Below are 72,089 nucleotides of genomic sequence, written 5' to 3' on the forward strand. Positions count from 1 at the left end.
GGCACTGACCAGCATGCATTGTAGTGGGCACCTCTTGGTGCCCTTGCATACAAATGTAAGTGCACGGAGTGGTATACACTGTACTGAAGGAGGAGGAAGGCATATTGCCCTTGACAATGATACCTGGGTGCGAGAACTTACTTGCTTCAGATGTATTTACCAGTGCAAATGCATGCAGACTTTTCATTTGTAGGGTATGATGCTTCGAGATATCCTCCTGACCATTTAAGGAAGAATAACTGTATAGGTTGAAATAGATAGAAAAAAAGATTACTGCTACTCCTGTCCATTTAAGGAGGTGTGACTGTGTCTGTTAAACTAGAAAGGAAATTAATAGCAAATATATAGTTCATGCACTATTACAGTTAGTAATATCCACTGAGTACGTCACCTCAGCACAGTCTTAAAGCTCAATTACCATTTGAGTTAAAGAAGGGTCATAGGATTCTGTATTTAGGTAGCTAATTAAAGCCATGAAATATCACAAAGCATAATAGAAGTAAATGCTTCTATGGAAGAGGCATTAATATCTTCAGTAGCGATAATTCAAACCCACCGATGTTCAGAGTATCCATTTCAGGCTTTTAGACTCTCATTAGTAAATATTCATCAGAAGAGACCGCAAAAATTGCAGGGACTTGGGGGCAAGACCGGCAAGTCAGCCATGCCAGGCGGGGATGTAAAAAGTGTGACATCCAACGCCATTGGAATGTTGAAAGGAAAACCAAGCTGTTTTAGAATGTATGACATTTGGGACAGCACTGCATCGTTTTAAAGTAAACATAATTGCCTCAGCCTAACATCCAAACGTTATCACTTTTAATATCTCCCTCTGAAGCAAGTAATCAGCCAGGTCAAAATAACGTTTATTAGCAGTGACGAAGGGCTTCGTAATTTTAGTCTCCTTCTGTATTCCTTTCTGAGTATAATCACACTATTTCGATTCACACTCCTGATTTCAGCACTTTAAAAAGGCCTTGAGGGATGTATAAAGCATTCTGACTTGCCAGGGATTAGGTTAGAGCTGAAACAATATTTCAGTTTTTGATGCTAATAAATTAAGCGTCTTTCAGGATTTTGTGCTGCCAGGCTTTGACACCTGTTCTTGCAAGTGATCTAAAAGCAGCGATGCTTCCAAGAAAAATGCCAGCAAGCGTGTTAGAGTGTGACTCATGTGACTGACCAGCTTACTCACACATAGACATATTCTACAGGGGGAGGGAGCTGTAACGTTAAATATATTTCTTCTCAATTTCCTTCTGAGATGCTTTAAATTCCAAGTTGTCGGGTCCTTTCAGGCAAGCAAGTTTACACTTTTCAGCAATACAGAAATATTTTCTTAGCCCAGACCCTGGGTATTAAATATTGGATTCGTTATTGAACTGTGTCCCGCCTCCATACCATGCACTTAACCTTTAGAACTTTCAAATATTTATTTTTATATTATCCAACGACACCAAGCCTGCAAGGCTGGTAGTTGTATTATCCACATCATAAGCATGCGCCCTTCCCCACTCGCCCATATTCCAATTTGAACCCTTGCATGGGTTACAATGCCTAGATATAATGATGAAACACAAGGCCTTCTTCTTGTCCGTGGCGCTAAGGAGGTAGAACTGAGAAGGCTGTTTTTTTGTACTGCACTAATACAAGGTTTCAAAATAAACTAGAAATAGAATAAAATGCAATTATGAGGAGAGGCCACACTACAACTTCTTTGGCCCGTTGGTAGCCTCCGAAAACCTACTTAATTAGCTTAACAAATCCAGATAACTTACATTAAGATGGATCGAATACATAAATTAAGATATATATTTCATTCTGCGTAAAAGGACAGAAAAGCTCCATTACAGATTACAAACTCGGTTGTTTGCAATGTGATTAGGAAATGACAATATTTTAGTCAATTTCAATGGTATTCTGTATTGGGGATTGTGGTGGAGGGCCTGGTACCAAAGGTAGGCCAATCAGAAGAGGCTGCTACAGGGCTAATTGGGTAAATGTAGGAAAGCAGTTCAATAACTTCTTTCCTAAAATAGTTATAATAAATCCAACATTGGCAAGCTGTTGGATTCATTGCAACTATTACTTTGACATTTTGAATTATTAAGTTAGCTTACTCCTGTTCACATATGAGCTTTTTAAAAGTTTAATAAAGCTTTTCCATGTTAGCCTATGGAGCTAATGTACTACAATGGGGAACAGCACAATTAACTTTCTTTCCCTCACCAGGGCATATAAAACATATTTTATAATGTCATTGCTTAACATGACACCCTACTATTGAGGCACCTAGGGCAGACCTTAGGGGTGACATATATGAAAAAAAATTAGTTTAAGACTTTGGAATTACCTTTAATTCCAAAGTCAAGTATGGACATCGTTTTATTTTAAAAGCAGCCTGCAATGCAGGACTCACTTTTACAATGACAGCAGTGAACACTTAAGTGCCTTAAGTCTATTGAGCCTCTAAAACTACATTCCCTACTGTATACTAGGGACTAACAGGTAGATTGTCAGTATGAATTGTAATTACACCTACTTACCATAAACCTTTTAAACAAAGTACTAGTCCTGAGTCTGGTTAGCAGAGTCCAGGGCACAATTAGAGTCAGTAACCACCATTATCAGTCAAAGAATGGGGGTGATCAGGGCAAAAAGGATACCTTTCTCTCACAGCCCCCAGACAAAAGGTGATGGGTAACTAAGCTACACCTTGGTACTCTAAATCAGCGGCAGTGGAAAAACCTGAAAAGTCCATCTGCTTTGGCATGGGCAGTCTCAGGTCTGTCTTCCGCACTAAAGTCCAGCCCCTGTATGGCTATGGACCATCTAAACAGTTTAGGATTCCTCCCCTCACCTGTATGATCCATCTGAGAATGCTGTGGTCCATTTGAGCATCGATGTGAGTAGCAAACAGCTATGGGCTCAGCTTTTTGAGAGACTAGACCACAGCAAAGGATTTCCTCTCAATGGCACTCCATCTTTGTTATGTGGGAAGGAGTTGCCTGCTAATGAAGGCAACAGGTTGTTTTAGGCCCTCTTGATTTACTCGTGCATCCCTTGTTCTGAAGCATCTGTCTGAACCACACATTCCTTTGTGTAGTCAGGGGCCAGTAACACTAGTGCTGTACACTTAGCCTCCTTTAGAGTGCCATAGGCCGAGTTCTGTCAGGGGAGTCACAATAGTCCCATAATTCTGAACAAACCTTTTGTAATAACATAAAATAACATAACATGTTTATTTGTAAAGCTCACGTTCACACGTAAACATCTTGGAGCTGAATAACAGACGTTTATTGTTACCCAACTCAATTGTACTAATTTTATCGACCTCAGATAGATGAAAGGCTGAGTGGACCCTGTGACCATAAGATCAAACACAAGCCCCTGCAGTGGATGCATTAGTCCACTGAGCCACCAGACCCAGCTCAGTGGACCTAGTCAGACCAAGAAAGTCTCCTACCTGTATCTGGGTCGTAGGAGCCTCCCAATCCTGAATGGTCTGAATTTTGGTCTGAAGAGGATGTACATGGTCTCCACCTATAAGGTGGCCAAGTACACCACTGAACTCTGCCCCATCTGGCGTATGCAAGCCTTGAAAACCAGACCTGACTCCTGCAGGGCCTGAAGCACTTCCTCCAGGTGGACCAAGTGTTCTTCCCTATTGGAGCTGAAAACAGATTTATCATCAATATTAGCTGCACTGAACGCTCCCAACCCAGACAGGACTCTGCTCACTAACCTTTGGAAGGTGTTAGAAACATTCTTCAAACTAAAAGGCATTACCTTGAATTGAAAGTGACCCTCAGAAGTTGAGAATGCGGACCTCTGCTTTGTTTCTGGACTTCAGGCAATTGGCCAGTAACCTGAGGTAAAGCGAAATGTGCTCAGGTAGTTTGCAGTCCCCAACCTATCAATGAGCTCATCAGCTCTAGGTATAGGGTGTGCATCAGTCTTACTGACTGCATTCAACCCTCTGTAGTCCCCACAAAACCTTAATTCTTTCTTCTTCCCTTGGGGATTAGGTTTGGGTAGCAGCGACAACGGGCTGGGCTATGGACTGTCAAAGAGCTTAATTACCCCCAATTCCAGCATCTTAGCTACCTCGCTTTGATGTTGGCTCTGACCTTGTGAGACAACCTGTACAACTTATTTTTGACAGGTAGGCTGTCACCAGTGTTTCACAATCAACATTGTAAGGTCAATTGAGTCAATGGGTTCAAACGTGAGAGATGTTAACATCTGCGAAACTAGTAAAAATCTTAGATCTGGGTCTAAAAGATGGTCTAATGTCATTAAAGCCTTTAAACAACCTGCAAACTAATTCCTGATCATTTTCCAGATTGCCACATGCGCCTTAGAGGCTTTTTATGGCCACCAATGGCAATCTGAGAGTTCAGAGTTTAAGACACAATTTGAAACCACCCTGAAGAAAATTTAAAATGTGATTTAAACTTTCCATGCCTGGACACAGTTGTCTGTTGATTCGCCATGTAGAAAAGCTACCCTTATGTTTAATGTATGATTTTAAGGCTGATCCCTTCCCAGAAACGTGTACAGATCGAACAACTCTTTCTAAAAATGCTTTACTGGCTAGTGCTGCACTCTACATCTCCAGGCTAATTCGAGTTTACCCAGACTGTCTACCTAAAGAAGATGGAATATAAGAGGAGACTGGTGGTGAGGAAGGAGCCAATTGGGACTGATTTAATTCATCATCTTATTAGAGAGTACAGAAGGAAGCAAGGCCAGACTGGATCGAATAGATTTGTTTCTGAATACTCTTTTCCTAATCCGATCAAAAATATATGGTAGACAGGGATAGAGAGAAATGCAAATAGCAGACCTTTTGACCAAGGGCTTGAGAATGCATCTAGATTGCGAAGCATACTTTTTTTCAGCCTGGCACAGAACTGCAGGCTTTGTGTGGTCTGATGACCGGCAAACAAGTCTATGACTGTTTGTCCCCACTTGTGACACAGCTGTTGAAATGTGTGAAGTTTGAGACCAAACTCTGTAGAAGATGAAAGCTCCCGATTGAGTCTGTTCACCAACACATTCAAATTTTCCTTTAAAAGCAATGCTAATAAAGAGGAGATGTTGCTCTGAGCTCATTAGAAGATTTGAACAGCTATCACACAAAGAGAAAAAGCTCTTGTTTCCCCCTGCTCATTCAGGTATGCTTTTGTGGTAATATTGTCCGTCCTGACCACAATGACTTTGTTCTGTAAAAGAGGGGAGAAGGCCTTTAGTGTAAGAAATCCTGTTGGAAGAGTGTAGCAATGTTCCCCCAACCACTGTCACTGAATCTGGAAGCCACTGAATCAGGCTCTCCAGCCAGATGAGCTTATATCTTTTGTTATGACTACATGTTGCTTCATTGTTAGTGGAATTCCTTTCAATACATTTGCATTATTCATCCACAATTTCAATTTGTTCTTGATTTTGGTTGACATCATAATAGTGTCTATTAGATCCTGGCATGCTGGAGACCAATGGCGTAAGATATGTCTTGCATCTCACACCAAATATGGGGTAGCGACAAACTGTAATCCTTAAACCGGAACAGGGGTGAAGTAAATGGGGCACAACCCAGTTCTGGACAAAAACCCTCACTCACCCGAGGGTGACATGCTTCATCATTGGGTTTCTCCAACACACCGGGACCGCAAGGCACCCCGTGTGGGCTACAACTTAACCCAAGAGGGAAGGAGCTGGAGTGCAAAGCACTTGTTGGATCTACCAACTCGATTTGGTAAGGAGGGGCAGAGTGCAAAAAAATATAATGAAAAAAGTGTGCATTAAAAACTACCTATTTAGGGGTTCCAACTTTATTCTTCCTTCCTAAATAGTATTGGTTAAAAATACGAGTTATTGTAGGGTTATGGATATATACCCTATCTATGGATCAACATGTTTCTGCCAGTATGACAAAAGTTAGCGGCATTCCTCAGGATCAAATAACAGTCACTCTGCTGTGTCAAATGTGTAAATAAAAATAATGATACTTAGGCCTCTATTTCTTGACTGTCAAGACAATTAAGTTGAACAAGATGATCAGTCAGGGGGCTCTAAGTGCAATATCTCAATATCAACTCAACCTTCTATCGAGTGTCACACCTGGTCGTTGATCTTAGCGCAACGCGGGGTTCCCTGTCCACACCTCGAGAGGTAAGATATGTCTCACCATTTGGTTTAAATAGAACCTTGCCCACAGAACAAAAAATATTGTCTCTGCCATGTCCTTGCACTAGTAACAAAGCTGCTGCTGGTGATTTACTCTGTTCTCTCAAAGTCTAAAGATGTGACTGTACCTTTTCCGCTCTTTTTACCTGAAGCATACCCAAATCTAGATTGGACTTTATCCTTGCTCCAATAAAAATCTGGTCCAGATTTGGCACTAGGTGAGAGTTGCCATGATTTAGAGGAACTTGTACTCCTGTAGCAGCTGAACAGTAAGGAAGGGGATATTATCAGGCAATTGTCAAGGTAAGGAAAGTTCATTATTCACTGACTACATAGAAAGGCCATCTGTTGGCCAGCACTTTCGTAAACACAGGAGGTGATGACTTGAACCTGAAAGGCAGAACTCTGAATTGCTAATGGTTTGACCCCAGTGCAAATCTCAGACACTTCTGATGTTTCCAGTGAATTTGAACATGCAAGTATGCGTCTCGAAGATCTATTATTTAGAGAAAATCCCACTCTGAGACCATGGGAATCATGTTCTACAGTGACAGAAGAGAAAGGGCTTTACCATTAGGTTCACTTCCCTGAGTTTAAGCGCCGACTTGTAGTTCCCAGAGACCTTTCTTACTAAGGAGATTCTGGAGTACGTCTATTTTCCTCTTTCTAGAAGAGGAACTGGTACAATGGCTTTTTTGATAAGTACATTTTGATTTCCTAACCAAAGAGAAATTATTTATATTGGATCCCTAGGAATAGCTGTGAGAATCTATGAGATATCCCCTCCTTAAGCTATTGAGCATCCACTGATCTGAAATTTGTTGTTCCCAAATCTTGCAAAATCTTAATAATCACCCTCATACAGGTTCCTCTATTTGATAGAGAGTGGCCAAGGGTCAAAAGTGTTCTTTGGTTAAACGCCTCATAGAAGATTTTCTTGTCTGTAATCTCTTTTTACACTAATATTATGTCATATTGTAATTCTTGGATCCCCTTCTCGGATAGTCTCTTTTTCTCTATTACGGGGCTTACATGTTCTCAATGCAGATGTTTTGTACCATAGGGTATGTTTTCAATGCTTGTGGGCCTTAGATATTATGGTATCTCGCTTCTCCCCAAACAGCTTTCTACTCTCAAAAGAAATTTTGAGGAAGGAGGACTTCTTGAAAAGTTTGTTTTCTAATTTGTCATTAATAGATTACATCTGGCATTTACAGAAACCCTCCTGAGGCGAAAAGCCGGGAGCCACGATAGCTAAACTTTTAAAATTTGTATTGATAAAACTGTGTTTTTAGACTCACCGATCCCCTGGGCACCCAACGCTGCAGCCACAGACACTCCCGCACAGCCGAATAATCGCTGCCGCGGGTGAGTGTTTGTGTTTCTTGCCGCCATTCCTGGCCCCATCGGACACGCCCACTCGTGCTGGCCACGCCCCCTTCCCAGGCCATTTAAACGCGCGCTGAGTTAGAGCGCTGCATTTACAGAAACCCTCCTGAGGCGAAAAGCCGGGAGCCACGATAGCTAAACTTTTAAAAATTGTATTGATAAAACTGTGTTTTTAGACTCACCGATCCCCTGGGCACCCAACGCTGCAGCCACAGACACTCCCGCACAGCCGAATAATCGATGCCGCGGGTGAGTGTTTGTGTTTCTTGCCGCCATTGCTGGCCCCATCGGACACGTCCACTCGTGCTGGCCACGCCCCCTTCCCAGGCCATTTAAACGCGCGCTGAGTTAGAGCGCTTCATTTACAGAAACCCTCCTGAGGCGAAAAGCCGGGAGCCACGATAGCTAAACTTTTAAAAATTGTATTGATAAAACTGTGTTTTTAGACTCATCGATCCCCTGGGCACCCAACGCTGCAGCCACAGACACTCCCGCACAGCCGAATAATCGCTGCCGCGGGTGAGTGTTTGTGTTTCTTGCCGCCATTCCTGGCCCCATCGGACACGCCCACTCGTGCTGGCCACGCCCCCTTCCTAGGCCATTTAAACGCGTGCTGAGTTAGAGCGCTGCATTTACAGAAACCCTCCTGAGGCGAAAAGCCGGGAGCCACGATAGCTAAACTTTTAAAAATTGTATTGATAAAACTGTGTTTTTAGACTCATCGATCCCCTGGGCACCCAACGCTGCAGCCACAGACACTCCCGCACAGCCGAATAATCGCTGCCACGGGTGAGTGTTTGTGTTTCTTGCCGCCATTCCTGGCCCCATCGGACACGTCCACTCGTGCTGGCCACGCCCCCTTCCAACACCCTCTCCACCTCCATAAAACATGTATACCCACCGGAAGCGCAGCGGACGAGCGCAGCGGGCGCGACGATTGCGCGCCGAAGGCACGCTTAAGGCAAGCTCGTCTGCACTCGTCTGCGCCGAGGCCGGGCCCAGGGCCACCCTCCTGACTCTGCTGCGCCTTGCACCGCTCAAACTCCGACTGTACTTAAATACACTTCCGATCAACTCCGAAATCTTAAGCCTTCGGCAGACCTGTCACATTCTCTACCATATCTGCTACATACTAACCCTATGGCAGGTCCTTATAAATGTCCAACTTGCACTACTCCTACCCTTTCGGCTAACTCCCCCTCCCAGGTCTTAGCAGCACTTATTAATGTACGCTCCGTCCCTAAACACAAAACCGAAATCTCAGAATTCATTGAGTCACATAACCTAGATCTTCTATTCATTACCGAGACTTGGGGTGATGACTCCTCCGGCCCGGATTTTAAAGCAGCTACCCCCCAAAATTACTGCGTATGTAGACTAGACAGAACTAAAAGAAAGGGTGGAGGGATAGTCATCATCTATAAGAACCACCTCAAAGTTAAAATCACTGATCCTAAATACATTGATTGTGAGGCCTTCTCCTTTTCCATCAGCCTCTCTGGCAACCAATCATTTGTAGGCATGTTACTCTACCGCCCGCCTGGGTCCAGATCTAAATTCCTCAACAATCTTAATAACTTAATCGAGGTCACAGTGGGAGCTCCACATTTCACCATACTGGGAGACTTCAATTTCCATCTTGAATCCACTTGTGACCCTGATTCCATGGTGCAAACTAACGATCTATTAGCAGCCGGCTTCCAGCAAATTGTCAATCAGCCTACACATAAAGCTGGACATACCCTAGATGGGTTATTCACCAATAATCCACACATTTTGGTTTCAGAGGTGATCCCTCTTATCTGGACGGATCACTCAGCAGTCTGCTTTTCCATAAAACTTAAATCCCTTCCATCTTCCACCGTATCATCTTCTCATATATCCTCCAGAGACTGGAAAAACATCAATACTTCTCATCTTGCTTCTATGCTGTCCGACAGCATCATCACTACTGAACCGGATCCCTCACTAGCCTCCATTAACTATCTCAACAGCCTAAACATGGCTTGTCACAAACTAGCACCTTTAAAAACCTCCCACCGTAGCAGAAAGCTCCCCTCGGCCCCTTGGTTCACGGAATCCCTACGTCTTCAGAGACAACACTGCAGAAAATTGGAAAGACACTGGCGCGGCTACTACAATCCCACGGATAAAATCCCATACAAAAGTGCCCTCTCCAAATATAATACCTCATTACCTCTGAAAAGACCACTTATTACACCTCCCAAATCAATCAGGCAAAAAATTCTGCAAGAGAACTGTTTCAGGTGGTTACTCAACTTTCTAACCCCCCTGCCCCTCGCCCTGATGTATCACAAGCCCTCTGTAACTCCCTTGCTAATTTCTTTGAAGACAAAGTCACCTCTATTTTTTCAGCCTTCACTCATTCTCCCCCCACTACCACTACTAATCTACCGCCGCCCACTAATGCGTCTATATTCTCGGTCTTCGAAGCAGCCACTGAGGAACAAGTCCGACGCCTAATTTCTGGCACAAAATCAGGATCACCCTTAGATCCTTGTCCTCCTGCCATTCTCAATCTCATCCCAGAAGCTATTTCCCCCGCTTTGACGACCATCTGCAATGCTATGTTTACCACCGGCCTATATCCCTCAGTTTGGAAAGAGGCTATCATTAAGCCACTTCTAAAAAAACCTACTCTTGACCCCCTCCTCCCTGCTAGCTATCGACCCATTGCATGTCTCCCTTTCCCAGCAAAAATATTCAGAAAACTATGAATATACAACTTTCCAAATTCATAGACAAAAACAACCTACTGGATGAAACCCAATTTGGGTTTAGACAGGGTCATGGAACCGGAACCGCTTTAATAAAAGCGGCAGACGAAATAAGGATGACATTGGACAAAGGAGGAGCGGCAGTATTAATACTGCTAGATCTCTCCGCAGCCTTCGACACGGTCGATCACGCCACCCTGATCGACCGTGTCTCAGCAATAGGTATTCAGAACAAGGCCAAAGAACTCCTCGCCTCCTTCTTAGCTGACCGGTCACAGACAGTAAAAATGGGCCATTTCACCTCCCATACCTTCACCCTTCCCTGCGGAGTACCACAGGGCTCCTCGCTAAGTCCGACACTGTTTAACATTTATGTTTCGGACTTAGCGAGGGTGATAAAGTCCTACGGAATCGCCCTCACAACCTACGCCGACGACACACAATTGGTGCTATCTGTACACAACGATGGTGCATCAGTTGCTGTAAACTTTCAAGAAGGAATGCGGGCAATCAGTTCCTGGATGTCATCAAACTGTCTTAAATTAAACTCTGACAAAACAGAGGTGATGACATTCGGGAAACTGGAACCTATTTGGTCCCCTCAATGGTGGCCAGCTGAGATGGGAGCTCCTCCAGAACCTGTCACTAAGGTTCGTAACCTTGGAGTCACGTTTGACAATAAAATGACCTTCCATCATCATGTCAATTCCGTGGTCTCCTCATCCTTTTTCATCCTGAAAAAGATCAAAAAACTTCTGTCCTACCTTCCCACGTCAGCCGGCAAAACCCTAATCAGCACTTTGTTTTTTTCCAAAACAGACTACTGTAACGCCCTTTTTCTGAACACCCAGGAAAAAGTCCTTATCAGGCTACAGCTAGTCCAGAATGCCTCAGCCAGAATCTTACTGGGCATTCCTAAGTTCACATCCATCTCCCCGTATATTCAACAACTGCACTGGCTCCCAGTTAGGAGCCGTACAAAATTTAAGGCATTGTGCATTGCCTATAAAGCCATAACCATAAACAACTTAGGCCCACAGTTTCTTAAAAACGCCCTCTGCCCGCTTGAAAATTCAAGAACGCTTCGCTCTTCCACAGCTCATCTGCTCAAAGTTCCACGAACAAAAAGGGCCAACTGGGGTGACAGATGCTTCGCGATTTCCACAGCCAAACTTTGGAACGCACTACCCCTTTACATCAAAACGGCCCCTACACTCATCAGCTTTAGGAAGAAATTAAAAACCTGTTTTTTCTCACATTAATTTTCTGCCATAGCTATCGTTCTGTATACTGAGCGCCGAGACCCCGCCGGGTAGTTGTGCGCTATAAAAATCGCAAAAAACATAAACATAAACATAAACAGAAATGGAAGCTCCAGAGGAGAAAGTAGTTCTCCTTATGACACCAGTTGCTATAGCCACAAGTATTTTGGCCTGCTACTCCATCTGCATTAGTAGTTTGAAATTAATCAGTTTCCTCCAGAAAATCTTCAGACAGAGTTAAGAAGTGTGTCACCAAATACTAAGACGCATAAGCAGCAAAAGCTGCCACCTTTAAGGCCAAATAGCTTGCAGCCATACAGACGTATGCTGCCTCCTGCTTTTATTTCTATAGTTTTTATTTGTTTTAACTTTACCCAGGTGCTATCTGATTGATTCTAGTGGGGAGGTTGCACTTTAGTTCTGTCTGGTTTTGAAAATGGGAAAGCACGCTTGCATAGCCAAACACCCGCCTCATCCCCAAGTGACCATCCCCTCCCCAATGCCACCAACCTCAATTGATAGGATGCTTCAGAGGGCTATAGGGGTGGTAACTACTGAAATAGAGTTGACTGAGAGGTGTTTGTCACTAACTCCAGACATCTTCTGTCCGGTGACTGAGGCATCCACCTCCCAAGCAGTCACCCCTGTGTCCACAGCCAGGACAAGGGAGCTTACATCCAGGGCAACAGAGCCCTTCCCATCTACATCCCAAGAAGTTCTACCGAAGCAAGTAACTTGCAAAGGTGGAATCGTCACCAGTATTCCAAAGAATGGGAAGCGTAAATTAAGAAATGGGACAGGAGCCAAAAGAAAGAAAAACATTGAGCCAATACCTAGTGTTGACGTGCTAGTTAACACTGAGAGAACAGCAGGACATCTTACCAACCCCTGGACAGATGCTGATTGTCCATCTTGGGTGCGGAACCTGATAGCAGACCTAGAGAGCCAACTGAGAGCCATTGTGAAGGAAGAACTTGCTCATCTACTCAATTACATTGATAAAGGGGATTTAACGGGGCACAATAGGCAAACCAACACTACTGTCAATAATACCCAAGCTCTAGGGAGGGGGAAAGACTGCAGTTCCCAGACAGATAGTGCAGGTCTGACTTCCCCAGGCAAGCACGGTTCCCCAAGGGATGTACTCCCCAATATGCCTCCGGGGTTCCAGTAAGGCAAATGACAATAGCAACCAGGCAGCTAAATCCCTCTTGACCTCTTCAACAAGGTCAGGTATCCAGCAGGCCCAGGTCCCCAGTACTGTCACCGGCCCCAGGAGTTTTAACCATGAGAAAGAGAATAACAACCCAGCATCCCATAAGAGGGGTTTGAATAAAAACAGTCCCACTGGAATAGAGCCATGGGAAACTAGAGAAGGGGTGGATATTAAAGAGGGCACAGCGAGGAGGCATGAAGCAGTGACTCTCCCGACTATAAATCTACCCCCTGCCTCACTTATGTACGTCATCATACTGATAGGTGTACCAGAGATCAACAACAGCCAGAGGGAAACGCAGTTGGACCTCAGTAACAAATGCCTTTTCTGGCTGGCAAGGTACAGGAGGTTCCCTTATAACAGGGCTGGGGAGATCATAATGTTTCGTACAGTTGGCTGGGTGCGTAAGAGGCAAAAAACAACGCAAGGGGACTGTGTAGTTATTGATTTTGGTACTCCCCTGACTGTCCACATCCAACAGGTCAGAATCTCTCCCCCCCAGGAACCATCGACAGGGGTAAGGGCTTACCCGTTGGACTATTTCTACTCCTACTGTCATAGCCAACCTAGGGCCCATAACACCAGTGTCCCAGGTAGCTGGTCATAGGAACACCAAATAGCGGACCCACCCCCTAGACCCTTGCTATTTAACATACCAGTAACAAATAGATTTTGGACCCTAGAAGAGGTGGATTGACATGCGATGACAGATGGCCCAGTCCCTGGATCCAGGCGCCCGGGGTCTGGAAGGGACCTAGGGGAATACAAAAGCGGCCAGCTGAGTCAGATCACATGCTACAGGGTTGGGGTAGATTTACTGGACCTGCAAACTGAAACTCACCGGGGGCTAATGGTGTAATTGAGACATGGGCAGAGAACCCCCTCACCCCCCTACGCCTGGACTTAGGAATTAGGCCTATCGCGGATGAGATTGGACTTTGGCCACTAACTTTCTCACGTAGACTGTGGGTGACTCCGGAACTAGCAGTCTACCAGTCAGAGCTAAAGGAGTTACTGAGTCTCCCAGATTTGGGTAAAATACCATGGCTTCTATATATAAAGGATGCATGCTGTAGTCTGGGTAAACCTAGCTTATGGAGCGACCCTAAGGAAACGTGCCCGGTAATTTTACATCCAGAATTAGCAAGAGCCTACAGGTCGTTCAACCTAGCAGACATCCAGGGGGACTCGGCCCTTGGAAACCTAACAGCTGACTTTCTAATAATTAAAGATGAGTATCTGATTGAGTCTTTCCTGGATGATATCCAACTCACTTTGGCAAGGAAATTATATATGCAGTTCAGAATAGGGACCTTCCTGCTCTGTGCTTTCACCAACAATTGGATAAAAGTAACTCCTCCTGGGTGCCCTGCCTAAAATTGTGTGAATGAGTCAGAGCTTCATGTTCTTTTCTTATGTCCTGTCTCTAAAATAGCCAGGCAGTGCTGGCTCGTCCCATTTTGCAGGAACTTGTGGTTTATGCACTGTGTGGTGGCATGTGAGAGTTTTGAAGTATGATACCTACCCACCCATTGTTTTTGCATATCCCAATCTTAAAACTCAATGTGGCGTAGTCGTAGGGTGAAGGTACTCCTTAGCTGATTCCGAAGGGTCAGGCATGTTCTTTCTTTTGCTCTTCTTAGTCTTAGAAATTGCCTTAGTAACAGTCTGCTCAATCATTGATTGCATTTGGGAAACTGTTAGCACTTCCTCCTCAGGCATTCTACACCTTGTACAATTGCCCAGCAAATCAACTTCAGAAGAGGAAGAGGGAGACCTGATATTCCTCTAATCTCAAGCCTTTTTGCTGTTCTTGCTTGTAGCACAGTAAACTCAAAGTGATTCTAGATATAGAACAGCGCTTGGCTTACATAGAACTGAAAAGCCCCCGAGCAGACCCCTTACTGTAAGAAATTGAGTTACTGGTTAAGGGGAATGAAACTCTACTCAAGCAACAACCACAAGCTTTGTCACAGTGCAGTCACAAGCAAACCTAACATTAATCTGTGTTCAATCCTCTGGTAGCTTGGCACAGAGCAGTCAGGCCTAACCTAGAGGCAGTGTGCAAAGTATTTATGTAGCACTTCAAACAGTAAGAAAGTGAGGACACAACACAAGGAAAATCTCACACCAGATTAGGAAATTAGAGTGAACTTAAATAAATGAAACATCGTAGGATAATATAAAAATAAATATTTGAAAGTTCTAAAGGTTAAGTGCATGATATGGAGGCGGGACACAGTTCAATAACGAGTCGTAACGGATGCGGCCCGCCCATGTGCGGCTAATTCCCCCCCTCTGCGGGAGAATTAATCAGTGGGCGGGTCTGTGACGAGTTCAGCTCGTCATGAGCACAGCTCCACTGTGAGCCATGACGAGCTCAGCTCATCATGAGCACAGCGGTGCCGCGGACCCCCCCCTGCCCGCACCGTGGGGTAATTACCCCAGCAGCCAAGGAGTTAACTTAAGGGTATAACTATTAGTGTTAGAATCCATGTTTTTAGGTTGGGTCAATACGAGACTTCTGTACGAGGCGTTTGTGTGAGCTGTTTCTTTGCAAATCTTGGCTGATGCTGTCTGAAAATGAAGCCTTAACAGATCTCTTTGTTGGTTTTCTGCAAGGTTTACCTAGATCCTTTCTCCCCATAACCCATCTGCCTATAACTCATAAGAGAATTATTTGAGGTGGCAGAGTCACCCACCTTAATGAATATTAACACTAATAAATCAGGGTGAAGCCTAAAAGTCTCTAAACTAACTTAAGCCCAAATCCCTGTCAGCTAAGGGAAAGAGCAGGCAAGCTCACCCTGCCGTCCGCCGCTGGTCCCACCGCAATCCCATCGCCATCCTAATCTGGCGGTGGGTGATGTCTGTGGCTGCGGCGGTGAATCCGCATCCTCCAGGCCGGCGGTGGCTTCCGCCGGCCAGGAGGATGCGGATTCACCGCCATCCTAATCGGCCCCTAAGTTTGGGATTGCTACTGTTTCGTGTTTTGACTTTATTATTGTTTTGGTACAGCATAAATACTTTAAACATTACCCTAAGATGAGCTTGCCTGCTCTTTCCCTTAGCTGACAGGGATTTGGGATTAAGTTAGTTTAGAGACTTTTAGGGTTTACCCTGATTTATAAGTATTAATATTCATTAAGGTGGGTGACTCTGCCACCTCAAATAATTCTCCTATGAGTTATAGGTAGATGGGTGATGGGGAGAAAGGATCTAGGTAAACCTTGCAGAAAGCCAACAAAGAGATCTGTTTTGAAAGATTAATTGCAAATAGACCCTGCAAATAGACATGCAATATCCAGACTTGAAAAAAAAAACATTCTATGATATTGTTTCTATTAAATGGTAAATGCCAATCATCTTGCATCCCTCCATCAATCAGTTTAGAATAAACGGTTTCTCAGTTGTTATTTCATGAAATTGTTCTTCCATGAAATCATAAACAACAGCAAGATATCTTCAATGTAGCAGATACCTCCTCAAACATGGGTAAAGTAGAAGTATGACCATAAAGTTACTATTAGTAATTTACAATCATAATATTAGTTGTAGAAGATGTCACCCCTACAGGTAAGAAGATAAAGACTAGTAGGTCTACTACTAGGTAGAGATCAACTCCTGGAATTGGTAAATGCCATACCTGCAGTTATTTCTGCCTAGATGTACATTTGCAGGATCTCCTTTAGGAATCGCTGGTATATACTGTCAATTCAATTCAATTCTTTGTTTTTATTCGATCTTCCAAAGGCAGATCATAAAATATATGATCTACAATAAAAAACCTTTGATAATTTGCATTTAGTAGAATAAGTGTGCTTAGATCTTAGTTCAAAAGCTCAGGATGAGTATAGCAGCATAATAGATAGATTTAAAGTGATAGATGAATATTCAAATCATGATAAGAAACCAGCAATTTGTGATCTAAATAAATATATATACATTATTGTTAAAACAGCATACTCCTTCTTTGTGCTAAAGAGCTTGTCCGAAAACTAGCAACTGAGTAACATATATCACAATCGTTAAGTTGCTATGAAAAAAGTAGGGCAGCTTTGCACTTAGGAAATATATATCTACATAACAAAGGTAGTAAAAACTTCCTTGTGGACGGCAAATAAAATCGACAGAAAAATACAAAGTATAATAGGGTTTGGCTAGATTGATCATCACATGGACAGGTATCAATGGTTCCTGAGGAATATTGGCCTAATGGGGAAAATATTAACTAGCGAAAGGAACCTAACCAAAATTGTGTCAATACAGTTCTCTCATACACATTTGTCACATATAATAAATAAGGAGCAATCGTTGGCACCTTCTGGATTACACAATAATTTCTAACTAGTGGTTTGGCCACTCCTGTTAGTTCCCTGTTAGCCTGTTTATTCTTATGGCAATTATCCTGTTGTGTAGTTCCTATATAACCTATACAGGATCTGCGCGTTTGGATAACATAATCTGTGGGATTGGTGGTAGACTGATTCCGTGCACCCCAACCGGGTATGTTAGCCTGTCTGTATCAGCTAGCTCACAGTGCCACTAGAATCTCCTCTTATCGGGGAGAGAATAGTTCTTGGCAACCTCAGAACATGGCAACCCTTATCCCTCAGAATCGTGGAAACAATAAACTACATTTCGCTCAGTCACTCGTGCTCACTTAGTTTGTCTCAGAAATACACAGAATAAACATACTGGGCGTAGGTCAATAAGAATTTATTGAACAGTTGTTATTCTAGTCTAGAATAGAAAGGCTGCAGCAGCCATAAGACAGTAGCAGAGATATATGATTAGAAGTACTATGAAAGGAAGGTACAGTTCTACCATCTTGCAGTAGTCATGAATATATACAAGTACATAACATACATGATAAAAATGCGTACTCCTACAATGCCTCCCTAACTAGATGTACCTAAATGTACCTAGCGTCTATGTAGGTGTTATGCCAATAATCCCTGTATGAACTAGTCAACCCCATTACCTGATAATGAGAGAATATGTGACCCCGTCCTGGTCTCGAGTTGGACACCCCGCGAGGGATGTTAGACCACTGCAAGCTGGAGTGTCTGCATTCAGGAACCTCAGTGTCTTTGGTCAGCGTGTCAGCTGGGAAGTCTCGGTCTCAGCTGTCTTTCTAAGCAAGATGTGATGTATATATACCCATAGGTCTCCCAAGGGGTCCTACCTTGCTGTGTTACTGTGTCGGCCTAAAGGATGACGTCAGGTCTGAACTTTATACAGGAATATTATACAGGAGATGGTAGTCCTGCTGTGCTTCCAAGGAACCTCATGCATAATGTATGACATTCGAACTAGGGAAAAGCTCACGTTCTGAATGCAGTGTCATATCTAGGTAAAAGGTCAGTCCCTAAGAACCATTATGTATGTAATGTAGGGAAGAATATAGGTGAAAGTTTGCAATGTTACCTGACCCTATAGGGTACCTATATGGAATATAACACCCACTCCTCTTCCTACTGGATGACATATGTAACTTATTACCGTACTACTAGCCTAACTATTCTCAAAACTCCATAAAACATTTGTTTTGCTAAAAAAATGTTTGCAAGCCATAGCTCTAAAGTGTCCGTAGTTATAGTCTGAACCACTATAAGCATTAGGAAGCCATGTATGCCCAAAAAATGAAAGGAATGTCAATTCTGTATTTCAAGTTCCCAAATTGAGCTTGTTTAAAAAAAGGGCGAATTTCTTTCCAGCACTCGACGAGCCAAATGAGTCAATTATTTATGTGTCCTGGCTGGTGGACGCAACATTTTCGTTGCTTGCTTCCGCAGGAGACGGCCCCTGTAACACCTCACAGAGTACATCAATTAAGCACATATGATGTTCCACGCTGTCCGCAGCCGGTGCTGGGGCAGCCTGTGCGCCATCCAAAGTTTGGGTGTTATTGGAGGAGCCAGTGTCCATACCAACAGGTGCAGTTACTACCTGCAGTGGCTCAAGAAATGCCGCCATCAACATCGCAGTACGCTGATGACATGGCAGAACATGGGCCGTTATCGGGTCCAGTAGAGTATTCACGACGGGTTAAGCACGTGATGGGAGTGTCAAACAAAGGTCTAACATTATTGCATTATTCTCCACCAAACAGGCATCGGAGGACAGGTAAGATGCAGTCCATCCAGACTGGTCGAAATGACAAGAACCAAGATGCACTTAGTTCTCTTAGCCAAGGCATGCCCAAATGTTGTACCATACAGTCATGGTATTTATGCTCCAGGAGTGCTTTTTCCATCTCCTTGGTGACTGGGATATCCATTGCATAACAAATAGAGTACAATCAGGACACCTGCTATTAGAAACAGGATTAGCGGAAGTCCTCCAAAGATGCTCCCGAATACGGAGTGTATGAAGTTTGGTATAACTCCAAGTACCGTCTGAAAGGTACCCAAAAGTCCAGAACCTATGTTCTCAAATAGGTGGACTATGCCTGTCCTAACAGACATGTTAAAGATACGATTTACCTTTTCTGTGCCATGGAGAGGGCAGTTTGTATCTCTGCCGAAGACCTTGTGATCTGGAGATCAAAAGTCTCTCGAGCTGAGGTTAGGGCACAGAAGTCTGAAAAATCATGGCTTTCATTCTGCTTAGAGTAACTTAGGGCCAGATGTAGGAGCCTAAATACTGGTCGGTAACGGCCGATTTCGGCCGTTACCAACCGGGATTTAAGAATCGGCATGTAGGGGCATTTATTTTACAGATTCTGTAAATTTACCGAATCGGTAAATTTACCGAATCTGTAAAATACTGAATCGGTAATTTTACCGATTCGGTAAATCTAAATGTAGGTGGGACTCTTCTGAGTCCCAAAGGGCATACAGAATCGGTATTTTACACCCAATTCAATTGGGTGGTAAAATACCGAATCCAGGTGTGCATGCACATGTGTGCATGCACACCTATGCCATGTGACAGACAGACGTGCCCTTAGGGCATGTCTGTGTGCCACATGGCACACATGCCTGTCTGTGGGGTGCTAGAGGGTGTCAAAGTGACACCCCCTGCACCCTTGCAAAAATCGGTATTTACCGATTCTGTAATTACAGAATCGGTATTTCCCATTGATTCCTATGGGCTTCAAACCCCACAGGAATCAATGGGAAATACCAATTCTGTAATTACAGAATCGGTAAATACCGATTTTTACAGAATCGGTATTTCAAATACCGATTTCACCTACATCTCACACCTTCTATTTTACCGATTCATAAATACCGAATCGGTAAAAGTCGGTATTTATGAGTCGGTAAAATAGATTTACCTACATCTGGCCCAAACTGTATTAAAGAAACATTCAGGGAAGGCCATAACGGTGCCTCCCTGACTGTATGTGTTGGTAAAAACAATACTTGCATACAAGTAACCCTGGAGCTCACGGTTACCAGATAGGCGAAGCCCAGGAGCATTTCGCAGCAGCCTTGACTGTTAAGCATCAAGTAACTCCCATTTGAAAGAAGCCTAAATGCTGGAGTAATCACTGAGGCAGGGGCACCCCTCAAATGACAGGACAAGTTTGCCACAGAACCACTACAAGCCCCGTGCAGCATTATATGCAGGCAAATGAGTGATCCACTTAAAGTGTTCTCACAGTTTGTATTGCTTAGAAACAGTTCTTGATCCCCACTCCGGCATCAAAATCTATATGGTAATTCCCATGATTCCTTAGAGTATTCCTTACCCATTTTTCATATCTGCCTGCCTGCTTTAGATCAAGGCCATACTGAAACTGAAAAGTAGTGACCGGTAGAGTTATATGGCCATGGATTAACCATTCTGTGGACAGTGGTTCTGCCACTGTAAATGCTAATCTATTCAGTATTTCGATATGCAGCATTGTATATTTTTCACCCCTTTGTGCCATTTGTATCTGTTTATCTGTTAGATTATATTCAGAGAACAGAGACGTGCTGTTAATAAAATGCCAAGGCACATAGCCTGCACGCAAATATTGCAGCGTCCAGCTTAACAAGATAATAGAACGTAATTGAGATTATTTGTGTTGTAATATTGCCAAATCTTGTTCTAGTATGTCTATCGCAGAAGATACAATGTTACCTGGGGAATCAATCAATCAATCAGGGGGGTTTTAAGTGCGCTACTCCCCCCTGAGGGTCTCAAGATGCTGAGAGGGGGTCAGCAGATCTGCTCAGCCGAAGAGCCATGTCTTGAGAGTCTTACTGAAGGTGTTCAAGGTGGGGGCACGTCTGATGTCTGCTGGGAGCTAGTTGCAGGTCTTGGCCGCTATGTTTGGGAAGGATCTTTCGCATGCTCTGGCTCTGTGGATGCGGGGTGATTTGGCCAGTGCAAGGTTGAAAGATCGGAGATTTCTTTTGGGTACGTGGAAGTTGATTCTGTCGTTGAGGTATTTGGGTCCGGTGTTGTGTAGGCATTTGTAGGCGTGGTTGAGGATGTTGAAGGTGACTCTTTTCTCCACAGGGTGCCAGTGGAGTCTTTGTATGTGTTGGCTGATGTGTTCTTGATAGGGGATGTCGGTGGTGTTCTGTATCATCTGGAGTTTACAGAGTAGGGACTTGTTTATGCTGGCGTACAGTGCAATTCCATAGTCCAGTCTGCTGGTGATGAGTGTGTGGGTGACTGTCTTTCTCGATTCAGGGGGGATCCATTTGAAAGTCTTGCGGAGGATGCGGAAGGTGTTGACGCAGCTGGAGGTGACGGCGTTGACCTGTCGGTTCATGGTGAGGGATGAGTCGAGTACGATGCTGAGGTTTTTTGCGTGGTCCGCGGGGATGGGTGGGTTTCTGAGGGCGGTTAGCCACCAGGTGTTGTCCCATGCTGAAGGGAGGGTTCCAAGGACGAGGACTTCTGTCTTCTCGGCATTGAGCTTCAGGCAGCTGTTGGTCATCCAGACTGCGACGTATTGGATTCCTTTCTGGAAGTTGAGTCTGGCGGTGGTGTGGTCTTTGGTGAGGGAGAGGATGGGCTGGGTGTCATTGGCGTAAGATGCAATGTTGAGGCTGTGTTGTCGGACAATGGAGGTGAGGGGGTCATGTAACTGTTGAAGGGGTCGGGCTCAGTGAGGAACCCTGTGGGACTCTGCAAGTGATTTTCTTGGTATCAGAGAAGAAGGATGGTAGTCTGATTCTCTGGCTTCTTCCTGTGAGGAATAATCGGGTCCAGTCTAGGGCTGTTCCTTGTATGCGGGCGTCATGTAGTCTAGCGACGAGTGTGCGGTGGGAGACGTGTCAAAGGCTGCTTACAAGTCGAGTAGGATGAAGGCTGCAGAGTGGCCTTGGGCCAAGAGGGTGCGGATGTCGTCTGTGGCAATGAGCAGGGTGGCCTCCTTGCTGTGGTTGGTTTGGAATCCAGATTGGGATGGGTCGAGGATGCTGTTGTCTTTTATGAACCATGTCAGTTCCCTGTTGACTATCTTCTCTGCGACTATGACCACGAAGAAGAGTAGCGAGATGGGCTGGTAGTTCTTGAGGTCGGTGGGGTTGGCTGTTGTCTTCTTAAGTAGGGGCTGCCTTCTGTCCTTTTCCAGTCATCTGGGAAGGTGCCTGTTTCGAAGGTGGTGTTGACGGTGCACTGTAGTTGGGGTGCGATGGCGGAGGCGGCTCTGTGGAAGATGTGTGGAGGGCAGGGGTCAGTGACGGCCCATGAGTGGATGCCTTTCATGGTAGAGGCGGTGTCTTCAGCCGTGATCAACATCCAGGTGGAGATGGTGGGCTGGCTGGAGTGTCTGGGGGGCCGGCTGCGGCATTTGGTGGGTGGTCAATGAAGTTGTCATAGCGGTTTTTGATCTTGAGGTGGAAGTAGGTTCCAAGATGGTCGCAGAATTCTTGGGACGGGGTGATGTCTGTGGCTTAGCTGCCGGGGTTAGTGAATTCCTGTATTACACTGAAGAGTTCTTTTGAGTTGGTGGAGTTGGCGAGGATTTTGTTGTGGATGAAGGTCCTCTTGGTGGAGCTGATTCTATTGTGATATTCCGTCATGGCGTCCTTGTAAGTGGTGTAGTTTTCGGGTGTCTTGGTGTGTCTCCAGTTCTTCTCCAGGTTTCTGCAGGTGCGTCTGGCTTCTTGGATATCGGTGGTGAACAAAGCGGCTTTCCTGGGGCACTGTTTGTAGGTCTTGCATAGTGGGGCCAGGTCATCTGCGCAGTTGGAGATCCAGGTGTGGAGCTCTCTGGCGGCGGCATTGGCGTCAGGTGCCGAGGTGTGGTTGTCCCGGGTGAGGGTGGAGTTGAGTTGCTCGACAGTGACCTTGCTCTAGTTCCTGTGTGGTGGGTGAGGTGCTGGTTTGGGAGTCTTGGGTTTGTCGACGGTAAAGTGTACGCCGTGGTGGTCTGACAATGGGGGTTGGGTTGTGTGACTGAAGCGAATGCTGTTTCCTGTAGCGAAGATGGGGTCGAGGGTGTGTCCTGCCCTTTGGGTTGGAGTGAAGATGAGTTGTATGAGACCGATGTTGGTGAGGTTGTCACACAGGGTGGTGGTGTTGGGGTCGCTGGGGTTGTCGAGATGGAAGTTCAGGTCTCAGATGAGTATGAAGTTAGTTGAGGCAATGGCGTGGGGAGCCATGAGGTTGGTGATGGTGGCAGCAAAAGGGGCCCGTGGGCCAGGTGGTGTGTATGCGAGGGTTCTGCGGAGTGTGGCGTTGGGGCTGGTCTGTATCTGGAAGTGCAGGTGTTTGGAGGTGGGGTAGGTTTGCCTGAAGGTGGTGAGGTGGAGGGTGTTCTTGTGTGCGGTTGGGGCAGTCTTTCCTCTGGATCTTGTATCCGTCCGGGAGGCGGCGTTGGTCCAGGTCTCCATGAAGAAGACGCTGTCGGGTGAGAGAGAGCTGAGTAGGTTCCAGATTAACACTGCATGTTTGTGTACAGCAAACAACAACTACGGGGAGGCCCTAATCAGCAAGGCTGGGCCAAAGTAGCAATGAACAAAAGAAAGTGCCAGTGCTGATATTAATACTTTAAATACAACGACTAACTCCAGCAGAACTTGAAAGAATCAAGAACGGGAATGACTACTTAATAGTTTTTTATTTTAACATCATTTTTAAAAAAGAAAAATTTGTATATTTTTCAATTTTTACAAAAGGAGAAACATTTACAAAAAGAACACCAAAATACTAAAGGATATAATTATCATTCATCAGTCATACTAAGTGCCAGACATATCACAGGCATTCAAAACACATTCATACCACTCGGGGAAGAAAGATAAGTTGGACAACAAAGCATATACAATCTAAAAACTGTACACTATTTTATACAAGGGAAACAAGTGATATACTGCAGAGTAATACGCGTTTCGAATCCCGCCGATTTTCCTGGGATTCTCTTCAGGGCCTGGTGTGGTATCGGTAGTTTGTTGCCGTGGGGCCAGGCAGAGGACTGATTAAGTTGTATGGTAGTGTACTTATCCAGGCTGATTTAGAGAAGTCGAGCGAGCCGATTCTCAGCCTACTTCACTGATGCAGGGAGTCGCTACTCAGGAAAAGTGCGCCCGAATAACCAAACTTCGGTTACGCGTTTCGAATCCCGCCGATTTTCCTGGGATTCTCTTCAGGGCCTGGTGTGGTATCGGTAGTTTGTTGCCGTGGGGCCAGGCAGAGGACTGATTAAGTTGTATGGTAGTGTACTTATCCAGGCTGATTTAGAGAAGTCGAGCGAGCCGATTCTCAGCCTACTTCACTGATGCAGGGAGTCGCTACTCAGGAAAAGTGCGCCCGAATAACCAAACTTCGGTCCTAATTCATCCCTGCCGCCTTGTACAAATGTTTTAGCGTTATCCAAACTTCGGAGCTAGCAAATTTCAGGGCTTGGCTTGACAGTGGGTTCTCTCCGGTCGGCGGCCGTCGGTCAACTGGCGTGTTAGTCGGCACTAATCACTAACGCATGCTCTGGATCTTGTATCCGTCCGGGAGGCGGCGTTGGTCCAGGTCTCCATGAAGAAGACGCTGTCGGGTGAGAGAGAGCTGAGTAGGTTCCAGATTAACACTGCATGTTTGTGTACAGAGCGCACATTGAGGAGGATGCATCTGAGGGTGTCGCAGGTGTTGGCGTCGGCAGTTCTGGAGGCCGGGATGGTGGTGAGAGTCTGGCAGCAGTGGAGGCAGGAGAACTGGCCCTGGGTGGTGTTTGGTGAGGCCTGTTGGCAGTCTCTGAGTCTTCCGGGGTTCAAAGCGTGGAGGGTGGTTGTGCTATGGTGGTGGGTGGTCTGAGATGCAGGGTCCCTGGTGCTGGTCGCGGTCGGGTCGCGGATGGGCGCAGACGGGCTTGCCTTAGGCACATTTCCGGCACGCCAGCAACGCGACTGTGCAATGGCTGCCTTTAAGAAGCGGAGAGGGGAGGGACGATTGGCTGGGAGGAGGGAGTGGGTGAGAACAGGGGGGAAGGGGTCACAGGGACAGCCGCAGCAGGAAGAGGGAAGCGTGAGGAAAACGGGCACAGAAGCTAAATACCAGTACAAGGGGAAAAATACACTAGATGCCATTACCAGTGACGAACAATCAGGCTTGGGGAGATGGGGACAGGCGGGAGGCAGCAACAGGCAATGCACAATTGTATTGGTTTTGGCTAGTCCAAGGCAAGATGTTTGTTGTCCTGTCTCGTTCAAAAACATGATCTGCTGAGGGATGAGGCATGCTCTAAATAAGGCTTCCATTCCCTGAACTTGCCATTCTCTAGTTCCCCAGACTGATTTTAAGTCTATGGTGTCTTCTCCATAACTCGAAACCTTGTTCAGACAACTGGCAGTAAAAGAAGTAGAGTAAATCTGTTTGTTGTTTGTTAACATGTTTTCTGTGCTAATGTTGGTGTAACCTTATAATAATATGAAGCTGAGTCAGACATATTAAACACTGAAAAATATGGAAACTTTTGTGTAAATGTTTTTGAACTTCCTTTCAGAGATTAGCCTATTTATGCAGAAAGAGATTACCATAATGTTGATAACAATCAATTGGTACAAAATCTGGTGTGCTCTCTAATGTTTCACTATTAGAAAATGCAGCAGAATTTTCCAAATCAGGCAACATGTTATTTACAGTTTCGAAATCCCAATCATCAGAAAATGTACTTGAGGTAATGATATCACTCAACGATATTTTAAATGAATGAGGAATTCTTAAAAGTTTTGTCGGACCAAATATATCGAAATCAACATTGTACCAAACTATACCATTAGATATAGGAACTGCTGTAATGTTTGCTGATGACAAGTCTCTTTGTTCTTGATGAGATGATTGGTGTGGTTTTAAAATTAAATTCACCTTTTAGGCTGCAGAGCTTTGTCGAAGGTATTTTCCATTAACAAGAATGCTAAGAACTATTACTAAACCTACCCAGAAAAGAAAGTAATGTTTCCCAGTGATTACCCATAGCTCTACACAAGTTGACACCAGGTAAGTCTTTTCAAGAAAGTTCAGAAACTCTTGCTGCTTGCGTGATTTTTGGGCTGGCATCTTTTCAAGTTCACTTGGATCCAAAGAAAATGTATCAACGTTTATGAAGTAGCCAGAAGCAGTTTAGTCAATTGCATCAGGATTTGTGGAAATCGTAGTTTGCTCTTGTTGAGGCATGTTGATGTAGACATCTGTATTTGGTTGAATCAAAATGTGTCTTTTATTTTGATTCTGAATTTAAACTTTAGGTTCAAGAGGAACGAGTTCCATAGCATTATTTCATTGTCCATCATTCAGTACCGGGGGCTCTTCGAACATGATGAGTCTTTCTGTTTGAACTTCTTGAATTGTAGCGAGAGGAGGGCGTCTGCTACTTTGGAGTCCACGTGGCTTACTACTCAGTATCGGCCACATAGTGTGGTTTGATTAGGTTGATTGAGACAAATCTTTTCTCCTTTTTTCTGGCAAGAGGTGGTAGAAGTACAGTTCTTGTTTCTTCGATAGCTAGGACCTGTACAGGCTTTCTGTAAGATCGCCCAAATTCTTTCTTGTCTGCTATTTATCTCTGACGAGATCTCCGACTCTTGGGATTCAGACAAGTATTGCCGTGACTGATTTGACTTCCCCTGTGATGGTGTGCTTCGAGTGGACATTACTTTGTTGTGTCCTTGATTCATTTAGATCCTGTAAAATAGCCAAACGATCATGGATGACAAAAGGCTTTTCATCCGCCACTGCGCCTTCACAATCAAGATCACATACCCACATTTTTGTCCCAAATAGGACCTCATATGGAGTTACCACGCCTTGAGAACTTCTTGGCTTGTTATTCAATGCTCGCTGCACTCCATACAGATGTTTTACCCAGCTCTCACCCGTGTCTAATATTCTAGCTGTTGAAGACTGCTTTAAGTATTGGTTTTTCCTCTTCACGACCAAATTTCGCTCAGAATGGTACGGAGAAGAGTACTGCAATGCTATACTCAATCCATGCATGGCCTCCTTGTAAGTCTGAGAGCTGAACACAGGGCCCTGGTCAGAATGTAATATCACAATTGCATATGTCTCTATTAAGACTCGTAAATCTTTTATAACAGTCTGAGCATCAGCCGAGTGTTGGGGACAAACCCATAGGAATCTTGAGCAGGAATCCACTCCAACTATGATATACCTGTTAGCCCCATTTATTTGTAACGGGACACTAGTGGTTTGTCATATGTTAATAATGGTGTCTGAGCTGGACATGTTACGGTGGAACCTTTCATCTGCTGACAAATGTCGCATTTCAGGACATAGGGACAGATTTACAAGCTCCTTGCGCCACTTTTGTGTCGTTTTTAACATGGGAAAAGTGATGTAAGGGTGGTGCCAGAGGCTTGTAAATAAGCCCCATAGTCTTGAGTCTGCTTTGTTAACCCAGGTCACCAATAGTGTTGTTTCAATAAAGAAACAGTCGCCGTAACTGCTGCATGTGCAGAACGTATCCCTTTGTGTGCTGCTAGAATTAAACCTAACCTACAAACCATTTTGGAATTACTCTGTCTCTTACTCCAGGAATCTGACCAAATGGAATTTTATTGGCATCTAACTTGTGGGAGTACTTGGGAGGAAATCTTTTTGATACTGCTTTGCTGTTGTTATGTGAAGCAATGACAGCAACCGCAATATGAAAAAAGATATGTCTACCTCGCCACTCTAGTACAATTATGTTATTAATTCATATGGTTATTCAACCAATTCAAAGTACCAGCAGGACATTGATTCTGTTCTGGCTGTAACAATTTATTATGAATGTATCACACAATTTTAGATCACAACTTTTACATTTTAAAACACAGTAGCAATGTGGTTAGGAATAGACAGTTTGATGTGACAATCCTCCTTTTTAAGTGTTGAACTGGCAGCCGACACGTGCTTTATTTCTTTGAAACTTTTTCAAGGCTTTAGTCATTGTGTTGCATGTGCAAGCACAGATTGTATATAGAAATGTCCACGTCTTTGGTGTGAGAATTGTCTTTTCCCTGAAGAATCGAAACAAATTGTGATCTTCTGTAAAATAGAAGACCGCGTCAAGCATTGTGCATATTATATCCACTGATTATTTTTTCATTTGAGTCATCGCAAGGTCTTGGGCTATGATATGCCCCTTTTATATTTGAAGATGACTTGCAGCGGCGTGTCCCCGAATTTTGTCTTGCAGCCTTATGAAGCTGGCATGGACCTGCTTTGGCACCTTGAACTGCAATATTAGTCCTGAAATAATTGCACAAATATAGTGACTCAAAACACTATATAGACAAGACTACTTTTTCTGTCTGAAATGAATCTTTTTATATAAACATTTTATAGAACCAAAGACATTTTACATTTTTTAGTTGGCACTTCAACAAACAAGACACAGATTACAATATTGTTTCTTTACATCACAAATATACAACATTACTTCACTAAGCAACTCTCACCATTCCCAATCATACCATTCAAAATCCCATTCACTCACTTAGAAAAAAACACTACTATTTACACAATATACATGATCACAGTATCAATGAATCAGAGTTCAAAACAAAATTCAAAAAGCGACCTTGGTGCGAGTTTAACTTCACTCTATGTTTTTAATTATTTAGAACAACCTAAGGTCGCATAGGTTGTTCTAAACAACTAAAAAATGTAAAATGTCTTTGGTTCTATAAAATGTTTATATAAAAAGATTCATTTCAGACAGAAAAAGTAGTCTTGTCTATATAGTGTTTTGAGTCACTATATTTGTGCAATTATTTCAGGACTAATATTGCAGTACTGGTATTGTTGTTTTGTTCAGAACTTTAGTGAGGCTTGACCTTACTGCTTTAGAGCCCAAACCCTTTTCTTGGTTTATTGGCACCTTGAAGGCCTTGAGGAAATTTCTTCCTCTTCTCCCTAGACCTGCCAAAGGATTGGTGGTCCGGGCTCTGAACTTTTCCCGTCTGGACTATACGAAAGCTCTATTTGTGGGTATCACTGACTACCTCCTCAGGAAACTGCAAGTTTGCACTCCTCCTCTCAGTTTTTGATGCAGGCCTCCAGATTCAACCGCCAACGGCTGGGCAGGTGCTCATTTGTCAGGTCAGCGGTCCTAGCCTGGAACTTACTTCCGCTATCATTGCATGGCCTTCAGGACCCTACAATCTTTAAGAAAAAAAATAAACACCCTTCTTTTCTAGCTACATCCAGGTTCTTGCTTCCTTTTTTCATTGCTTGCGTCGGAACACTCTGTTGAGTAGCTGTGCGTGCTACAAATAAATATAACATAACATATCCATACTGATCAGGAGGCATTATTTTGTCTGGTAGAGGAGATTCTTGTTCGTATTGCAGAAATGCGTGTGCATTTAGATTTGTATCGTACCTGTAGACTTTATCTGTTACAGTGACAGAATTAGCCCATTATTGACCCGCAATTATATGGATGACCATGTTGCGTATGTTTACGCGTGTTTGTAAGCTGTAGCTTGTAAGGAACACAGTGTATCTGTGTGTTCCTGTGTCCATTGTCTTATTGAGAAAACTGGTTTTATTAAGTCGTAGAAAGGTGTTACTCTTTCTGCATAATCTAAAATGTATGTTCTACCAAACTTTAAGAATCCCAGTATGGATTGTATATTTTTCAACGATTTTGGAGGTTGGAGCAGTGCACATTTTTCCCAAAAATTGGCTGCCAGGCTTTTCCCATCACTTGAAAGCTCATATCCTAAAAACAGGACACAGGTAGACATTTTTTGATTTTCTAAAGTTGAATTTGTAGCCCTCAGATGCAAATCCCCAAATTACGGTATTCTCTCTGTTCAAGTGCTCCTCTAGGTCATCATCCATTAGATAAATTGTGTCCACATAGGACAATGCCTTTTCATACAGATTTTGAAGTAACTCAGTTACTCTGTTACTCTGGCCGAAAACAAACCCGGGATATTCTTATACCCTTGGGGGAGTCAACAAAATTGCAGCTGAGACCCTAGCGCTGAGAATGCTGTTAGATACCTGTCTTCAGACACTATATTTTGGCAAAAAAAATCCATTTGAGATATCAAGTGTTTTATATTTTTTCCGCACAAAGTTATTCATTAATGCAGCAATGTGTGCATTTTGGGCTGCAAATGTCTTAGTGCAAGTGTTCAGATGTCTATAATCTAAAATGAAACAATACGAATTGTCAGGTTTCATGACTGGAAAGAAAGGATTATTCATCGTTGAGGTGCAATTTTCGATCACCCCTTGGTATTCAAGTTGATCTAAGATTACCGTGACCTGTTTTTAGCTTCTTGCTGTATTGGATACTGCCTCTGTGCAGTTGGAGTATTTTTTAATGGAATTATGTGCTGGGTTGAGTCCTCATCCCATCCTACATGGTTTTTGTATAATGTTGGTGCTTGGGCTACTGCCCACTTCTGCCCATATATGTGTTTTAGGTGTTTTAAGTGCTGGGAATATGGTCCGAGGATGCAGTAGAAGTACTGTTTCCCCTTTAGGGCTATCCATGACGAATGCTGGTGGCCAATCTCATTCAGCTAACAAAATGTCATTGCCAAATGTCAGGTTCTCTCAAATGAGACCTCTCACTGTTCTACATTTGTTCCCCTCCATCTGGAGCATTATTTCATATACTTTATGTGGAATACTGACCCTAGTTTCTACGGTGATATAATCATTCAAGTCCACTATCACCAGAAATTCCATCAGTTTCTGGTGAGCTATTGTTACCTCTGTCGCACTGTCTAGCATCGTTAGAGCCCATTCCCTGTTCAGTATTTTAAATCCTCAGAATTCTGGGCATGTCTGATCTTTAGACCTGCGACCTTCTTCTTTTTGAACAGTGGGTTTTGCTTTGGATTCTCTTCTTTTTTAGAAGTGTAATCTTGGACTTTGCATGCTCTTCTTGTCTGTCTGACCGTCCTTCCCTCTCAGAGTTTTTCGATGAACCCTGAAAGGAACAGAGGAACGTGTATCAGTATGCAGATACCTGTCAGGTTTCTTAATATTGTCCTCATTCCTAAGGTTACACCTCTTCTCGGCGGGCTCCTAAGGAGGAGATCTACCTCTGGATTCAGATCTGTTCCCTTTAAAGTTTTGTTGTTTTTTATTGTTCCACTTCTTCTTGCTTGAAACAGGTATCTGCTTGAAAGTGTCCTTTTCAGGATTGCCCACCAGTTGTGGTTTTAAAGCTTTCCCACCCAAACTGTCTCCGCCTATTTCTGCATATACAGTTTCAATTATTTTGGTAGGTTGTGTTCCTGTTCCAAAGGACCAAACATTGGCGGACAGCCACTGAAACTTCTTCTTCTTTAATATTAGCTAATGTTATGGCTAATACCTGGGCATAGTTACCTAGTAACTTTATCCCTAAGTTCAGAGCAGGCTCTGCTCCATACTCGTTCTGTATTTGTTTTGAATACATCTGGTATCACTGCTAATGACGGAAAACCATGGGTCCTGGTATAAATGGCAAAAAAGACTGTACCCTAAGAGGTACAATCTAATATTTGTGGCATTATCCCCATGGGCAAGCAGATTGTTAGCATTCTGTGTTTTTCATTCGGGCTAATATTTGGAAATACTGCCTCTAGCTGTGTGATTTTCTGAGCTACCCAGATTGGAATTTGTTCACCTTTTGTGGGCATTTTACCCATCGCCGCGTGTAATGTTTGTGGTGTGATATAGATGCTGTACCCTGAGCTTGAGTTCCATTTGTTGCAACTATTGCTGGTTGGACTGTACATGTCTTTATGAAAAACTGCGTCAAGTTTCCGGACATTTTTATCAATTTGTTGTGTGAGTAAGTTTCCTGGTGGCATTGTTTCAATGTCAGGATATGGTATGTAGGCCACTAAGTTTGGCCATGTTGCCCCTTCTCTTCTGAGCGGGCCGAATCTCACTCTTCTTCTTATGTGGGGTAGGGCACCTTTAAGCCAGTGTCAGTGTTCCTGGTACGTAAGCGGAACCTCCATGTCCTCAAACTGACAGTATTCCGCTGGTGCATCTCCTTCTGTGTAGGAGTGGAATATTTTTGTTCTTGCATTTGCTGCTGGGAATGTAACCCACAAATACAATACCTCTGTTCTGTATGATTCATGCCCCTAAATCACAAAACGTACTATTCCACCCCTAGCTGTTAGTCCATGCGCCTGCAATTTCAGGGTGACGGTATGTGTAAAATTCTCTGCAATTTATATTCGTCTGCATCTTCTTCTCGGCTGAGAGGTGTAGATCTACTATTATGTTATCTCTGTCCTCAGTCATTTTTGTAAAGAAGAAGTTTTCCAAGGAAACTAAGATAAGGTGTTCATGCACAATTTAAGAACAATGTGTGCTTCAAGCTTGAATAACCAACAGCCAATAAATATGATTTTTTCGCCTACTCAGCTGTGGCGGGGTTTGTGCCTACCCACTCCAGACTTCTCTAGTGTTTTGTGAGTCTCGGTGTCTGAGAATAGCACAACTGAACTACTCAGATTCTACTGTTAAATAAGTCCCCAAGCAACATTGGTGGCGCCATGTCGTGTAGTTCCTATATAACCTATACAAGATCTGTGCATTTGGATAACATAAACTGTGGGATTGGTGGCAGACTGATTCAGTGTACACCCACTGGGCATGTTAGCTTGACTGTATCGGCTAGCTCACAGTGTCACTAGAATCTCCTCTTATCGGAGAGAGAATAGTTCTTGACAACCTCAGATCATGACAACCCTGATCCCTCAGAATCATGGCAACAATATACTACCGTCCGCTCAGTCAGTCACAGAATAAACATACTGGGCATTTGTCAAAAAAAAATTATTGAACAGTTGTTATTCTAGTGTAGAATAGATGAGCTGCAACAACATTAGATAGTAGCAGAGATATATGACTAGAAGTACCATGAAAGTAAAGTGTTGGTACAGTTCTACCATCTTGCAGTAGTCATGAATAAATACAAGAACATAAAATACATGATAAAAATGCATACTCCTACAATGCCTCCCTAACTAGATGTACCTAAATGTACCTAGCATCTATGTAGGTGTTATGCCAAGAATTCCTCAAGGATCTAGTCAACCCCATTACCTGGGAATGAGGGAATATGGGACCCCATCCATGTCTCGATTTGGCCACCCCGCAAGGGATTTTAGACTGCTGCGAGCTCGGGTGTCTGCATGCAGGAATCTCAGCATCTCTGGTCAGTGTGTCAGCCGGGAAGTCTCGGTCTCCTCTGTCTTTCTAAGCAAGATGTGATGTATATATATATATATATATATATATATATATATATATATATATATATATATATATTCACTGAAAAAACCATAGGTTATAGACCATATATAGTTAGGAATTAGCATTTAAAAAACCTTATTTTACTCACACAAAACCATTGAAATTCCATATATAGTTAGTTGCACTAACTATATATCGCGCACCCGCAATCCACTGCTGATCATGTCACATATTACATCATTCATGACATGGTCAGTGACATCACTGATAACATCACTGATGACATCTCAAATGACATCACTGATGACATCACTGATGACAACATCCAGTGACTGTATTTTTCTGTAAAGTTAAAATATGTCTTGAGTGGATGTATAAGTGTCTGGATGAAGGATTTAGTAGGTGCATGACTGACTGTATGAGTGAGTGATTAAATGTGTCTCACTGAATGCATGGGTTAGTGACTAAACTGTCTTAATTTGTGCATCATTATGTCTGTTGTTCTGTAAACTGCTGCATGTGTTGATCATTAGCTATACGAGAGGCTATATGTGTTATTAATTGGTTGCCCAAGTATTTCTATGGGAGATTGAGTTTGTGTGGGGGTGGCTGGAAGGTGTGTGACTCTATGCATAGATGTGTGAGCAGTTTATTCACTAGGTGTATGAGTTCAAGAGTGCATGTGGAAACAGCTACATGGGCAGTTGACTGTGTGCATGAGTGTATTGATGAGTGAATGGATATCTCAATGCTACATGTCATAGTAAGTACATATGTAAAACACAGTACATGTGAGAGTTGGCATATATAAATAACTGTGCATGAGAGCCACTGAATGAGTGAGTGGTTGTATCGATCATTGTGAACTTGTATCAGGGATTGTATAAGAGAGTAAATATGTGTTAGTATATGTTTCAATAAGTAAGGTGTGTTTAACTGTATAGTTGAAGAAATGGAGGTGAGATTGTTTCTTTGCATGACTGACTGGGTGTGTGAGTAACTCCATGGATGAGTGGCAGTGTGTGAGTGTCTGTTTACACTGAGTGTATCTAAGGTTATATTAGAGTCTGAAGAGGTTTATCGTATTAGCACAAGAATGATGTCAAATGAGATGTCATCAGTGATGTCATCAGTGATGTCATTTGAGATGTCATCAGTGATGTCATCAGTGATGTCACTGACCATGTCATGAATGATGTAATATGTGACATGATCAGCAGTGGATTGCGGGTGCGCGATATATAGTTAGTGCAACTAACTATATATGGAATTTCAATGGTTTTGTGTGAGTAAAATAAGGTTTTTTAAATGCTAATTCCTAACTATATATGGTCTATAACCTATGGTTTTTTCAGTGAATTTTCAAGGTTTTGTAAATGCTAATTCCTAACTATATATGGTCTATAACCTATGGTTTTTTCAGTGAATTTCAATGGTTTTTTAATAGCAAATATCATAAGCTGTCGAATGTCAAGTACGTGGTAAGTAAAAACATTTTTGTGTTTATGCACACTGATCTGCTTTGAATGCTGCCCCCCACCCCTCATTTCTATTAGGAGTACTCTCTCTTTGCAGATAGTGAAGGGTAGTTAACGCAGCCCTTTGCCCCCTTTGTAATACGTCGTGCCTGCTTCTCTCTCCATTTGATTGATTGTTCTCTTTGGTTCATTCTCTATTTACAAACAAGCACAGAGTCGCAATACTCTGTTTAGTCTTTGCAGATAGCGAAAAATCGTGTAAAAAAACAAAAGGAATCGAGCAAAATCAGTAGGCCACTAATGGGATCTCTTTTTGACCTCGCTAAAATAGAAACATTAGGAACAACCTGTTGAAAATAGCAATGCGTATGTACATAAGCGGCGTTCATTTGTGTTCACAGTACCCCTTGTTGATTTTTTCAATCGAGCATTGAATTGTTCGAAGTTAATTCTCTTAAGGATCTTCTCTACCTGCAAACGAGGAAGAATAGGAATATTCTCTCTCCCTTTGCAGATAGTGAAGGGTAGGTAACGCAAGCCTTTAACACGTCGTACCTATTTCATTCCTCATTGATTGATTGATTGTCCGAACATTGACTGTTTGGGAATTAGTTCTTTTTGGAGGTATTCCCTGTTTGCAAATAAACGTAGGAAAATCTTTGCAAGTAGTGAAAGGGTACGTAATGCGGACCTTTCTCCCCCGTTGTAATCTGTCATGCCTATCTACTCCCCACTGATTGATGCACCTTTTTCACCCGGACCATTTACTAGAGATACGTCATCTGGCCCGACCAGAGAGCACCCCTAGTGAAAAGGACATATGCAATAATAACGAAGTGATCACTGTATCCTGTTAACAGAAACTTTACCATGAAACAACCTGGAAAGAAAAAAATAGGAAAACGAAAATCAGTAGGCCACTGATGAACATGAACTTTTATTAAACAACAAACAAAGAAACGATAACATAACGTAATGATAAAACCTATTAATGTCCTAGAAACAAGAAAACGTTAAAGTATGCCAGTGGTGAGAGACCAGAAAAACAGTCCGAGAAACCAAATCACCCCTCGCTGTCCCAACTCATGCACTCTGAAAGTTCAAAGTTTTGAGGAGTGCTTGTAACATTGTCTGAAGCCTATTTGCAATTGCTTCATCTTCACTATTCTTAAAGTAAGTGGGGGCTGTTGTGATGCGGTGCCACCCTGAACCGCTTGACGGAGGCCCCCGAGGGACGGTGTCATGTCGCGGACTCGGAGGGGGCGCTTGGCTCCGGCCCCCTCCCCAAGTCGTGTTGCCCTGGTGTGGCCTGAGATCGCCCCCGACATAGGTGGCCGGCTCCCGGGGTCAAGCGGAACTTTTTTCCTTTTGGTGACTCTTCCATTCTTCACCTTGTCCCACAATCCGTTTCACCTAAAGACACGCTGTAGTGGGGCACCCCTTTTCCGTTTCATTTGCCATTCAGCCCGCTTTTGCTACACTGTGCCTCTTCCGCTATTCAGCTGTTTACCGCCCGCTCTTTCGACTACAGCGTCTCGCTCACCATGTACTTGAGTTGCTCCCGCTCTTGCGGTGCAGCGATAGGCGGCTGCCACAGGACTCTCAAAATGGCGGCCATCTCTTCAGATTTGGGCGTGGTCCACTAAATGGGCCTGCGACACCTTGGAACTCGGACGCTTGTCTGCTAGAGCTTGGGCTCCATTCTCGAAAGCGTCCCCTCATCCTTGAAGATTCTACAAAAGTCTTGGGGGCCCCCGACTCCCGCAGGCTTCTGGTGGGGAGCGCCTAGCATGATTGCTCGTGGAATGGCCACGACGGAGCTACGAAATGGTGGTGCTCTCATGTCAACGCCAGCTTCAGTCTGAAACATCCAGAAACACTGTAGACTACCAATTCGATCAGTTCCGGTAGCGCTCCAACGTGACCCGGTAGAGAAGAACTTGCCCTCCCCTCTTTGACTGATGGTTCTTGTTGCCTGTCCCTTCTGTTGTCATTTAACAGAACTATTTAGCCTGCTGAAAGGGGTTGTGTGCCGTCCGCTGGTTGGTGGAGACATTTTGACTATATTCTGGACCTGCGTTGTCGCGTAATGCGTCATATGACGCGCCGCGTTAGAAAGTTTAATAAATTATGAAACACAATAAACAATCCTTAAAAAATAAAAAAAAATAAAAAATAATCAACAAAAGCAACAGCTAGGTAATACACATATAATTTTATCTCCGCGAAGCGGAGCGCTGTTACAGATATATATCTTGTTTCTGAACGTTAATTTCTCAAAATGCACTGAAGCACATATATTGAGACCTAGCAAAGGCACATCGGGCTACCAGTCCCTACAATTTTTCCAAGTTTCGTGCAAATCCATTCAGCTGTTCGATCCTACCGAGAGACAAGATGGCGGCCGCTACGGACTGTTTGGAATGTTTACAGACACCGGAGAGCCAATCAGCTTCGCTTCGCAAAGCTCCGTAACGCGAAAAGTACGCGAAGCGGTGCGCTGTTACAGATATATACTTTTTTTTTAACGTTAATTTCTCAAAATCCACTGGAGCACATATATTGAGATCTAGCAAAGGCACATCGGGCTACCAGTCCCTACAATTTTGCCAAGTTTCGTGCAAATCCATTCAGCTGTTCGATTATTATTATTTTTATTTTTTTTTGCCCCGCGGGGCCCTTTTAAAACCTCCACATCAAACCTAGGGGGTGAGCGACAATGTACTATGCCCCCTTATGGTCATTTGCCCCTTCGCTTTGGCCTCCTCTTGTCTCTCGATCCTACCGAGAGACAAGATGGCGGCCGCTACGGACTGTTTGGAATGTTGACAGACGCCGGAGAACCAATCAGCTTCGCTTCACAAAGCTCCGTTGCGCGAAAAGTCCGCGAACCAGAGCGCTGCCCGGTCCGCTGTTACAGATATATATCTTTTTTTAAACGTTAATTTCTCAAAATCCACTGGAGCACATATATTGAGACCTACAAAAGGCACATCGGGCTACCAGTCCCTACAATTTTGCCAAGTTTCGTGCAAATCCATTCAGCCGTTCGGGCTAAAAGTGAGGCCAACCGCCCTATGGAAATTAACATGGGAAAAACGCGTTTTGGGACCCCCCTTTTTTCTCGGCCCCCCCTTGACGAACCCCCCCAAAATTTTCAGGGGCTGCTTCAGCCAATTCCGTCCACAAACGCCAAAGTTATTAGACATAGAATTTTCAAAAAACCCATAGAGAAAAAATCCTAACTATATATACCTACTGGCGACCGCCAGTAGGTAATATATATATATATATATATATATATATATATTCACTGAAAAAAACATAGGTTTCAGCCACGTTATAGTTAGGAATTAGCATTTAAAAAACCTTAGAAATTCACTGAAAAAACCATAGGTTTCAGCCACGTTATAGTTCACTCATACAAAACCATTGAAATTCCCCCGTTATCGTTAGTTCAGCTAACTATAACTCGCGGGTCCGCAATGCACTGCTGATGACGTCACATATTGCATCACTCATGACATGAACACGTCCTGATGATGATCTAAAACAAACTAGATCGAAACGCCGTCGACAAACTCAAGGAAAACTCCCCCATTTTTTATTGTATATAATTTGTGTGGGAATACCCTTGTGGTGACATCTTTGTATATAAATGTATATAAATGCTTTTTTAATAATTTCACTAAAGTCACTTTGAGCACTTTTGTCACATATGTGAGCACCTGATAAGAAAGTAATTATCGCTTTTGCTAATTTTTTGTATAATTTTTGTTTAATATTGTAATAAAACTGACCTATATGGTATTCTACCGAGACCTTCTCCCAGATTTAATTTTATGAATTAATTTCATAATTTACAATACTTTTCTCAGGACCTCGTTGAGGCCACCAAAAACCATTGTAATCTCTGCAAGTACTCTCAACCCCAGGTTTTATTAATGGGGTACCCTTTTCTCTTTAAATACATGTACAATGTGGCGCACCATGGGGCAAAAATGGCACACATGCGTGACGCATCTGTGCCGTAAAGGTGTCGCATTGCTGGAGTTGCGTCGTATGCGCGATGCAGCTCCAGCAATGCTCCTGGGGGGCCCATCCAACTAATGCTGCTTCAAGCCTTATGCCTGCTTCAAGCAGGCGCAGGGTTTTGACATATTATAGGCCTAAAAGTGATTGAGTAAAATCTTGTAGGTTTCACTTAGCCACTTTTAGCAGGCGTTCCTGCGCAGGAACGCCCCCCCCTGCACCAGAACGCCACCTTAAGGCGCAGGGCTTTACAACGTGACGCATCTCCCAGATGCGTCACTTTGTAAATAGCCTGCACCATGGCGCATCTTTTGCACCGCCACAGCGTCACAAAAGTTACGCAACGGCGGCGCAAAAGAGGATTAAAGGGCTGGCAAATCTGCCCAAAGATGTCTAAAGGTAGGGTAGTGAGTTAAGGGAAATTAAAAATTATGGGAAGAGCTGCATGGAAAAGAAAGTAAAGGTGGAGGAGTCACAGAAGGGGAATGAGGATGGATATATGGATGGAGAGTAAGGGACAAAGAGAGATACATAGAGTAGGGTTAGGGGAGTGAAGGTAAAAGAAATGGAAAGATGATGAAGGAAGGGGATTTGAGGAAGATAAAAGGGAGGTAAGTGAAAGTGAGAATTGGGAAATAAGTGATTAAAAAATTGAGTAAGAGAATGAAGGGACTTGGGGATGGAACTGAGGGACAGATTTATGTTACCCAACACATCTCTGCAAAATAGCAGAGATGCGCCAGGAAAGATGCGATACACAAATTAATCTTTGCACCACTCATGATGCACCGCATTTGCAATGCGGTGCACCATGGCACAGGAATAAACAGATGCATGTCACATCTAGGGCTGAAAGTTTGCACAGTATTGAAATTCTGTTCCATGCAGGACGCAACTCCAGCACTTTTCCAACTTGCTCTATCTGTAACGTGCTACGTCAACCTTTACACCTGCTTCAACAGATGGAATGTTTTGACACATCAGTGTTGGTGAAGTGACTCAGTGAAATAATCACTTTTCAAAGGGGTTCTTGTGATGGAACGCCTACCCCTGCGTGGAAATGCCCACATGAAACCTGAGACTGGTTTCATGTGGTGCAGGGTTTTACAACGTAATGCATCTCCCTGCACTATGGTGCTTCTTTTGCACTGCCACTGCGTAAGAAAAGTGACGCACAGGCGGTATAAAAGAGGCGCAATGGGCTTCTAAATTTGCCCCTGAGGAATTAAATGAGTGAAAGAGTGTAAGGGAGAGTAATGGAAAGAGAGAGGAAAAGAGAAAAGGGGTGAGATACAGACAGGAAGAGAAGTTAGACTGAGTAACACACAATAAAAGAGGGAGAAAAAATATTCAAAATATGAGTGAGAGAGTAAATGAAAACGAGGTAGCACAAGGGAATGAGAAAAAGAAATTAGGGAGCAAGATTGACAGATGAAGTGAGGAAAAGAAAATGAGGGGTACCGAAGAAATTGGAGAAGAAGAAAAGGAATGGGAGTGATGCACAGAGAAGAGAACATGAAGTGGGAGAAGAGGAGTGAGATTCAGTAAAGGGCAGTGATAGTGAGGGAAGGGATATAAGAGTTAGGGGGAAAGAGTAATGGAAAAAAAGCAAGATAAACGTAGTGATGGTAGAAGATAGGAAAGACAAGTAAAGAACAGAGAGAGAAAAAGGTAGTTAGACAAGGTGAGTGAGGCTGAAAAAACAGTCTTAATAATGACAAAAGACTGTAAAGAAGAAAGAAGGGAAATAATGGGAATAAGTAAAGGAAACTAAAGGAAAGTAAAAAGAGTTAAGGAAGGCGAATAAGAGATAGATTTAACAATGACCAAGAGACAAAGAGAAGTAAGAGAGTGATTAAAAAGTATTTTTGTTTGTCATACTTACCTTAGAAATAGTAACAAACTAATAGTACATTTCTTTTAAAAATATACTATCTGTGGAAGAAAAGAAAAAATAGAGTTATAATATACATTTCATAAAACAAAAGAAAGTAGGAGTGCAGGAAACAGAAAGTTAAACAAAGGAAGAGAAAGGGAGAGAGAGAGAGAGAGGGACATAATGTGTAGTGTATAAATCAATGACTAAGTTGATTGAGTGAAAGAGAGGAAGGGACTGAGGGAATGACTGTGGAAAGGAAAGTATGGTGAGGGTGGAAAGGAGAGTGTGATGAGTAATGGAAGATGAGAGAAACAGTGTGTAAAAGAAAAGGACTAAGGGTAGAGGATTGAGTTAAGGAGAGTCAAAGGGCACTGAGAGAAATAGAGTGAAGAAGAGTGACTGAGAGAAGGTGAATGGGGTAGAGACAGGGAAGGAGTGTAAGGGATGGACAAAGGGAAATAGAGTAGGCTAAGGGGACTGAAGTATGGATTGAAGTATGGTGAATGAGGATAAGTGAGGGAAGCAGAGTAAGGGAACAGGGATGAGGTAGGGTAAGAGAAGGGCATTGAGATTGAGGAAACAGGGGTGATAGAGGGTGGATAAAGGCGAGTGAGCATGAGACAAGGGGAGTGAGAAAGTGAAAAGACAGAGGGAGTGAAGGAAACAGTGACAGATGGGGACTCAGGGAAGGAGCAAAGAAAAGTAAATGATGAAATGTGGATGAGTTAAAGGGAGTGAGCGTGAGAGAAGGGGACTGACAAAGTGAGGGGATGAAGGGAGTGAGGGTAAGAGAGAGGGAGTGAGGGAAGGATAGGGAGAAACAGAAATAAAAAACTAATGGAAAAGTATTTTTTATTAGTCGTACTTACTTTATAAATGTAATATCTGTGGAAGAGAATAAACAAATCAGTTATAATAAATATTTGTGAATACAAAATACAAAATAACTTGTACAATATGTTATATGGTTTATTTTTGCTGTTCTCAGAATATATTGATTTTCACTATAAACAGTGAGTTCAATACTACTCATCATATAACAGCGGGGAAAAAAAAACACAATCAAAATGGTTGTGTTTAAAAAACCCAGACAACATTTGATTACATAATGTAAATATTTGAGAAAAAATGTCTTAAATGTTTTTCTCTAAATCGCAATTTCTTGTGTAAGGATGCTACATCTTCAACAATCACAAAGTAATAAAATAATATGACTTATTTTTAAATACCTTTCAATAAACTTCCCTACAAGCATGTTTTAACAACATTTATCTGAAGTAGTCATTTTGTTCTCAGATACTATTCCTCACGGCCAAATAGTATGAGTAAAGTCCTTATTTTGCAAATTACTTAATTGTACTCTTAACCATTCTTTTCCCAACCTTTAGAATAAAACGTTCCAACGTGTTCTGTACCATGAAACATTACTTAAACCTGTACCTGATACTATCACTATGCCAAATACAAGTTTCATTTTTAAATTTGGTCACCCTCACTCGCACGATACTTCTGAACAACAGAGTATCTTTTCCTAACAGCAGTAATCTTCCTACGCCAAGTAATTTTACTGACATTTGGGTTGCACAAACACCAGATAAGAATTTGGTAAGTCAAAAGGCAAACGTTTTTTAAAACTCAATTGACTATCATTACAGTGAGTCCAGCCTGTTGGAGATTTCAAATAAGCTGTGTAATGTCCTGATGTTGTTGAAGGACCATCATGGAAGATAATTGCTATAGTTACAAAAGTTCTTCCAGAAATTGATAGTTCAGAAGCCACAACATTTTTAATTGAAGTTGTCAATTTTGTTCCATCAGGTCTGCATCGTTGGAACATTAAAATTACATACTGTCCATATCTTCGGATAAATAATGTTGATAACATTTCTGAGTTACATTAAGAACAGACCATGTTTTGATGCTCATCTCTAACTAGATTATTGAAAGACACTGCTTTACAGTCTGGTAATGTTAAATATATAAATCTTTCAGTGTGTATGTCAGTAAAACTTGAAAATGAACAATTGTCGCAGTTATGTTGCCATTTATAAGAAAGGCCAAAAAGACTATCAATATCTACACCTTCATCTTGTAAAACTGTAAGCATATACATAATAAATTCTTGACAATCTTGCTGAATATTCTGAGAAAATTGATTTAGTCCAGCACATATGTCTAAAACATTTCGAAGTTCAGAAACATTTGCTATTTGACTATTATCACTGTTACATTTCTGAAACACAGAATTTAATGAACAACAAAATGTTTGGTCCCGATTTTCAACAATCTGTTGCTGTAAACTTTTAAGAAAAAAAACAACATTAACCACTACATTTGCATAGCAGTTGACACCAGAACTGTTTTCAAATTTAAATCCAACAATCTCTTCAGTAGTAACTTTTTTCTTTTTGCTACCAATCACAGGTTCATCTATTTTTTTTTGTTTCTCTACTACTTCAGTACATTTTTCCTCATATCTCCTTTTTCGACCTACCACACACTTTTCAATTAAAGGATATTGAGGTAAACTTGGAGCATATTCTCTTCTTAACCTGTTATACTCCTTCACACAATTTAGATCTGCACTAATCTTTGTCTCATCAAAATCAATCAGATACAATCCAGATAAAGTTCTAACACGAGATAAAGCAACATAGGCCATACCCTCTTTGAACACAGTACTTCCAATATTTATCAAAGCACTATCTACACTTAAACCTTGAGATTTATGAATAGTCACTGCATATGCCAAACAAACAGGAAACTGTTTTCGTCGGACATATAAATCTTTTACAAGCAAAAATCGATTTGAACAACGACTGACTTGTTGTACCTCCTCAATTCCATCAAATTTGATTTTTAAAAATTCAATCTCATCTCTATTTGGGTAATTCACAAAACCAACAACATTACCCATTGCTTCATTCACCAAACCTCTTTCCACATGTAAATTTCTTAGTAAAATAATCCGACATTTTAAACATACATACAGATTCTTTTCTAAACCAGCAGTTTTAGATATTGATTTCTCTAAAGATTCCAATTTTAACTTCAACCTTTCTGACAAAATAATAGTACTTCCTTCATGCTCTATTCTATCTTTAGCTTCCAGTTTCTTAATTTCTTGATTTTCTAACTTCAACATTTTTTCATTGAACATTGTACATTCTTGTAGAGTTGGCATCAAGCATATAACTGACTTATCTTCTGCCTCTTTACTATATATTTTCTATGCCACATTATTTTCATTTGGAAACAAATTGGAAAGTAATCGTGTTTGTAAAGTTTCTTTGGCATGTTCACTTAGTTTTCCAATTCTTATATCTTGAAGAATATTTCCATATTTAGCATCTTTGCCTGTCGCATATTTTGAATGAGTTCAGTATATTTGAAATGTGACCATATTTTAACATTTCCAATACTTCCGAGGCACTTTCTGGTGTCTTCATGTGTAACAGTTTTAAATACAGGTTGTCCTTTTACAGGAGTTAGCTGCAGTAGATCTCCAAAAACTATGACGTGTTTGCCTCCAAATAACACATCATACTCTGTTTTAAGAATCTGTTGCATTCTTGAATGCACAAAGGCAAGCATTAAATTTGATACCATGCTTACCTCATCAATAATGAGAAGTTTCATTTTTTTAAGGACTCTAGAAACTTCACAACAAGCTTCTCCAGATAGCTTGTGGTATTGTAATTTATTTTCATGTTCAACTGGCAGCATCAATAAACGATGTAAAGTAATCCCTTTAATGTTGTGTGCTGCCAACCCAGCTGGAGCAGTAACAACACAAGAGAGTGATGACTCAGTTCTTTGCTGTAGATATGTGGCAATTCCTTTAATTAGAAAATGTTTACCAGTTCCAGCTTCTCCACTCACATATAGTCGGACAGGTTGAAATGACATACATGAGCATTCTTTTTTCTCATGACGAAAACCATGCTCAATCTTCTCTGTCACTTCATCATATATTTGTTTTTGCTCAAGATTAAGTTGCTTTTCCAATTCTTCTAAGTTTATTACATCCTCTTGAACTTGTTCCATTGCTCTTTCCACCTCATCCATGGCAGTGGCTGCTTCATTTTGGATAATTGGTTGTCCTAGTGGATCTTGACTCAACGAAGCAGAACTTTGACTATCTTGAGAACTGTCTCTAGCAATCTGCTATTGTTGCTTCTTGCTCTATTTTGTCCTTCAACATTTGCAGATAATTACTAAAAACAGGACATTCTATACTATTTTTAGATGCGTTGAATGAATCTTCATAACTGTCAAAGTCACCAAGTAATGCTAAATAGTAAAATTCTCTTTTGTCAGGAGTTTCACCACACAGTTTTTGGTGATTAATCAAATATCCTTTTCTTTGTTTAACCAGACATCCTTCACATCTAATCACAGCGTATACACCTTTATCAATATCCTCTGTAATATTCCTTTTAAAAGTGTAGTTTTGTAGTATTTCATACAGATAAATGTTTTCAAGCAGATTACTTCTATTTGGATAGTATGTATCCAACATGTTTATCTTCAGAATGTCTGTACTGTTTGGTTCTTTCTCTGCTAAATATTCAATTTCTTGAACAGGTTTCAAAACTCGGTTTCGTGTTCTTGCAAGACCTAAACTCACCCAAATGATTGTTCGAGATTTTGCATAAAGACTTGCTGATGATAATCGATCACAACATTCATATGCTCCAATTTCTCGATGAGATAACATCTTCAAACTGTAGGTATACAATTTCTTACTTAGGCTCTTTTCATGAGAAATGTCTTCCCACATATCCTTTAGTTCCGTCTTTTCAGATTTGGTGATGTAAGACGTTACATATCGAGCCACAGCAATAGAGTTATCTGAAACATATTGAATATCCATGTTAGCATTCCACATGGACAAAATGACTGGGTTATAGTCATTTATGTATTTTGACTCTTCATTTCTTCTTAAATTGTATGTATTTTTTGGTGATCTTCTTGTGACAGTATGTCGCAAAGACGACATAAAGTTGTTCACTCTTCCTTTTGAAATTGCTGGTCGTGGAAATCCAAAACGACATTTGGTATAGAATTTATCCTTTGATTTGAATTTTCGTCGACAATATTTGCCACAACGATGGCTTTGAAATCGTAACACTTTCCCTCTTATTTCCTTATCAATTGTACTTTTGGGTATATCACATGTTGCATATTCTTCAATGAAAGACAGTACAGTGTCATCTGAGTCTTTTCCAAATTTGGGAGCATCTTTGATCCATAATAGCATATGAATATGAGGAGCCCCTCTCGCTTGATACTCTTTTCTCCAAAAGAAATCCAGAACTTCGCCAAGAGGAGGTTTTTTTTGTTTGTAATAAAAGACATCATAGCTTCAAATCTATGATTAAAATATCTGCAAACATTAACTGGATCCAAAGTGCACAGTTCTCCAGGTGTCTTGTACTCTATATTTTCGATGTTTGCATTTGCCTCTCAAAGAATTTCAAGTAAATCTTCCCAAGCATACTCAGCACAGCTTAGAGTTAGAAACCATGTAGGTGCTCCTAAGTTTCTTAGCATACATTTCAAATTCCCATGACGACGGTACCAATACTCATTAGTACCACGCTGACATGCCATTAGATTAATTAGGTGAGAATCCAAAACAGTGTCTTTCTGTTGGACTTTATCCATAAACTCCCTTGCTGAAATATTTTGCAGATGTACTCCACTTTTTAGTATATGGTTTACTGCATAAGAAAGTCCAGGTAAGTCACTCTCAAACAGAAGATGAAACAAATATGGAATACATTGACGAAATCTCGGATCTTCTGCATATAATCTTGTTGTCCGGTATTCAGATGCAGGAATCTGCATAGGTCGGTCAACATATCGTGCACCTTGACCTGTTGGAAATAACGGAGGAAAACAACGAGCTTCCAAGCTTTCTTCCCATACACTAATGGGAGTTACTTCTGCTTTTTTCATCTGAAATAATTCAACAGCATTCCCCATTGCTTCTTTGGAATGCAGTGTATGAACACTGTAATGTTCATAAATTTCTTAACTTCTGGACACATCCACTTTTTCAATTTGTCCAGCAGACAAATCATTATCCTCTTCTTCATTTATTTCTTCTTCTCCTACGTATACATTTTTATAGTATTTATTGTTTTTGTCCAAATACAACGTTGCCTTTTTGACTTTTCTAACATCCACTAAATCTTGCCAGATTTTCTTACTCTTTGTAGGCACACCATTAACTAGAATAACTAAAGGTTCCTCTTCTACATTTTCAACACCAATTGTCTCAATGTTTTTCTTTAAATCAAGAGGCAAATATACAACTCTTCCCTTTAATCCTCTTTGTAAATCTGAAGGATTTAATTTCCGTCTTAGGCTCCATACGAACAATAGCCTGAAATGGATGAACTCATTGAATCAGAATAGTATCATAGGTATTTAAATCTTTCAGTTCAGATGGAATACTCACCAACTCAAGATTATTATGTACAGCTCTAGCAGGCATTCTATTATCACTTAATTTATTATAACAATATTTACAAATACGTTGATCAGAACCCAAATCAAAACAATTTTCTATCAACAAATAAGTTGCAAAATTTTTCCACTCACTATTATTTTCCTCTTCACTTTTTAAATATAAATCAACTTGCCTGCTTACATTTTTGTAATGAGTGCTTTTACCTGCAATAACCTTAAACTTTGTTATTTCCTGTTCAAAATTTTCAGTATTAAAATTCCGGACATTTTCTACCACATTTCCATCTATTACTGTATCAGTTTCTGCACTGTCTTCTTCTGGACCAAAGTAACTAACCTCAATTTCTTCACAGATCTTCTTAACATCTAATTCAGATCCATGCAAAAGAGCACTATTTAACTGTTTGAGTTAAAGTGCTGGACTTTTTGCATAATACAACCTTCTCACTAATTTCCTCACTTCGGTATGATGCACTGCTAACATCCTGAAATGGAGAAAAACACTCTGGCATACTTTTTTAGAAAGACGAGCCAGAGAATGCCCTTGCAGACCTGTTTTTTCTCTCACTCTGCAAGGGTCTAATTCTTGCAACATTTTAAATTTTTGTTTAAGACTTTTCTTAGCATACTTACGTAAGAAATTGTGAAAGAAATCAATTGAATCCTGTCGTACACTGCAAATACTACTACAATTCCAAGTGTACACAGGAGCCTTAGGACGTCTCCCTAAAACTTCATCAGCTATCACCTCTTCTGTATTTCTAGGCACAATTTTCTCTTTTTCAATAGGACAACCGTCCTTCACCTCATATGCTCGACCACTGGTTTCAACTGCATGCAACAAATTATTACTTTGAAAGTAACTCTCTTCATTAAAAAATGGCTCACAACTTGAACTATGCATCCATTTTCCAGAAAAAACATCACAAAAATTAGTCCGATTAATTACTCTTTTCCATTTACTCTAAGCTTTTAAAACTTTGATTCCCTTATTCAGTGTATTTATTCTATTAATTACTAAAACAAATAACTTTTTTTGTCTCAAATGCGTGTTCAACAATATTCTCAATATACTTTTTTTTCTTATAAAAAGCAGATTTCCTTTTAGAAATTTTTACATTTTTTAATAAATTCGAAACTACTCTATTATAAAACATACGCTTCCTGATTTCCGCAAACTGATTAGTATGTCTATTAATTTGTTCACCGCACAGTTGGGAAACATTTTTCTTTTTTCTCTGATTTCTCCTTGTAGATACTGCCAAATGTTTTTCCTTTCCCACATTATCCAAAAATGTTTTCCTTTGACATAATTTCTTTATAAAATCCTTGGTTGTCTTACCAGGAGCACTCTTCTTTTTGTCCGTCCTTTGTTGATTACGTAATTCTTCTAATTGTTTTCTCTTGGAATAGTATGTCTGTTTTTGTTTTTTTCTTTTTGCATTTTTGTTCGGCATGTTGATTTTTCTTTCTGTTCAAAATTATATTCTGTTATGAATAAAGAAAAAAAATATTATAGACCTCTACTAACATATAACATAGAAATTATAACCACTAAATAATGTAAACACTGGTTCAGTTTATAAGTAAAATTAAGGCATAGCAACAGTCTCTGAACAGAGTAGGAAATCATATAGTGAGTGCTGTTTGTGACTTGATGGCAGTGCATTGGTGTGTCAACATTATAGACGTATTTGCTGAGAATATTTCAGGGTTAAGAACAGTACAGTGGTTTTCAGGCGGTGTAGCGGGTCATAGTGGAATGAATGTTTCTGACCCTAATCTCTAACACACTTCATTAAAACATTTATTCTCATTTTGATTAAACACATGAATGATCAATACTACATGAAGACTGACTCGAAAAATGTTTTATTATAAATTATAAATGTATTCGTCAAATATTTCATAGTCCAATAAAACTTGCAACATGACTTCATCCGGTATTTCATTTTCAGCATAAACAAAATGTTCATTTTCCAATTCAAAATCTTCTACCACTTCAACAAAAGCACTGTCCAAACTCTCATCCCAAAAATCTTCGTTTCCAGTATAATTTTCCTCTGGAAAAAGTCCATCTTTCACTTCCTCTAATAAATCACTTGAGATGTCAAAATTCAAAGCAACGTTTTCTTGATGCTCTCCCATTGTATCAATAATATTATGTTGCTGGTCCTCCCAAAAAAATAAAAAAGACTTAATGATATCTTTTTCACAAATAGATAATTAAAAACTACCTTTACCAATTTTATTAGTACATACATTACCATACTTTTAAACACATTAACTGCACAAATTAATCTGCCACCTTCCTCTTTTTTGAAAAAAGACTCACACTGTGATCCTAGACACATAACACTATCCCTTGCAATTTATTTAAATAATTACTGCAGTCAAATGGGGTCTTACTGTGAGTTTTGTTTAAGGGTTTTCTGGACTGTAGAACTGTTGAAAGACTTTATAATTTATTTCTAGGGATGGATTTTCTGAGTTTAGCACAATAAACTGGTGTTTAAACTGTGTACAGACTGAAGCTGGAACTCACAGTGCACAAATGTAAATTCACTAAAAAGATTACTACTTGCCACAGAGACAGTTGCTTTTGCCTTTCAACAGCACACTCAGCATCTAAATTGCACAGCATGTACACAATTTCATGCTAAGCATGAGCAACCATATCATAATAGACCTCTGCAAATGCATATACAAGGGTGCAGAGAGATGGTACAGGCACAGATATAGAGAGATGGTGCTGACGAAAAATGAAATAACGCAGGCAGACAGTAAACTGTTACAGTCAGAGAATAGATGGTGCACTGCAGCAAGTAAAAGAACAGATGGAGCAGTTACAAAAAAAGAAGGTGCAGAGACACAGTGAGATGGTATGAGCAGAGAGACACATAGTGCAGGCAGAGACAGACATAGTAGATTGCATGTAACATGCTGGTCATGTGTCTAAGATCACACTGTGAGTCAAATTTGATTTTAAATTAATCTGGGTGAATAATTTGCTTAGTTGATGTGTTTTAAAATCATGTTTGGAAGACAATTAGGCTTCAGGATATGTACTGTTAGAGAATCTTAGGCAGCATATCTGTTAGGCATCTTATTTTCTAAAAAGGCTCTATGTTGTGCAATAAAGATCCAAGGTGTGTTGTAAAAATGAAAAAGGAATGTTATTTCTTGCTTACATGTATATGGTCTGTTTTTTGCCAGTAGAGACGGTGAGATGGTATGAAAACAGACACAGATAGTGCAAGCAGACTCAAACATGGTAGACACAGATGATAAAATGGTACAATAGAGAAAAAATGCTAGAAACAGACACTGAAATGTTACATCCAGAGGCTACATGAAGCACACAGAGGCGCAGATAGAGAAGACAGAGAGAAAACAGTACAACCAGATACTGCGAAACTACAGACAGAGAGGGAAAATATTCATCATGGTAGGAATGCATAACACACACCAACAGCCATATCATAATAGGCCTCTGCAAATACACCAGAACGGGTGCAGACAGATGGTACAGCCAGAGTTAGAGAGATAATGCAGATTTAGCAAGAAATAATGCACGCAGACACTAAACTGTTACAGGCAGAGGATAGATAAAGTAAGACTGCAAAGAATACAACACATGGAGCAGTCCCATAAAAAGATGGTGCAGAGAGACAGTAAAATAGTATGACTAAATACATAAATAGTGCAAGCAGATACAGACAAGGTACACATAAAAGATAAAATGGTACAACACAGAACAAATGGTGGAAACATTGAGAGAATTTTTTCTTATTATTTTAAACTGCACAAAAATGGATCCCCTTTACTAATTAGCAACTCACCTTTAAAAATGGTTTTGAAGTTTCACACCACTCTCAATTACACTCCAGATTCTTGGATTTGAGCAGCAAACACTAAAAAAACAAAAAAACACTAATTTTATTACCATGTTACACACATCTTTATTACACAGCATAGAGCCTTTTTGGCAAGTAAGAGGCCTAACAGACATGCTACCTAAGATTTTCTAGCAGTACATATCCTAAAGCCTAACTGACTTCAAGAAATGATTTTTTAACATATAAAGTAAGCAAATTATTCACACCAGATTCATTTACAATCAAGCTTGACTCATAGTGTGATATAAGACATATGACCAGGATGTTATATGCAATCTTTATAGAAATAAATGTTATGTGTTGCGTGTTAAAAAATTATTTCTTGAATTCAGTTACGCTTTATGATATGTACTGCTAGAGAATCTTAGGCAGCATGTCTGTTAGGCCTCTAACTTGCCAAAAGGAATCACCATGGATCTTTTGGCAACTAAGAAGCCTAACAGACATATTGGCTAAGATTCTCTAGCAGTACATATCATAAAGCGTAACTGACTTCAAGAAATAATTTTTTAACACGCAACACATAACATTTATTTCTCATTACATGTAACATACTGCTCATGTGCCTAAGATCACACTGTGAGTGAAGCTTGATTCACCCATCAAGCATATTATTCACCCAGATTCATTTAAAATGAAGCTTGACTCACAGTGTGATCTTAGACACATGACCAGGATGTTACATGCAATCTTTATGATATGTACTGCTAGAGAATCTTAGGCAGCATGTCAAAACAGGCCACCTATCTATAAGCAAGATATAACATTCATTTCTCATTACATGTAACATGCTGTTCATGTGCCTAAGATCACACTGTGAGTGAAGCTTGATTCACCCATCAGTGTGATCTTAGGCAGATGACCAGGATGTCACATGTAATCTACCATGTCTTTTAAAAACATGTACTTCCATATTTTTAAAGACATCAACTAAGCATATTATTCACCCAGATTCATTTAAAATGAAGCTTGACTCACAGTGTGATCTTAGACATATGACCAGGATGTTACATGCACTCTTTATGATATGTACTGCTACAGAATCTTAGGCAGCATGTCTGTTAGGCCTCTTAATTGCCAAAAGGAATCTCCATGGATCTTTTGGCAACTAAGAGGCCTAACACACATGCTGTTTAAGATCCTCTAGCAGTACATATCATAAAGCCTAACTGACTTCAAGAAATGATTTTAAAACAAATCAAGTAAGCAAATTATTCACTAAGATTCATTTAAAATCAAGCTTGACTCACAGTGTGATCTTAGACACATGACCAGGATGTTACATGCAATCTTTATGATATGGACTGCTACAGAACCTTAGGCAGCATGTCTGTTAAGCCTCTTAGTTGCCAAAAGGAATCACCATGGATCTTTTGGCAACTAAGAGGCCTAACAGACATGCTGACTAAAATTCTCTAGCAGTACATATCATAAAGCAAACCTGACTTCTAGAAATGATTTTCAACACATCAAGTAACCAAATTATTCACCCAGATTCATTTAAAATCAAGCTTGACTCACAGTGTGATCTTAGACACATGACCAGGATGTTACATGCAATCTTTATGATATGTACTGCTAGAGAATCTTAGGCAGCATGTAAAAACAGGCCACCTATATATAAGCAAGATATAACATTCATTTCTCATTACATGTAACATGCTGGTCATGTGCCTAAGATCACACTGTGAGTGAAGCTTGATTCACCCATCCGTGTGATCTTAGGCAGATGACCAGGATGTTACATGTAATCTACCATTTCTGTCTCTGCAAGCAGTATGTGTGTCTCTGCTCATATTATGTCACTGTCTCTACAGACCAAAAACAGGCCACCTATATATAAGCAACACATAACATTTATTTCTCATTACATGTAACATCCTGCTCATGTGCCTAAGATCAGACTGTGAGTGAAGCTTGATTCACCCATCAGTGTGATCTTAGGCAGATGACCAGGATGTCACATGTAATCTACCATGTCTTTAAAAAACATGTACTTCCATATTTATAAAGACATCAACTAAGCATATTATTCACCCAGATTCATTTAAAATGAAGCTTGACTCACAGTGTGATCGTAGACACATGACCAGGATGTTACATGTAATCTACCATGTCTGTCTCTGCAAGCAGTATGAGTGTCTCTGCTCATATTAGTTCACTGTCTCTACAAACCAAAAACAGGCCACCTATATATAAGCAACACATAACATTTATTTCTCATTACATGTAACATCCTGCTCATGTGCCTAAGATCACACTGTAAGTGAAGCTTGATTCACCCATTGATTGATTGATTGAAAATAATTTATAATGCGCAAAACAATAACCCGAAGGTATCAAGGCGCCTAACAATAAAATCAGAAAATAGAACCATTCATCCACTACACATAGGCTTGCCGGAAGAGGCGAGTTTTGAGTACACCACGAAATGCCTGTAATGTGGGTAGGGACCTAAGATCAAGAGGAAGTTCGTTCCACCATTTAGGGGCAAGGGTGGAAAAGGCCCTGCCACCCCATTTAGCTTTTCTAATGCGAGGGGCTGACAAAAGCAATTTCCCAGAGGAACGCAGATTCCTTCCAGGGATGTAGTTGGAAATGATGGAGCTTACTCCCGAGTCACTGTCTTTTGTAATGACTCTATAAGTCATACACAGGACCTTGAACCGTACTCGGTATTCTACCGGAAGCCAGTGCAATGTTTTCCTGGCTAACATAGCCGAAGTACGTCTGGGAGCGTCCAAGACAAATCTTGCCGTGGCGTTTTGGACCACCTGTAAGCGCTGCAGGAGGCTCTTATTCAGCCCCGCATACAGCGCATTACAATAGTCCAGCAGCGAGCCTATTAGTGCCACAGCTACCTGCTTTCGGGATTGTAGTGAGAGATATTTCCTAATCCTCTGCAGGGTATGGATTAGGCCCCAACAGGTGGAGATGGTTCTACTCACCTGTCCACTCATATCCAGGGCAGGGTCTATCATCACCCCCAGGTTCTTGGCAGAAGTAGTAGGGGAAGGGCAAGCTCCAAGCGAGTTTGGCCACCAGCTATCTGACCAGATGTTATTGTTCCCTCCAAACACCATCACCTCAGTCTTCTCCCCATTCAGTTTAAGAGAGTTCTGAATCATCCAGTGACCAACCGCCTCCATACAAGATCTAAACTTGGAGGCGGTCTGCACGTCTGAATGGGAGAGAGAGACGAGGATTTGGGTGTCATCAGCATAGGAAACTACCTCCATCCCGAAAGATCTTATAAGTCTGGCCAGTGGGGTCACATAGATGTTAAACAGGGTCGGACTAAGAGCCGACCCTTGAGGGACCCCACATAGCACAGGTCGGGATGGAGATAGAAACTCACCCAGTTTAACTCTTTGCTCCCTCCCAGCAAGGAAAGAGGTCAGTAGATCCAAAGCAGCCCCCCCACCCCCACGTCCCTCAGACGAGATGTAAGTACTGAGGGAGAGAGGGTGTCGAAAGCGGCAGTCAGATCCAAAAGGACCAGGAGGGTGGTCTGGCCCCCATCCACTGCCCTACGGATGTTATCGAGCACAATGGTGAGGGCCGACTCGGTACTATGTTCCCTCCTGAATCCATGCTGGGAGGAGTCCAAGCATCCCGAGCATTCCACAAAGGCGGCAAGATGCTTGTTCAGGTGTCCTTCAAGCATCTTAGCCGGAGCGGGAAGCAGCGAGATAGGGCGGAAGTTTTTTAAGACCTCCGGGTCAAGGGAGGCCTTCTTTAGCAGTGGTTTTACCACTGCCTTCTTCCATTCCAGCGGGAAGACACCGTTTCTTATAGCTAGATTCATGATCTCCAGCAGCGGTGGTAGAAGGGTCTCCCTACATAGCTTGATGATTTTCAGTGGGCAAGTATCCATGGGGGAACCGGATTTGATCTTATTAGTCAAGATTTCAAGGTCCTCAAGAGTAAGAGGTGGAAAGGAGTCCAAGGAGCCCAATGAAGAGAAGTTGGTGGTTAGAATACTTATCTCAGCCATGACGATGGGCACACTAATACAGGCTCTTTGTTCCTCAAGAGCCAAGTGGATATCCTCTATCTTCGTATGGAAAAAAGAGGCGATCCTATCGCATAAGTCCTGCGAAGGCACGACAGGGTCAGGGGCCTGTAGATTGACAAGGGAGTCGACAATTTTAAAAAGCTCCTTCGGCGAGGAGAGCGAGGATGTCAGGGTCACAAAGTAATCCTGTTTAGCCTGCACGATCTCAGCCTTATATTTTCTAATAAGGACTTTGTGGGCCTCTTTGTTCTTGAGGTCCCAGCTGGAGTGCCAGAGCCTCTCCTTCCTCCTTACCTCCTGTCTAAGGAGCCTAAGGGAGTCGGAGAACCACGGGGCCGGTGGTTTCTTCCTGGCTCGGCGGCGGGTCAGTATAGGGGCCAGTTCATTCATAGCCTCAGTAATAGCATGCTCAAAATGACCAACTGCAGTCTGTACATCATCCATACCTGGGGTAGAAAGGCTGGCAGCCCAGGGCTCAAACGAATGGCTGTAAATATTCCTGAAATTTCTCGCCATTTCCACAACATGATTTCCCTTTTTGCCTCCTTCCTCCCTATCATACTGCAGATGAAATGGAATTGCAAGATGGTCAGACCAGGACAAGTGCAGCGGATCCTGCGTGGTAAGACGGATGTCATTTGAGAAAATTCCATCCAACGTATGGCCTGCCCGATGGGTGGCCCCGCGGACTAACTGCACAAGTCCACAGGACGCCAGCCCCTCAGTAAGACTTAAAGTATCGGAGACATCATATCGTTCTAGATGGTAATTAAAATCGCCAAGGATGGTAAAATTCTCCCGACCAAAGTATGGTTCAAGAACCTGCAAGAGACTGGAGGTAAAGCCAGTTCGCGGGCCTGGTGGTCGATATACTAAGATACCACTGAGTAAGGGGCGCTGTACTTCCTTTATAGTGAAGTAGAGAGCTTGAAAACACTCTGGGAAGTCGAGGATAGGTACAATATGGCATTGTAGATGATCTTTATAGAGGATCGCTATGCCCCCTCCCACTCGGCCCTGCCTGTCAAGTCTAGCCAAGCAGTACCCTTCAGGGACTGCTTCAATTAGGTCAGGGCCGGACGACTCTTTAGCCCATGTTTCGGTAACAAAAACAAGGTCAGGCATTCTATCCGAAACCATCTCCCTGAACATTGTCTTATTTTTAACGAGGGAGCGGGCATTGACCAGAAAGCCATTTAATCCCTTGCTCCTAGATATAATAGGATCAGAGTGACCATAGGGAGAATTTCGGGGAGAGTTTATGGGCCTAGGGTTAGGACAACAGCCACATTGTAGGGGGGAGAGTAAATCAGCAGGCTCTAAAGTATGCGTGCATCCAGAGATGCGAGGTTTCAGGCGCAGCATTTCCAGAAGGGAGTAACGATGGAGGGGAGGACTAATAAGGTCACGAGTCAGAGTCCATCAGTGTGATCTTAGGCAGATGACCAGGATGTCACATGTAATCTACCATGTCTTTAAAAAACATGTACTTCCATATTTTTAAAGACATCAACTAAGCATATTATTCACCCAGATTCATTTAAAATGAAGCTTGACTCAGAGTGTGATCTTAGACACATGACCAGGATGTTACATGTAATCTACCATGTCTGTCTCTGCAAACAGTATGTGTGTCTCTGCTCATATTATTTCACTGTCTCTACAGACCAAAAAAAGGCCACCTATATATAAGCAACACATAACATTTATTTCTCATTACATGTAACATCCTGCTCATGTGCCTAAGATCACACTGTGAATGAAGCTTGATTCACCCATCAGTGTGATCTTAGGCAGATGACCAGGATGTCACATGTAATCTACCATGTCTTTAAAAAACATGTACTTCCATATTTTTAAAGACATCAACTAAGCATATTATTCTCCCAGATTCATTTAAAATGAAGCTTGACTCACAGTGTGATCTTAGACACATGACCAGGATGTTACATGTAATCTACCATGTCTGTCTCTGCAAGCAGTATGTGTGTCTCTGCTCATATTATTTCACTGTCTCTACAGACCAAAACAGGCCACCTATATATAAGCAACACATAACATTTATTTCTCATTACATGTAACATCCTGCTCATGTGCCTAAGATCACACTGTGTGTGAAGCTTGATTCACCCATCAGTGTGATCTTAGGCAGATGACCAGGATGTCACATGTAATCTACCATGTCTTTAAAAACATGTACTTCCATATTTTTAAAGACTTCAACTAAGCATATTATTCACCCAGCTTCATTTAAAATGAAGCTTGACTCACAGTGTGATCTTAGACACATGACCAGGATGTTACATGTAATCTACCATGTCTGTCCCTGCAAGCAGTATGTGTGTCTCTGCTCATATTATTTCACTGTCTCTACAGACCAAAAACAGGCCACCTATATATAAGCAACACATAACATTTATTTCTCATTACATGTACCATCCTGCTCATGTGCCTAAGATCACACTGTGAGTGAAGCTTGATTCACCCATCAGTGTGATCTTAGGCAGATGACCAGGATGTCACATGTAATCTACCATGTCTTTAAAAAACATGTACTTCCATATTTTTAAAGACATCAACTAAGCATATTATTCACCCAGATTCATTTAAAATGAAGCTTGACTCCCAGTGTGATCTTAGACACATGACCAGGATTTTACATGTAATCTACCATGTCTGTCTCTGCAAGCAGTATGTGTGTCTCTGCTCATATTATTTCACTGCCTCTAAAGACCAAAAACAGGCCACTTATATATAAGCAACACATAGCATTTATTTCTCATTACATGTAACATCCTGCCCGTGTGCCTAAGATCACACTGTAAGTGAAGCTTGATTCACCCATCAGTGTGATCTTAGGCAGATGACCAGGATGTCACATGTAATCTACCATGTCTTTAAAAAACATGTACTTCCATATTTTTAAAGACATCAACTAAGCATATTATTCACCCAGATTCATTTAAAATGAGGCTTGACTCACAGTGTGATCTTAGACACATGACCAGGATGTTACATGCAATCTTTATGATATGTACTGCTAGAGAATCTTAGGCAGCATGTCAAAACAGGCTATCTATATATAAGCAAGACATAACATTCATTTCTCATCGGTGTACGAGCCGTACCCCATTGTACGATAGTTGTATGGCTCGTACACCGATCGTACAATGGGGTACGGCTCGTATACCGATCGTACAATGGGGTACGGCTCGTACACCGATCGTACAATGGGGGTACGGCTCGTACACCGATCGTACAATGGGGGTACGGCTCGTACACCGATCGTACATGGGGTACGGCTCATACACCGATCGTACAATGGGGTACAGCTCGTACACCGATCGTACAATGGGGGTACGGCTCGTACACCGATCGTACAATGGGGTACGGCTCGTATACCGATCGTACAATGGGGGTACAGCTCTTACACCGATCGTACAATGGGGGTACGGCTCGTACACCCCATGATCGCAGGGGTACGGTGCGTACCCCTGCGATCATGGGGTGTATGGACCGTACGGTGTGTATGTGTTTGTGTGCTTTTCCGTACGACTCGCCCTTACCTGATGTGGACCGTACGAATCGCGTCCTCATACCCCGGTCCGGACCGTACTCGTCGGGTCGTACGGCATGTGTACGAGTCGTACGGTATGTGTACGAGTCGTACGGTTCACGGTTTCAGCCTTGCAATATGTACGGATCGCGACGATTCGGACGGATTCACGGAATACGGATCGTACTTCGCGACTCAGACGGACGGGTACGATTCGTACGGAGAGGGCTCCGGATACAAATCGTACGGACGTTTTTTTCCCGGATTGGAATCGACCCCTCAGTGTAATCCTTGACCGAAATTTAAAAACCAGACTTTTTACCAGAAAACATTTTCCATAGTAAATTGTTTTTGACACAAAGCACAGCTCATTTAAATGACCACTACAGAAACAAAGCAGAAACCTAACTCATTCTCAAAATACATTTCCAATATGCACCATTCTATTTTTAAACAGCATTACAAAAAAACATGACACAAAATACAAGAATAAAGAAGCACAATATGCTTCTTAATCTTCCCCATAGTGCATACAGCATTCTATCTTTATTAAAATATTCATTACTCACCTTTAAAAATGCTTTGGAAGATGTAGAACAGTGTCAGTCACACTCAACAGATTTTCTTAAGCAGAATCTCTGAATAATGCTTCTTTCACTGGAGGCTGAGAATAATGGCACAGATTCTTTCTCATTTCAGACCCATATTCTTGTACATAACCAATAAAAATTCTTCCCACACAAATTCAAAACCAAACTGCACATTTTAATTGGTTGTATATTTGAACTCTTTGAAAGTCACATAACATACACCCATCCCCCCAGTGCTCATTCCCCTGTTACCATGGTAACTCCCTCCTAACCTAGCACACTGTTGAAAGGTTCATCATACTATGTTGCAAAAAAATGCAGCAAGGGTGTTTGACCTCTCAATGTACCAGCTAATCATGTGCAATGTTTCTTGAAATTACTTTTTCTCAACCATTGAAATGACTTCTTAAAAAAAAAAAGCATGCACCCTAATTTTCAGTGCTGAATTTTAGGAAAGCACCAATCATTTCTTGTTTTTCAAGTGCACTGAATCTCAACCACTTTTTTTCATAACTCCTACTTTCAAACTGCCATTTCAATTCCACAACTCATCTGAATACAAGCACATCTACCTTCAAGGTGCCAAAAGTCTGGTTTGTGGGTCATAGCTTTGTCCACTGGAGTCAAAAATACGCAGCTAACAGAGGTATTTACAACCTTGATTTACCAAATGTGGACATTGCATGGATTGGACAGAGAGGATTGAGAAGTCACCAATTGATACCATTGGTAAAATCCTTTATGCATTTACCACACCCTGACCTTATAATTGTGCACTGTGGTGGAAATGATTTACACACATTGACTGGGGTAGGTCTGGAAATGCTTTTAAAGAACATCTTTGGGCAATTGATGTCACTTTTTCCAAAAACTGCCTTGGTATATTCTAATATATGCCAAAGGCAAAAATGGAACTGGTCCAACCAATTTTGTCCACAGATTGAGAAAGCAAGGAAACATGTAAATAAATCTGTTTCTGCTTACATGAGAGACTATGGAATGGGTAGTATATACCACATCAACATGCGTTACAACATGCAAGGCATCTATAGGAGAGATGGTGTACATTTCACCGATGAGGGGAATAGAGTCTTCCTCTGTAACATAAGACTCTGCATCGGTACTTACTTGTAGGTACAAAAAACACCCAATTAACACACCGGCTCTTTTTAGAGCCAACTAACATCTAAACACTCAAACTTGTAATTTAACTCCATTTTTTTTTCGCCCTGCGCACACCGTGCGCGCAACTCGCAACTTTTTTTTGGGCTTTGGGGGTCCTTAATGGACCCCCTGAGAAAACCTAGAGGGTCAGGGAGTCTCCACCCTGCCCCCTTTGCATTCTGCCTCTTTGTTCTCTACAATATGTTGACTCGCACTGACAAAATGGCGGTCAACACTTCCTGAATTCCTCCGAATCGAATGGTGACAGACGTCAAACAGCATATCAGAATTCCGCTCGCGCACGGGTGCGCGCTTATAGATATATAATTGATTTCAACTTTAATTTTCTCAGCAACTACTGGAGGGATTTACACCATTTAAAGAAAAGCGTAATCTGCGAGCCAGTCTCTACCTTTTTGCCAAATTTCTTATAATTCCATTCAGCCGTTCGGGCTGTAGCCATGTCTAATCGTCCTATGGAAAATAACATGGGGAAAACACGTTTTGAGACCCCCCTTTTATCTCAGCCCCCACTTGACAAATCCCCCCAAACTTTCAAGGAAGGAGCGGAGCGGAGTGGGCCACCTTCTTTGAAAAATTCGCGAAGATTCCTCAACCGGCGCCAAAGTTATTCCCAATAGAATGTTGCGGATTTCCTATGGAAACTAGGTCCTAACTATAACTACCTACTGGCGACCGCCAGTAAGTAATATATATAAATTTATATATATAATATATATATATATAATTTTTAAAATTACCCTGTACACCCTAACAAATTATCCCACCCTGGTCACTTTAAATACCCCTGCACCCCATAATCTTAACCCACTCTTACTCCTTAAAATACCCCAGCACCCTTAAACAGTAACCGATCCTGACCCTAAAAATATACCCTATACCCCAAAACCCAAACCTAGCCCCGAACCCTAAAAATGCCCCTGTACCCAAAAACTCAAACCTAGCCTTGAACCCTTAAAATACCCCTGTGCCCCAAAACCCAAACATAGCCCTGAACCCTAAAAATACCCCTGTACCCCAAAACCCAAACCTAACCCTGAACCCTAAAAATACCTCTGTACCCCAAAACCCAAACCTAGCCTTGAACCCTTAAAATACCCCTGTACCCCAAAACCCAAACCTAGCCCCGAACCCTAAAAATACACCTGTACCCCAAAACCCAAACGTAGACCCGAATCCTAAAAATACCCCTGTACCCCAAAACCCAAACCTTGCCCTGAACCCTAAAAATACCCCTGTACTCCAAAACCCAAACCTAGCACTGAACCCTAAAAATACCCCAATACCCCAAAACCCAAACCTAGCCCTGAACCCTAAAAATACCCCTGTACCCCAAAACCCAAACCTTGCCTTGAACCCTAAAAATACCCATGTACCCCTAAACCTAAACCTAGCCCGAACCCTAAAAATACCCCCGTATCCCAAAACCCAAACCTAGCCCTGAACCCTAAAAATACCCCTGTACCCCAAAACCCAAACCTAGCCCTGAACCCTAAAAATACCCCTGTACCCCAAAACCCAAACGTAGCCCTGAACCCTAAAAATACCCCTATACCCCAAAACCCAAACCTATCCCCAAACCCTAAAAATAACCCTGTACCCCAAAACCCAAACCCATCCTTGAACCCTAAAAATATCCCTGAACCCCATAACCAAAACCCTCCCTGAACCCTAAAAGTACCCCTGTACCCTAAAACCCAAACCTAGCCCTGAACCCTAAAAATACCCCTGTACCCTAAAACCCAAACATAGCCCTGAACCCTAAAAATACCCCTGTACCCCAAAACCCAAACCTAGCCCTGAACCCTATAAATACGCCTGTACCCCAAAACCCAAACGTAGCCCTGAACCCTAAAAATACCCCTGTACCCCAAAACCCAAACCTATCCCTAAACCCTAAAAATAACCCTGTACCCCAAAACCCAAATTTAGCCCTGAACCCTAAAAATACCCCTGTACCCCAAAACCCAAACCTATCCCTAAACCCTAAAAATACCCCTGTACCCCAAAACCCAAACCTAGCCCTGAACCCTAAAAATATTTCCAAGTTAAACCAGTCAATGTTAGCCTATGGAAGGAAATTCAAGTTACTGTAAGTATGGTTAGAATTACTTTTCAGGATCAGTAGTGGGTTGAAAGATGCAGCACTGAGGTCGCTCCTGATAACAGGTGAGTAAATCGGAATTCGTAGTTCGGCTGATTTTAGAGGAATGTTTTAAAGTTCCAAAACTCCACACTTAGAAAAATTTCCAAGTGAAACCAGTCAATGTTAGCCTATGGAAGGAAATTCAAGTTACTGTAAGTATGGTTAGAATTACTTTTAAGGATCAGTAGTGGGCTGAAAGATGCAGCACTGAGGTCTCTCCTGATAACAGGTGAGTAAATCGGAATTCGTAGTTCGGCTGATTTCAGAGGAATATTCCGCTCAATAGTGAAGGAAGGGGGCGGGGCCTAAGGTGACATGAGTGCAAACACACCCTGTGGCGCGTTTTAGTTTGGTGAATGAATTCCTCTTCAATCCTGATGTCCCCTGTGAGCCAACTAGCCCACCAGGTACCTCCAGTATGCGCCAGGGAGCTGCGTTGCAGAGAGGTGTTCAAAGGGCACGTCCCCTTTTTACAACACTCTGCAACCCAGCTCCGTGGCGCTTACTGGAGGTACCTGTTGGACTAGTTGGCCCCTAGGAGACCTCTGGATTGAAGAGGAATTAATTCCCCAACTTAAAACGCGCCACAGGGCATTTTTGCACACATATCACCCCAAGCCCCGCCCCCTACCTTCACCACTGTGCAAACATGCCCCGTAGCGTGTTCTAAATTGGGGGATTAAGTCCCCTTGCATACTGGAGGTCCATGGGGGCCAACTAGCCCACCAGGAACCTCCAGTATGCGCCAGAGAGCTGCGTTGCAGAGAGGTGTAAAAAGGGGCGTAGCCTCATTACACCTCTCTGCAATGCAGCCCCCTGGCGTGTTTGCAGAGGGGGAACTAATTCCCCTTGCATACTGGGGGTTCCTGGGGGCCAACTAGCCCACCAGGAACCTCCAGTATGCGCCAGTGGGCTGCGTTGCAGAGGGGTGTAATGAGGCCACGCCCCTTTTTACACCTCTCTGCAACGCAGCCCCCTGGCACATTTGCAGAGGAGGAACTAACTCCCCTTGCATACTGGGGGTCCCTGGGGGCCAACTAGCCCACCAGAAACCTCCAGTATGCCCCAGGGGGCTGCGTTGCAGAGAGGTGTAATGAGGCCACGCCCCTTTTTACACCTCTCTGCAACGCAGCCCCCTGGCACGTTTCCACAGGGGGAACTAATTCCCCTTGCATACTGGGGTCCCTGGGGGCCAACTAGCCCACAAGGAACCTCCAGTATGCGCCAGGGGGCTGCATTGCAGAGAGGTGTAATGAGGCCACGGCCCTTTTTACACCTCTCTGCAATGCAACCCCCTGGAGCGTTTGAAGAGGGGGAACTAATTCCCCTTGCATACTGGAGGTCCCTGTGGGCCAACTAGTCCACCAGGAACCTCCAGTATGTGCTCGGGAAGGTACAGAGTATAGTACAGTGTACAGTAGAGAGTACCGTACAGAGTACTGTACAGAGTGCTGTACTTCGTACTGCGCAATTTAAAAAAGCAAAACAATGTGGGCCTTGGGGGTCCTTGTGGGACCCCCTGAGCAGGCCTAAAGGGTCAGGGTATGTCTACCCTGCCCCCTTTGCGCGTTTGTTTTCTGCTTTCTTGTGCCTCGGTTCTATCGTCTATGATACATTGAGCCAGTGTTCTAGACAATAAGAAGTAATCTATTCTCGCCCATGTTCCGGTATAGGAAGTGAAATGTCTACCGTCCTTGAGATCAGGGTGTGTATGTCTCCAGCCATCTATAAGTCCTTCATCTTCCACTATTCCCCGCAGTATTTCCCGTGCCCTGGGATGGTAGTTCGTCTGCCCATCAGCCCTATCCAACCCTGGGACCATGGCTACGTTAAAATCTCCTCCCCAAACTATGTGCCGTGAGCCAATATCTGACACCACTCCCCATAACATAGCAAAAAATTCAGGCGCATCTATGTTAGGAGCATAGCATGTAATAAGAGTGACCGTGTCTTTGCCTAATCTCCCCCACAAAACAACATATCTCCCTGCCTTATCGATCCGTTGACCCAGAAGCGTGAAGGGCGTGGTGCGGTGTATAAGGATAGCAGTGCCCCCAGCATAGGATGAATAATTAGAGAAAGCTCTGACTCCCGCCCATTTGCTGCCAAAGGTAGATGTAGATTGAGAGGATATGTGCGTTTCCTGCAGCATAAGCACCTGCACTTTATGTCTATCACAGTAAGTCAATATTTGTCTTCATTTGCGAGCATCTTTGAGGCCACGTATATTCCATGATAAAAACGTGCATTTATTAACTTCTACAGTACCCATTTGAGATATCGGGCATATGTATTATAATAATCAATTTCGGTTCCATTCATCTCACACTGTCTGAGTAGGCCATATTGTATCACATTCTTTTCTGCGTCGCCTGCCGCTACCAGAAGTCGCAGATAGCCTAGTCCTCCGCTTTAACAACCAACACTCCACACTCCAATACAGTACAGATAAAGTCAAAGCACTTTCGTGTATATCGCACCAGTTCAACACAGTCAACTCCCACACATTCTGCCGTGACCCTCCCCCCTCCCACTGAAGCGGCCCCAACATGCCAGTACCTCTACCCTCCCCTACCCACCCCAGATCTCCCAGAAAACAAGGGCTAGAATACGCCCTGAGACATAGGTAACAGTAAGGGTATTGCCCGCTGGGTAGCATTCCAGGTGGCAACACGATTACCCCTCACACCCCCCGGAGCCACTCGGAAAGTGGAGTCCGGACAGCAAAAAGAGGGGGTGCCCAGCGATCAATATTTTGGCATTCCATGAGCCATACCTCGCCATCCTAATACAATGACCAGAAAAAAAACATAGCAGACATAGCGTCAGTTCTAGTCCCAAACATAAGCCAGTACTCACGTACAGATAGCTAGCACAGTGATAAGTTCTCAAGGCCAATACAGTTATTGTTCTTCCTCATCTATTCTCTCGCGCGATGAATCAGCAGCTCCTTCACCATCCCCATCTGGTGGCACAGTACTTTGAAGTGTTTGATGAAGTCTTCCACCTGCTGCGGATTTGTAAAGAATGTTTGTCGTCCCTGATACGTTACTCGCAGGCGGGCTGGATATAACAGTGCATAATCGATCTGCAGCTGGCGTAGTTTGGCTTTTACCACAAGGAATTTCCGACGTTCCTCCTGTACCAGTGGGGTGAAGTCAGGATATATGGTAAAGCTGTTGCCATCAAACAAGAGTGATTTGGTGTTACGGGCTGCCCGCAAGGCCACATCCCTATCTCTATAATTAAGCAAGCGGGCAATGATGGGCCTCGGAGGCGCACCTGGTCTGGGGCCTAAGGACCTTTGTGCTCTCTCTACTATGAATTGGGGCGAGAAGGTCTCGGATCCAACTGCCGCCAGCAATAACTTTTCCTCATAGTCTTCCATCCTGCCCACGTTGGTTGTCTCCGATATACCTACTATGCGAATATTATTGCGCCTGCTCCTCGCTTCCAAATCCTCATTTTTGGCCGCTACAGCCCGTAACAGATTGTCCATCCTGGAGAGTTGCGACGTGTGTCGGGTCGTGTGGTCCTCAGCGTCTGAAATACGTTGCTCCGCTTCCTTCAGCCGCTCCTCATGTGCATCCAGTTTGAGAACTACTGCGTCCATGCGCGATGACATCCTGTCCACCTTGTCAGCTATGGTTGCAAACCCTTGATGCATTTCACGAAGAACCTCCTTGAGATCCGAGGAGGCGTCCGATGGGCCCCCAGAGTCTCCACTAGTGCCTGCCTGATGTTGCTGGTCCGGCCCAGTTCGGTTTGATTTCTTGGCAGACTCGAACGTGATCTTCGGCTGTCTCGTGTCTGGTTTCCCCATTCTCACCACTTTACTTAGCTGTTAACGTCCCAAGATGGTGACGCACCAGAGTACCAATACAGGGTGCCGCAGCGCCGATACACCAGAGAGTAGGATACGCGACCACAGCAAGGTGTCAAGGAAGTAGGGAGGGAGTCCTACCCCAGAGCGTCCGATTGCCCAGGGCTTTAGCACAGGGACAGCGTCAGGCTGTGGCGCTTTACACGGTTTCCCACGGATCCCGTCTGATGCTGTGAGAGGCAGAAGGTAAGGTGAGTCAGGCAATCCTATCGTCATGTGCCCAGGGCACTCCAGTGCCCCTCACAAGTAGGTTACTACCCACAGATCCCTCGGCACGTTTCGCAGCGCAGCACTGCTGCACGGTGGTGATGCGGCTCCAGCCGTAGTCCACGTGGAGCTAGAAAGCAATTACCATCAACCCCGATGTCGGGCCTACAATGCCTCCGCAGGTCGCCGCGCTTCCAGCGATATAGCGCAATGACGGGCACCCTGTGTCGGGGTCCCGATAATCACTCCGGGACGGCACTATAGTCCCAACCAGGCAACTTCCAGATGTTCCGCTACCACCCAGGGTTCGGGGTCAGCTTGTATATCAGTCTGGGGGGGAGTCTTTAGACTTTTAGGCTCATCGGTCCCAGCTCCGCAGTATTTGTGTCCCAAGCTTGCTGCCGCGTAGATATCCACTCACCTCGAAGCAACAACGCTGAGTCTCTGTGATGTAGTCACCAGTCCTCCGGTGCCCTGCAGGGCCAGAGGGCCCTCCCACGAAGTGGTTAGGCAGAAGAGCCAACGCGGCCCGAAAGATAGCGTGCTTCTCGCCAATCGCCACTGCAGTGCCCAATATAGAGTGCTCAGCTTGGGGGGAGACGATGTCAGGAGCAGTGCCCTTTGCCAGTAACTTTCAGTCTGCCTGCAGTGACTTGCAGTCTTGCGGTGTAAAGCGGAGCAGTTCTGGCAGTTTTCGCGCCAAACGAGGCCCAGGGCCGCCGGAGAAGCCACGGCCTTGCCTAGTCCGCCCACCCGAGCACCTGCGAAGCTCTCACCACAGGCCAACACCGCTGAAGACACTGTCGCTCCTCCCGGCCATAGGAAACCGCCAATTGAGACCAAACTCGAGCAGAGTGCACCGGAGGTCTCGCTGCACAGATGGACGTAGGCACAGCTCAAACGGACGCCGTGAAAAGGATAATTAAAGGATGTTATTCGCCGAGCGATGGGAGCCTCACGCGAGGGCGACCATTCACCAGTGCGCCACCTAGCGCCCCCCCAGCTCCTATAGATATACTTATGATTTTACTTACGATTTTCTCAGGAACTACTGAACGGATTTACACCATTCAACAAAAAGCGTGATCTGCTAACAGAACTCTACCTTTTTGCCAAATTTGGTGTAATTCCGTTCAGCCAATCGGGCTGTAGCCCTGGCTAAAGGTCCTATGGAAAATTGAATGGGGCAAACACGTTTTAGGACCCCCCTTTTTTCTCAGCCCCAGCTTCACGAATCACCCCCAAACGTTCAGGGAAGGAGCGGAGCGGAGCAGGCCATTTTCTTGGAGAAATTCACGAAGATTCGTCCACCGGCGCCAAAGTTATTCCAAATAGAATGTTGCGGATTTCCTATGGAAAGTAATAGTATCCTGCACATACTGCATACCTAACTCCTGGTGCAGGGAAAAATGCGGGGGTTGAGGGAAGAACGCCTAATAACTGGCGGCAGAATCTATTCTCCTCCGTCTGCATAGCCTCAACATCCCTGCATCCCCAAATATCCATTCCATAAGTTAGAATTGGCAAACATTTTCAATTACACATCTCCAGGATCGGTTCAATAGGTGTTTTGCCAAGGGACATGGCAAGCAAGGAAGTAATGCCTACTGCTCGAGTGTAATGTATAAGGCGGGGGTTCACTCAGTATAAGTCGCTGGGACCTGGGTATCAATGGTACTGAGAAGAGGGGTCCCAGAAATTAGAAAACAGAAATACTTGAAGTGGATAGTGAAAAATATACAAAGCAAAGTAGAAAAACAACTAATTGACGTACATTGTTATTTATTTCACAATGTAGGCATATATTGTATATCACAAAAATCACACAATTGTATAATTCGAGGCTGTTCAACGAGGTGCCCCTTGGGAGGGAGGGAGTGATATAGCTAGGGTGGTGTAGGTAGGATAGTGACATAAAAAACAGCCAAGCGGCCTCACTGTACTATGTATTTCAGTCAGACATAGACATAAGAACCATCAATGTAAAAATTCATTAAATAGGAAAACATGCTCCACATAATACATTCAATGTCATGTTTGTGGGGTGAAGCTGAAGATGTACACAAAGCTGTCGACGTTTCAACCCCTAGAGGAGGTAGGCATTAATCAGTCCCTTGCAATGGGGTCTTCATCAGGACAAAAATGGGGCAGGAGACCTATTTAGTAAATAGTAGATGTGATTTAATATATTGCATTAATCTAGAAAAAATAAATCACAATAGTAAGCACATGAGTCATAGACAAGACATACCAGCCGGTTGCTTGTCTCAGGTGGAGATGAAAGGGAAGAACACTCTCACAGGAGAAACTTCGAAATCTATGGGGAAGAGTAGGGGTTATGAAAAACTCAGCTAAAATGACTGAGTAAGAATTGAGAGCGGGGGTGGAATAATAAAAAAGAGAGACTCACAGTAGTTGGTAAGGGTGATTTGGTCATCAAATCTGTAAAGAAGTAAGGTGACAAAATGTACCTCCTGTGCATGCTCCGTATTAATAAATTAAATGTTACAAAACATGAAGAGAGGAAAGCTTACTATGTGGTTGATTGCCTACGGGAACCGCCAGCAGGTCGGATACACCGTGGTCAGATCCGCTGCTGTGTGAGACGTCGTCGATCGGCACACAGTCTGAAAAAATTAAGACTAGGGTTACAGCAAGTGGGGGAGGATGGTCAAATGCAGTAGCAATTAGCCATACTCAGTCGAGCGAGAACATACCGGGGGGAGGAGATGAATCCGTCCACAGCGCGGTCAACAATGGAGGACGGCTGCTTCCTGATTCTAGTATCACTATGGAAACTGAGACACGTGATCGGTGACGACGTGTCGGAGTAATGAAGGCCGAGAAAAGACTTAAAAAGCGGACGGGACGATCCGCGGACTGTGGAGGATTGTTAAAGTCAGTGGAGTATATAAGGAGTATTATAACGGGCTCGGATAATTTATATTATTATGCACATATATAACAATCACAGTAAAAATATGGCATATTTACAAGGGCATGGAAAAATTCGTGCATAAACGTATATAAAGTTCAAAGAACACAATTTTAAGTGATATGACCCCTATTAAGAATAGTATGAATCTAAGATAGGTCAAAGGATAAATTGAAAGCATAATACATATGGCAGTGTACCTGTTGCATAACGGTAAAGGCTGCACAGTTGTAGAAAGACCATTAGTTAGTGGAATCTAAAGTACAAATGAAACAGTGACAGGGCCACAGTGGGTAAGCGATAGGGGGTATCACATTCAGTTGAGTGTGGCCAGTTGGGAGAAAGAGCTATCGTTTTCATTTAGGCCATTTTGGATTGAATCAAAATAAATCATCCATTTGGATTCACGGATGTTGAGGATGTTGGTAATGCTGCCCCCACGGGGTCCCAGCATTGCTTGTTCAAGAATCACCCATTTGAAGATGTCAGGAGGGTGTTGGGCAACTTTGAAATGCTGCACAAGCGGTGCACCTTGTACATCCCACCGTATTCGGCTCATATGTTGCAGAATTCTGGCTTTCGCCTTTTGTTGAGTCTGTCCGATATATATCTGGTTGCAAGGGCAGAGTATGGCGTAGATGATATTGGTCGTGTTGCAGTTGGTATGCGATTTAAGCTGCACTTTACATTGGTTATAGTGGAATTCCTTGGTCTGAATTGTGGTACCACAGGCCTTACATTGTCCGCAACTGTAGTGCCCCACGATCGGTGGGAGATTCCACAAGGTCATAACAGTTTGTTCTTCCCTAGGTTGTAGGAATGATCTTACCACATGGTCCCTTATGCTTTTTGCTTTTCTGAAAGCGTGGAGCGGTGTATTTTCTTGTCCAACTTCATCAGCGATCAGCTTCCAATGTTTATTAATGGTCTGTTTTATTTTGTTACTTTTAGTTGTGAAAGTTGTAACACACACAAGTCTCTCTACTTGCTTGTCTGTGTTTTCTTTAGGAGTCAACAGATGTTCGCGTGGATTGAACCATGCACGCTTCCTGGCCCTTTTGATGATTCCTTTGGGATAACCACGTTGTTGTAAACGATTTGAGAGGTCAGCAGACTCTTCCATATAGTCCTCCTTATTTGAGCAGTTACTACGTACACGTAGGAACTGTCCAAAGGGCAGATTGTCTCTCAGGGCCCTCGGATGGTGGCTGCTATACTGTAGGAGTGAGTTTCTCTCGGCCGGTTTTCGGTACAGTGTAGTTTGAAGAGGTCCACAGTTCTCATATATAGTGATATCCAAAAAATCAACTTTCTTATTGTCTGAGTGGATCGTGAACTTCAGATGGGGTGACTGTTGGTTCAGCCATAAATAGAACGATGTGAGTTCAGTTTGTTCACCATTCCAAATTAGGAGTATATCATCTATATATCTCATCCAGAGACCGATATGGTCTCTGAATGGATTAGAAATGTTCAAAATGGCATCGTCCTCAAACACAGACATGTATATGATAGCCACATCGGGGGCAAATGTAGCCCCCATAGCTACACCCTTCGTTTGGAGAAAGAATTGATTTTTGAATAAAAAGAAATTCATCATCGCTATCCTTAGAAGGGCCACGATGAACTCTGTGGGCACCGCAATAGGTGCAGGGCGTTTGTTGAGTGACCGGGTTACCACTGCAAGGGCCTCCTCCTGTGGAATGCAAGTGTAGAGGGAGATAACATCACACGTTGCCAAAATCTGTTTGTTGACGTCAAATGGTAAACCTTCCACAAGGTTAATGGTGTGCATGGTATCACGTAGATACGTCTTTGTTGATTCCGCAATGGGTTTTAAGAAGAAATCCACATATCTCCCAATGGGTTCAAGCATGGAGCCACAACCCGAGACGATGGGTCGTCCCGGGGGGGTCTAGCATACTTTTGTGTATCTTGGGAAGTGTGTAAATTGTCGGGAGCCTAGGATTCTTTTGGTTCAGGTAGTTAAATTCTTGTTCAGTGAGAACTAATAACTGGCGGCAGAATCTATTCTCCTCCGTCTGCATAGCCTCAACATCCCTGCATCCCCAAATATCCATTTCATAAGTTAGAATTGGCAAACATTTTCAGTTACACATCTCCAGGATCGGTTCAATAGGTGTTTTGCCAATGGACATGGCAAGCAAGGAAGTAATGCCTACTGCTCGAGTGTAGCAAATTATCCTATTTTTGATACAAGTGCACCCATTGTCAAACTCCAAACCCAGGTATGAAAACTAACTTACCCTGTCTAACTTTTCACAATGAATATTTAAGGTGTGGGTTTTTGTATTTTTGGGGCCACATACCATTGTAAATGTGTTTGTAAAATTGATCTCCAGGTCCAGGTCTCTCATAACTATATACGGTATT

The sequence above is a fragment of the Lissotriton helveticus genome, chromosome 6, assembly GCF_964261635.1.
Source record: "Lissotriton helveticus chromosome 6, aLisHel1.1, whole genome shotgun sequence".
In the NCBI taxonomy this organism is placed as follows: Eukaryota; Metazoa; Chordata; class Amphibia; order Caudata; family Salamandridae; genus Lissotriton; species Lissotriton helveticus.